Raw genomic sequence first — 62,523 nt, 5'->3', positions numbered from 1 at the left:
ACAATACATAGCAATACAATAACAATGCAATCCAATTCCAAAACCGAACCTGACCCAGCAACACTCAGAACTGCAATAAACCGAGCAATTGAGAGGAGACACAAACACGACACAGAACAAACCAAAAGTAGTGAAACAAAAATGAATATTATCAACAACAGTATCAATATCAGTTATAATTTCAGCATAGCAGTGATTAAAAATCCCTCATTGACATTATCATTAGACATTTATAAAAATAATAAAAAAGAACAATAGTGTCACAGTGGCTTACACTTGCATCGCATCTCATAAGCTTGACAACACACTGTGTCCAATGTTTTCACAAAGATAAAATAAGTCATATTTTTGGTTCGTTTAATAGTTAAAACAAATTGACATTATTGCAATCAGTTGATAAAACATTCTCCTTTACAATTATAAAAGCTTTTTACAAAAATCTACTTCTCTGCTTGCATGTCAGCAGACTGGGGTAGATCCTGCTGAAATCCTATGTATTGAATGAATACAGAATCCTTTTGAATCGGGAAAAAAAAATCGTTTTTTAATCGAGAATCGTTTTGAATTGAAAAAAAAAATTATTTTTGAATCGAATCGTGACCCCCAAGAAGGGATATTGAATCGGATCGTGGGACACCCAAAGTTTCGCAGCCCTAGCGGTTATAGCTTCAGGGATAAGGCTTTTCCCGAAAAGATTTTGTGACGATAAAAAAAAATAGATGTAATCCTAGTAGTATCGACTAGATACGCTATTGTACTTGGTATCATTACAGTGGATGTCCAGTGTAGATCCACCCATGGCATTTGTGTACATTCAGGGTACTAGCTTGCTGTTAGCGGTTAGAAAGTCATCGTTTGCCATCAGTAACATGGTCAAAAATCTTTTTGCATTTGTACGACAGTAAGTAATGTTTAAATATTACTTAAAACATAGCATGCATTGCTTGTAAAGTATTTCAATTGTAAACACTGGACTTACAATTTTTGAGAAACCACACTTAGGGTAATATAATCGACTACAAAATGTCTCTAAAGATACTAAAATATCCTAAAACAATGGCGCAACCACCCAATAGCATATTTTATGTTTATATATATATTTTTAGTCATTAAAGGCCTACTGAAATGAGATTTTCTTATTTAAACGGGGATAGCAGGTCCATTCTATGTGTCATACTTGATCATTTCGCGATATTGCCATATTTTTGCTGAAAGGATTTAGTATAGAACATCGATGATAAAGTTCGCAACTTTTGGTCGCTAATAAAAAAAGCCTTGCCTGTACCTGGTGGATGAGGAAAGTGAGAGTGAAGGACTAGAAAAAAAAAAGAAAAGACTATACAGTGGGAGCGATTCCGATGTTATCAGACAAATTTACTAGGTAAATCTCATTTCAGTAGGCCTTTGAAGGCCTACTGAAATGAGATTTTCTTATTTAAACTTTAAAGGCCTACTGAAATTGGATTTTCTTATTTAAACGGGGATAGCAGGTCCATTCTATGTGTCGTACTTGATCATTTCGCGATATTGCCATATTTTTGCTGAAAGGATTTAGTAGAGAACATCGACGATAAAGTTTGCAACTTTTGGTCGCTAATAAAAAAAGCCTTGCCTGTACCTGGTGGATGAGGAAAGTGAGAGTGAAGGACTAGAAAAAAAAAAAGACTATACAGTGCGAGCGATTCCGATGTTATCAGACAAATTTACTCGGAAAATCTCATTTCAGTAGGCCTTTGAAGGCCTACTGAAATGAGATTTTCTTATTTTAACTTTAAAGGCCTACTGAAATTGTATTTTCTCATTTAAACGGGGATAGCAGGTCCATTCTATGTGTCATACTTGATCATTTCGCGATATTGCCATATTTTTGCTGAAAGGATTTAGTAGAGAACATCCACGATAAAGTTCGCAACTTTCGGTGCTAAGAGAAATGCCCTGCCTCGACCGGAAGTCGTAGATGATGACGTCACAAGTGTGGGGGCTCCTCACATATTCACATTGATTTTAATGGGAGCCTCCAACAAAAAGTGCTATTCGGACCGAGAAAACGACAATTTCCCCATTAATTTGAGTGAGGATGAAAGATTCATGTTTGAGGATATTGATAGCAAATTTGGACGGATTCCGATGTTTTTAGACACATTTACTAGGATAATTCTGGGAAATCCCTTATCTTTCTATTGTGTTGCTAGTGTTTTAGTGAGTTAAATAGTACCTGATAGTTGGAGGTGTATGTCCACGGGTGTGTCTCAGGGGAGTCGACGGCAGCTTTATGGACGGCACAAGCTCAGCTTTTCTCCGGTAAGAAGCGACTTTTTAACCACAATTTTCTCACCGAAACCTGCTGGTTGACATTCCGTCGTGATTCATGTTTGCTTGACCGCACTCTGATCCATAGTAAAGACTACTGTAACGTATTATTTTCGGGTCTCCCCATGTCTAGCATTAAAAGATTACAGTTGGTACAAAATGCGGCTGCTAGACTTTTGACAAGAACAAGAAAGTTTGATCACATTACGCCTGTACTGGCTCACCTGCACTGGCTTCCTGTGCACTTAAGATGTGACTTTAAGGTTTTAATACTTACGTATAAAATACTACACGGTCTAGCTCCAGCCTATCTTGCCGATTGTATTGTACCATATGTCCCGGCAAGAAATCTGCGTTCAAAGGACTCCGGCTTGTTAGTGATTCCCAAAGCCCAAAAAAAGTCTGCGGGCTATAGAGCGTTTTCCGTTCGGGCTCCAGTACTCTGGAATGCCCTCCCGGTAACAGTTCGAGATGCTACCTCAGTAGAAGCATTTAAGTCTCACCTTAAAACTCATTTGTATACTCTAGCCTTTAAATAGACTCCCTTTTTAGACCAGTTGATCTGCCGTTTCTTTCCTTTTTCTTCTATGTCCCACTCTCCCTTGTGGAGGGGGTCCGGTCCGATCCGGTGGCCATGTACTGCTTGCCTGTGTATCGGCTGGGGACATCTCTGCGATGCTGATCCGCCTCCGCTTGGGATGGTTTCCTGCTGGCTCCGCTGTGAACGGGACTCTCGCTGCTGTGTTGGATCCGCTTTGGACTGGACTCTCGCGACTGTGTTGGATCCTTTGTGGATTGAACTTTCACAGTATCATGTTAGACCCGCTCGACATCCATTGCTTTCCTCCTCTCCAAGGTTCTCATAGTCATCATTGTCACCGACGTCCCACTGGGTGTGAGTTTTCCTTGCGTGGGCCTACCGAGGATGTCGTGGTGGTTTGTGCAGCCCTTTGAGACACTAGTGATTTAGGGCTATATAAGTAAACATTGATTGATTGATTGATTGAAAGTTTCACCTCCAGGAACATTAAACAAGGAATCACCATGTGCTTGTGTGGCTAAAGGCTATAGCTTCCCAACTCCATCTTTCTACTGTGACTTCTCTGATATTAATTGAACAAATTGCAAAAGATTCAGCAACACAGATGTCTAAAATACGCTGTAATTATGCGGTTAAAGCAGACAACTTTTAGCTGTGTGTTTGCGCAGCGCTCATACTTCCTAAAAACCCGTGACGTCTGACGTTTAGAAGACGAAACTCCCGGGAAATTTAAAATTGTAATTTAGTCAAGTAAAAAGGCCGTATTGGTATGTGTTGCAATGTTAATATTTCATCATTGATATATAAACTATCAGACTGCGTGGTGGGTAGTAGTGGGTTTCAGTAGGTCTTTAAATGATAATAAAAAAGTAGTTGAACAGTAGAAGGGCTTCCCCCTCCAACACGGGCGACGCGCGCGTTCACGTGACCATCGCTTCCTCTTGCCGTGCGGGTGCCCGCCGCCGCCGGAGAAGAAAGACAGAAAATGGCGAGTCAGTGTAAAAGGCAGCAATGCTCCATCGACAGGCGCGGCTTTCGACAGGAACTGGACTCCTGGCGGCACAAACTCATCCACTGTGTAGGTAAGGACCGAGGGAGCCGCTGAACGTCCATTTTAACGCGCTGAGCGAGTGTAAATAATCAGCTATTACCAACTCACTTCGGGGCATCTCCAAGCCGGGGACTTTTTTTTTTTTTTTTTTTGGTCCTTTGTGGTCGATAGTTGGTTGTTAGCCCTCGTATCAACTCACCGCTGCGGTGCTTTTGTCGACATTTTTGCGTTGACGAAAGGATTTAAACACTTTTGCTAGCGCCGAGTACAACGCTATAGTTAGTTTAAAGGGCACCGTCTTAAAGGGAGTGTCAGGATTATCGGCCAAACGGCACACTCCTTTTTTTATTTTTTAGAAGAGATGCGCTTTTTCGTGGGTTAATGCATCATACATGTTAATATGGTGATGTTTCCTTTTTTTTTGTGTGTTAATTTGTAGAAAAACATTTTACTTTTGCATCGATTTATTCCTTCATGTATGACCACAAGGAGGAAGTGAGTGGGGGAGCTTCCGCTTTGGGCCAACCTTGCTAAACAACCCCCCTGCAGACTTGTTTGTTTTGTGTTGCATGGACTAAAACAGGGGTGCCCACACCTTTTCTGCAGGCGAGCTACTTTTCAATTGACCAACTCGAGGGGATCTACCTCATTCATATATATCATTTATATTTATTTATTTATGAAAGAGACATTTTTGTAAACAAGTTAAATGATAATACAAGCATGTGTAAACATATAGATGTCTTTCTTTCACGAAGACAAGAATATACGTTGGTGTATTACCTGATTCTGATGACTTGCATTGATTGGAATCAGACAGTAATGATGATAACGCCCGCATTTTCAAATGGAGGAGAAAAAAAGTTGTCCTTTCTGTACAATACCACATGAAAGTGGTTGGTTTTTGGCATCTAATTCATCCAGCTTCCATACACTTTACAAGAAAAACATTGGCGGCAAATTCCGTAGCTTGCTTGATTGACATTCACGGCACCCGAGGGTCTTGTGAGATGACGCTGGCTGCTGCCAGTTCATTATTATGAAAAAATGACAGAGAGGAAGGCGAGAAACACTTTTTATTTCAACAGACTTTCGCGCCGTCCCTTCCGTCAAAACTCTAAAGGCCGACTGCACATTTCCTATCTTCACAATAAAAGCCCTGCTTCATGCTGCCTTCGCTAACAAAATAAGAGTCTCGGAAAGCTGGCGTGCACAAGTGATGTGCACGCCAGCTTTCTGAGGGATCGCTTGTGCACGCCAGTTTTCCGAGACTCTATTTAGTTAGCGCAGGCAGCATGAAGCAGGGCTTTTATTGTGAAGATAGGAAATGTGCAGTCGGCCTTTAGAGTTTTGACGGAAGGTACGGCGCGAGAGTCTGTTGAAATAAAAAGTGTTTCTCGCCTTCCTCTCGGTCATATTTTAATAATAATGATCTTGCAGCAGCCAGCGTCATCTCACAAGACCCTCCGGTACCGTGAATGTCATTTAAGTGACGTCTTGGTGAAGATTGATGATCACTAATTTTAGGTCTATTTTTTTTAAATGCCTGGCTCGAGATCGACTGACACCCCCCCGCGGTCGACTGGTAGCTCGCGATCGACGTAATGGGCGCCCCTGGACTATACTTACCCCGTTTCCATATGAGTTGGCAAATTGTGTTGGATGTCAATATAAACGGAATACAATGATTTGCAAAACCTTTTAAACCCATATTCAGTTGAATGCACTACAAAGACAAGATATTTGATGTTCAAACTCATAAACTTAAAACATTTTTGCAAATAATAATTAACTTAGAATTCCATGGCTGCAACAAGTGCCAAAGTAGTTGGGAAAAGGCATGTTCACAACTGTGTTACATCACCTTTTCTTTTAAAGGCCTACTGAAATGAGATTTTCTTATTTAAACGGGGATAGCAGGTCCATTCTATGTGTCATACTTGATCATTTCGCGATATTGCCATATTTTTGCTGAAAGGATTTAGTAGAGAACATCCACAATAAAGTCCGCAACTGTCGGTGTTAAGAGAAAAGCCCTGCCTCTAGCGGAAGTCGCCGACGATGACGTCGCAAGTGTGGGGGCTCCTCACATATTCACATTGTTTATAATGGGAGCCTACCAACAAATAGTGCTCGACAATTTCTCCATTAATTTGAGCGAGGATGAAAGATTCGTGTTTGAAGATATTGATAGCGACGGACTGCATTGGGACGGATTCTAATGTTTTTAAACACATTTACTAGGATAATTCTGGGAAATCTCTTATCTTTCTATTGTGTTGCTAGTGTTTGTGAGTTTAATAGTACCTGATAGTCGGAGGGGTGTGTCCCCGGGTGTCTTGACGGCAATGTCTCAGGGGAATCGACGGCAGCTTTTCTCCGGTAAGAAGCGACTTTTTAACCACAATTTTCTCACCGAAACCTGCTGGTTGACATTTGGTCTGGATTCATGTTCGCTTGAACATGAATAGTAAATTTTCACCTCCGGGAATTTTAAACAAGGAATCACTGTGTGTTTGTGTGGCTAAAGGCTAAAGCTTCCCAACTCCATCTTTCTACTGTGACTTCTCCAATATTAATTGAACAAATTGCAAAAGATTCAGCAACACAGATGTCCAAAATACTGTGTAATTATGCCGTCAAAGCAGACGACTTTTAGCTGTGTGTGTGCGTAGCGCTCATACTTCCTAAAAACGTGTGACGTCTTGCGTACACGTCATCATCACACAACGTTTTCAAGACGAAACTCCCGGGATTTGTAATTTAGTAAACTAAAAAGGCCGTATTGGCATGTGTTGCAATATTAATATTTCATCATCCATCCATCCATTTTCTACCGCTTATTCCCTTTCGGGGTCGCGGGGGGCGCTGGCGCCTATCTCAGCTGCAATCGGGCGGAAGGCAGGGTACACCCTGGACAAGTCGCCACCTCATCGCAGGGCCAACACAGATAGACAGACAACATTCACACTCACATTCACACACTAGGGCCAATTTAGTGTTGCCAATCAACCTATCCCCAGGTGCATGTCTTTGGAAGTGGGAGGAACAATATTTCATCATTGATATATAAACTATCAGACTCCATGGTGGGTAGTAGTGGGTTTCAGTAGGCCTTTAAAAACACTCAATAAACGTTTTGGGAATTGAGCAAATTAATTGTTAAAGCTTTGAAAGTGGAATTCTTTCTCATTCTTGTTTTATGTAGAGCTTTAGTCGTTCAACAGTCCGGGGTCTCCGCTGTCATATTTTACGCTTCATAATGCACCACACATTTTCGATGGGAGATAGGTCTGGACTGCTGGCAAGCCAGGAAAGTACCCGCACTCTTTTACTATGAAACCACGCTGTTGTAACATGTGGCTTGGCATTGTCTTGCTGAAATAAGCAGGGGCATCCATGATAATGTTGCTTGGATGACAACATATGTTGCTCCAAAACCTGTATGGACCTTTCAGCATTAATGGTGCCTTCACAGATGTGTAAGTTACCCATGCCTTGGGCACTAGTACACCCCCGTACCGTCACAGATGCTTTTGAACATTGCGCCTATAACAATCCGAATGGTTATTTTCCTCTTTGTTCCGGAGGACACCACATCCACAGTTTTTTGAAATGTGGACTCGGCAGACCACAGAACACTTTTCCACTTTGCATCAGTCCATCTTAGATGATCTCAGGCCCAGCGAAGCCAGCGGCGTTCCTTGGTGTTGTTGAGAAATGGGTTTTGCTCCGCATTGCAGAGTTTTAACTTGCACTTACAGATGTAGCAACCAACTGTAGTTACTGACAGTGATTTATGAAGTATTCCTGAGCCCATGTGGTGATATCCTTTACACACTGATGTCGGTTTTTGATGCAGTACAGCCTGAGTGATCAAATGTCCGTAATATCATCGCTTACGTGCAGTGATTTCTCCAGATTCTCTGAACCTTTTGATGATTTTACGGACCGTAGATGGTAAAATCCCTAAATTCCTTGCAATAGCTTGTTGAGAAATGTTGTTCTAAAACTGTTCGACAATTTGCTTACAAAGTGGTGACCCTCGCCCCTTCCTGGTTTGTGAATTACTTAGCACTTCACGGAAGCTGCTTTTATACCCAATCATGGCACCCACCTGTTCCCAATTAGCCTGCACACCTGTGGGATGTTCCAAATAAGTGTTTGATGAGTGTTTCTCAACTTTATCAGTATTTATTGCCACATTTCCCAACTTTTTTGGCACGTATTGGTGGCATCAAATTCTAAAGTTAATTATTATTTGCAAAAAAAAAATGTTTATCAGTTTGAACATCAAATATGTTGTCTTCGTAGCATATTCAACTGAATATGGGTTAAAAATTATTTGCAAATCATAGTATTCCGTTTATATTTACATCCAACACAATTTCCCAATTCATATGGAAACGGGGTTTGTATATTGGTAATCATGTCGGAAGCAAACTTTACCAACGTGCAAACATTGTGGATACATGAGAATTTACGAGTTCTTTCACACTGGAAAGAAAGCTCAGTTTTTGTTAGTAGATAGATAGATGGATACATAGATAGATAGTACTTTATTGCAGTGGTTCTCAAATGGGGGTACGCGTACCCCTGGGGGTACTTGAATGTATGCCAATCGGTACGTGAGTTTTTTCTAAAATATTCTAAAAATAGCAAAAATTCAAACATCCTTTATACATATATTTATTGAATAATACTTCAACGAAATATGAATGTAAGTTCATAAACTGTGAAAAGAAATACAACAATGCAATATTCAGTGTTGACAGCTAGATATTTTTGTGGACATGTTCCATAAATATTGATGTTAAATTTTTTTTTTTTTTTGGGTGAAGAAATGTTTCAAATTAAGTTCATGAATCCAGATGGATCTCTATTAGAATCCCCAAAAAGGGCACTTTAAGTTGATGATTACTTCTGTGTGTAGAAATCTTTATTTATAATTGAATCACTTGTTTATTTTTCAACAAGTTTTTAGTTATTTTTATATATTTTTTCCAAATAGTTCAAGAAAGACCACTACAAATGAGCAATATTTTGCACTATTATACAATTTAATAAATCAGAAACTGATGACATAGTGCTGTATTTTACTTCTTTATCTCTTTTTTTCAACCAAAAATGCTTTGCTCTGATAAGGGGGTACTTTAATAAAAAAAATGTTCATAGGGGGTACATCACTGAAAAAAGGTTGAGAACCACTGCTTTATTTAGTCCTTCAGGAGAGTTCCCTCAGGAAAATTACAATTCCAGCAGCAGTGTACAGAATTGAAATATAAATAAAAAAGTAAATAATGGAGGTATAAATGAAAAAAAAAATTGAAAAGACAACAATAAAAAGTAACAATAAGAATACAAATATAACAGTAAAGATAAGAATATAACAAGAGAAACTAGGCATTATTTACAAAAAATGTAGAAAAAATGGCAATAGTGTCGATCATATGAAAGATGTGATGTGTTTATTGCACCTTTCTTAAATATATTGCACTGTTATTGCTGTTTATCACACTTTTTTTTGTCGCAGTTTATTTCAGTATTGTAATTCCTTTGCGTTCCCTATCATCCTAGTATCAAAGGAGTTGTACAGTCTGATGGCGTGTGGGACAAATGACTTTTTTTTCTTTGTCTATTAGTCTTGCACTGAACAGGCTCCTCTGGCTACTGATAACGGTATGCAGAGAGTGACTGGTATCATCCATGATGCTCACTAGTTTTTCCCTTTTTGCTCTTCTCTGCCACGGTCACCAGAGAGTCCTGTTAATGCTCGTAATCTGTTCCAAAAGGTCAAATAAAGGCCGCTTTTTTTACTCATAAGGAATACAATTAATATGTTGAAGAAAGTAGAGATGTCCGACAATGGCTTTTTTGCCGATATTCCGATATTGTCCAACTCTTAATTACCAATTCCGATGTACACAGTCGTGGAATTAACACATTATTATGCCTAATTTGGTTGCAATACCCCGCTGGATGCATTAAGCAATTTAACAAGGGTTTCCCAAAAAAATCAACGCAAGTTATGGAAAAAATGTGAACATGGCACTGCCATATTTATTATTGAAGTCACAAAGTGCATTTTTAAAAAAAAAAATGCCTCAAAACAGCAGCTTGGAATTTGGGACATGTTCTCCCTGAGAGACCGTGAGGAGGTTAGGAGGGGGCGAAGTTGAGGTGGGGTGCCTTTAAGGTTTATTGGCGTTCTGTACTTCCCCCTACGTCCGTGTACCACTCCCTACAGCGGCGTTTTAAAAAGTCATACATTTTACTTTTTGAAACCAATACCGATAATTTCCGATATTACATTTTAAAGCATTTATCGTCCGATTATATCGGCAGTCCGATATTATCGGACATCTCTAATAGAAACCCTCAAACATTAACAGCTAAGACATTTTCTGCAACACATCATAGTTTTACATGCAGATATCATTTCAAAAATAATTAAATGATGAAGGAAATTCATGAAATAACATTTTCAGGAGACCTATTATGAAATTTAAAAAAAATTAACTTACAAATGTTTTTGCAATGTCTGATACTAAGCATAGCCAAAACATATATTCATAAGGTTCATGCGTTTTGGCGTGAACTTGCCTGTTTGGATGCCCCTGTTTGTGGGGTTTTGCAGTCTGTCTACTTTGTGACGTCACAGCAAAGTGGACATACTTATTTGGTTAAGTTAAGCTCACAGCCAGAAGGGGAGGAGCTTTAGAATATGAATAAAATACAAAAAGGCAGGATAAAGTATTATTTTTAGCTAATTTTGGAAAGCGCTTTCTCATGGGTAATAATACATAATACATGTTATTATAGTAATGTTTTTTTTTTTTTTGTGTGTTAATTAGTAGAAAACATTTTTACTTTTGCATCAATTTCTTCCTTCATGTACGCCTACAAGGGGGAAGTGAGTGGGGGAGCTTATGCTTTGGGCAAATCTTGCTAAACACTCCTCCAGCAGACTTATTACTAGAATAATCAACGGTTTGTTTTGTGTTGCATGGACTATATAGTGGTAATTATGTCGGAACCAAACTTTACAAGCGTGCACACGTTGTGGATACGTGAAGGTTCCACCGTACAAAAGTTAGGAATTAGAGAATGTATGAGTTATTTCACACTGGAAAGGAAGCTACATTTTTTGTTGGTAATCTGTTCCAAAAGGTCAAATGAAGGCTGATTTTTTTTATTTTTTTCCCTAAGCAGTAGAAAATGGATGGATGGAAATACAATTAATATATAGTGGAGACCATAGGCGCTGACAATGCTGAGCATCCACGTGGGATTGATGGCAAATTATTTTTCACCACTCATGCTCAGGCCCCTTCTACACTAATCCGGATAAGGTTATCCTTGTCCACACACACACACAATGGTCGTTTAAGACCCCCTTCCCGACCTAATACGCATGCGCAGTAAATGCACATTTCATAGTCACTTCCAGTGTTGTTTTGAGTGCAAGTTCTTAAATGTAACTTATCTGAACAATATCCAGTGTTGTGGTATTTCAATTAACTGGAATCCAGTGTGCTGTGGGACCCTATTGTAGTGAATCACACTTGCGCTATCATAAATTATTCAAAACATTATTGGACATGTTGAAGTACATAATGTGGCAAAGAACAGTTTACAACAGTCAATCTTGGGATTTAGATATCTGGTCAGGACACTCCTAACTCTTTTGCCTTCACCTTCATTGCCCATTCGTTTTTGGTGACTCTATATACTCTGGACCTAGACGTTGAGTCCGCGACATACATGGCGGACAATAACTGATGCAGTTTGCTTTGCCAGTCCAATAGCATTTGCCGTTTTCCGTAGTCTTCCTTTGAAGAAAGGACAAAGTTTTTCGGTTTGTAGAACCACAGCTGACCAGGAAATCCGAAAGTTCTCTTGCGGTCTGAGAAGTGTTAGTCCAATAGCATTTGCCGTTTTCCGTAGTCTTCCCTTGACGGAAGGACAAAGTTTTTCGGTTAGTAGAATCACAGCTGACCAGGAAATCCGAAAGTTCTCTTGCGGTCTGAGAAGTGTTTTATCCGAATAAGCTGCAATCACTTTCTCATGTGTAATTTCCACAAGTGTCTGTACAGACGGAAGGAGAAACACGGGCATGTCTGGATGACTCACCTCCATATTTCCAGTGGTTAGCGCCAAGTTACGAAACCGCTTTATTATAAAGCTGGCAGTGGCGTGTTATTTCTGACATTATTTCCTGTGTGGTCTTTTTGGCGTCACTTCCTCTCCAAACTCCGTTTGTAAACTATCAATAAGTCCATACAAAGCTAAGAGCCGAAGATTCGAGAAATACACGGCGCACTTACCTGTGTAAAAAATTGTCTGAGGAGGGGGACCTTAAACGATAGTTTAATGTGGCTCAAACGCACCTTAGGCTAAATAATTATTCTTTAAGGGGTTATCCGGCTTAATGTAGACATAGACTCAGAAAAGTAGCATCAGATTTACCGCCCGTCCGAGCACCCACTGGCCGAAATGTAGATCTGTGCCTATGGTAGAGACCCTGAAATCTTAACAGTATATGCATTTTCTGCAACACATCGTAGTTTTACATGCACAAATCATTTCAAAATAATACAAATGATGAAGGAAATTGATTAATAAACATTTTCAGGAGATCTATTATGAAATTATGATTTATTAGGACTTACGAATGTTGTTACAATGTTGGATACTCATGTTAAGCATTACCAAAACATCAAATCATAAGGTTCATGCATTTTGGCGTGAATGTGCCTGCAGTTTTGGGTGCCACTGTTTGTGGGGTTTTGCAGTCTGGCTACATTGTGATGTCACAGCGAAGTGGACGTACTTATATGGGCATGATGTCAAGCTCAAACCGAGAGGGGGAGGAGCTTACGAATATGAGCAAAGTACAATATAAACGGTAGGATAAAGTAATATTTTCAGCTAATCTTGGAAAGTGCATAATAACACTGACATGCAACATGCAGTGTCATAATTGCTTCTAAAAGTAGCCATTTTTATGACGCTCAAGTGTACCTAATATGGTAACAGGGTAAATTTACATATTGTTTATGAAGTTTATTTTCAACCGTATCTGGGGAAAACAGCGGAGACAACTTCCAAGATGTATATTTAAACTGTTTACATTTTCACATTGCTGTTCCTGCTTTGTTAGCACAAGAAATCAACATACATTTTGATTGGACAGTTGACGTGCTCGTTGGATCGACACACTCTTGCTCAATAGCCACTGGAACTGAGAAAGTTGGTGAGAAGAAGGAGAAGCGAACAATGGAATCAGAGAAACAAATCATGAAAGACATGTCCTACCAGTTAGCAGCCTATCTGCCGAGTCAGCCCCGCCGCAGTGTCTGTCCGCTTCACACAAGCCTCAGCCTGCCTGTGTGGCATGTAGCCACAGACGTCCAAAAGACAAACATTTATCCATGAAAATATTGAGAAGCCTCAGATGACGTGTTTGCCGTTTTTTTTTTTTTTTTTTATCAACTTAATGGTTTGGTACAAAGATATTTACATTACTAGTTAACTCTGACTTCTCTAGTCCACCACTCAAATACATCCGTGTGCAACATAAACAACAATTATTTTGATTTTGTTTACACAACGGAGAAACAGCCCGTGGGAGACATCTACAAAAGTCCACTCTCCAAGGAAAATTCGAAACAATATTATTACATTATTTTATAATACTACTGTAGTTGTTTGTAGTACATGCTATTGTAATGTTTTCCAACAACATTTCCTATTTGAAAGTTTGTTTTTCTTTTTAAATACACATGTCACAGGTTTATATTGTAGTGTTTTGGGAACATGCACGCAAAATTTTTTGAGTTTTGAGTTCGGTAGTAAAACGCAATGTACAAGGACTGAGTCGTCTACATATGCGGTTCTTTGTTTGGGCAAACGGAATAGTCTGTTACGTGCAATGTTTGGCCATATGCTAACTGAGGTTTATACATAAAGAGGGCCAACATTTCGACAAACATTTTAATCGAACATCAAATCCTGTAAATAGTAAGTAGGGCGTACAGAAACCGAGGTGCCACTGTAGTTGAGTTCAAGGGTGGACTGGATCGCCCGCCTGTACAGTTAAAACCACTCCATACACTCCGTAAATCTTCCTTTCAAATTGTCTTGTAGTCGGACAATATTTTTCAGATATTAGATGTAATTTCTACCTCACATGTTTCGACTGCCATCTGCAGTTTTCTTTAGATGGGTGACCTGTCTAATGGGAACTGTTGCCCATTAGATTTTCTTATAGGTGTGGCCAACCAGCTGGACTTTCAGGTCTACCTGGTTGACCTACCCTCCCCCACTTTCCCGCTTGATGGTTAATGGAGGAGGGAGTCCCAGGTATGTGAGAGCTTGAATGCTCCCTCATCCTATCTGTTGGGCCGCTTACTTAATTAATTTGCCTCCTTAATGCATCGTTTGAATTTGGTACTTTCTGTCCCAATGGTATCGGTGTTGTCCCAGTCCTTTATGATGATTTAAAATGGCTGATTTGAAAATTTCCTTTTCAGATTTTCATTTAGGCTTATTGTGAACCTCCCAGTTATTTTTTTTCACATTCTTTCTGATGTTCTTTCTTTCTCCTGCTTCTCCGTTGTATGACTTTCTCCACATAAGATTGCGTAAATTACTTTGCATTTCTTGTCTTGTTTTGTTTTGTCCTTAAGATGTTTAACGGTCTTGTTTTTGTGTGAAGTTTAATTGTTTATTTTGTGTTTTTTCATTACCCACTGTATTGGTTTTGTTATCCTACTAATGAATGGTAAGGTTATGGCCTCTTTGTTTTTTATGTCAGGTTTTTCTTTGGTTTTCTTCTTTGTTCTCTTTTCTTAGTTTTTTTTTTTTACTTGTTGTTCCTCTTTTTTGATGGCTCAGGTCGGATATTGGCAGTTTCTGAATGCATTTTTAATGTTTCTCTTCCCTTTGTCTCTCTTCTTCTTCTGTTTTGATGTTGGCCCGTTAATAGTGTTCTCACGACCGAAAGTTTGTGTGCTTCGGGATGCTCGGAAGTCCAGAGTAGATATTGGTCGGTGAGTGTCGGTTTTTGCGAACAGTAATGTTTTGACTGCCGTCATTTTTTGCGGTGGATTTTCATGTCCAGAAAAGTTATTGTCCCGTTTATTTCCTCTTCATGTGTGAATTTAAAGTTTCAACCTTATCTTGGGGAGGTCTGTCAGATCCTGTGTGTGTGTCCCATTTTTATTTTCCCCAGAATGGCATCCACATGTCTTCTCCAGAAGGTGGGTCTGCAGTGTATGGCTGCTGTGTTGATGGCAGTATTTTCCAGGTCTTTCTTGAAGAAACGGCTTGTTATTGCTGATAAGGGGTCTGCCCTTGTGAATCCCTCTTTTTGTTAGTATACTATTCCTTTGTATTGAAAGTATGTGGATTTTGCAACAAAATGCAGTATTTCTGTGTATGTCTACAGGTGTGAGGTTGGTTATTGCTTTTATAGTCCTGTCTTTTGTAATGCAATTATTGTCAATGTGCTGTGTGACATCGACTGGGGTTTGGGTGAACCATGAAATGACGTAATGTGAAATAAACATTTGATCTGGTTTCAACTGTGACGTGTTACGATCTCGTGCGAGTTGTTTTTAATTTTTGCAGTGGTATTCTGTGAGGCCACGGAGGGGTTCTATTATTTCAACAAGCGCTTTTAATAGATTACTTGTAATGGAACCGATACTGTCTACTATTGGGTGCAGAGGTAGACTTGACAGGTCTTCCTGGTTGACCCGCCTATAAGAACAGCTGATAAGCAGCACGTCACAGTGGTCGGGTGACCCTTCTAGAGATTACAATCGTAAACATGTCAAGTAAAAATTTAATCTAATATCTGACTATAATCAATTTTAAAAAGGATATAAACAAGAAGACATCTTGAACCTTTTGGAGCAAACCATGTATTATGAACAGTTCTACTTCCGAACTGCAGACAAAATGCTTTGCCAAAACATGCACATACTGTGTTGCTTTTGTTTAATCTGACAAATAATCAAAATCAGTTGAAATATCTCATTATTCTGACGTGATTCGATTGTGGAGATAAAGCCTTTCCCCCTCAATCTAATCAGGTTTGACCATAAACATGATATACCTACAGGTAATAAACAGATTAAACCAGTGGCTTACCGAGATCATATTCAGATTTGGGTTTTCTTTTCACAATGTATAACATGTAATTGTTAATTTCACTCTACATTTTATTTCCTAGTTTAGTTTGTAGGCTAAACCTTCTTCCTGTTTACATGCTTGCAACCAATAGTACGGCCAATAATACAAGAGAACAATCTGATGTGATTCCTCATGATGCTTATAAATATACTTTACCCTATTACACCACTTACCTAAATTGTTAACACGAGGCTGGGGGGATTTTATGCCTTGATTAAGTTTATTTGTCATTATTCCTCAACTATCCGAATATAGCAGCATTAAGGTTTTTCAAATCGTTTGGTGTCCAATTTTGGAGAGAGGATGTACAAAATTGTACTCTTTATTTATTATTGGTGGTGTTCTTAGCAGATAAGAGTAATGGATTTTGTGCTTTTACTTCCATCAGCTTAAATTAGTCTGGTCATTCTCCTCTGGCCTTTGACATCAACATTTTCTCTCAGGAAACTGCAGCATGCTGGCTATTTTATTTTCTTTGGACCATTCTCTGTTAACCGTAGATTGTGTGCCAGGAGATGTCATTTGGCAACTTAACATGAATGTGTTGTTGTGTATATAGTAATAATGTAACAATCAACTTAAATAATAGTGCAAGTCCAAGCTAATACAGCTGCGAACAACTTGTGAGTGTAACGTTAAATGACAGAAAATTATAACTTTCTGTTTTCTACCTATTGATTTATAGGTATTATACTGTATATTCCCTAAATCAGGGGTAGGGAACCTATGGCTTTCGAGCCAGATGTGGCTCTTTTGATGACTGCATTTGGCTCTCAGATAAATCTTAGCTGACATTGCTTAACACGATAAATAATGAATAGTTTCACTGGTAATCACAGTTTTGAAAATAACGTTCAAAATATAAAACATTCCCACGCATTTTAAGCCATCCATCCCTTTTTCTACCGGACCTGTTTAAGAAGTTCCATTAATGGTAATAAGTATTTTATTTATTATTTCTTAGCTTCAGAATAACTGTTATTAAAAATAATGGGAGACCTATTGTACTCTAAAAATGTTGGTTTTACTTAAAAATGCACGCAATTAGATGTATTCTGTGTTAAAAAAATATTATATGACTCTCAGGGAAATACATTTTAAAATATTTAGCTTTCAGGGCTCTCTCAGCCAAAAAAGGTTCCCGACCCCTGCCCTAAACGCATCCTCTAAAGCAAACTTATATATGTTTAATCCAAAATCTTCATGAAAGTACAGTTTGTATTCCTTTAGACATGGCAACATCCAGTGTGGACTCAAGGTTTAAGTAATCCGTCCCATAATTCAGTGGTCAACAGTTCCCATGCCCAATACTACACAATGCATCTTTGTTATCTCTACTGAAGGAAACATCTTCACTGAACTTATTGCAATTGGCCACCTTACATATTTGGCTTTTTGAAAATAAGGGCTTTAAACCCCTACTTAAGCCACAGTGGTAAACATTTTTTCACTCCGATGTCTTGTGATGTCTCTGATCTCAAAATGTCACAGTACATCAATCTCATGTAAAGTGGCCACCATGCATTGTGCTTGTCGAAACACAGAAGCCATGTTTTATTAATGCGAACCAGCTTTTTGACTCTAGAGGTCAAGTGGTTATTAATAAATAGCTCAGGAAAGACATTTTCATTAAAGAATGTTTTTTTTTAATTATTATTTTGGACCAAGAACACAATAGCAGAGTATAGCAGTCAGGCCAGGACATGTGACTGTCAGAAGAATCTATGTCAAGTCATCCAAAGATTAAAATTACAGTATTTTCAACGTATTTACGCTTATATTAGTTGATATACACTATGTAATGATAAACAATATCATGATAAACCAAAGTAAAACGTCCCACATTTAGTAATACCATTTTAAATAAAATTATCGTAAAACCGTTATAGATAAACCTTTTGACAAAGTCGTAGACTGGGGATGCTGCTCATTTACCAGAGAGATAAGCTAGCGCTTGCTAGTTGAACTGCTATCATAAATACAAGAGACATTAACCTCTTTTCCCGATTAAATTGATCATATAATGTGTTTTCTAATTTCAAAACACTTCCTTGTGATCTACACAACATGTAATGGACCAAATGGTAAAAATTTTGCATAGATTATGTTTTGCAGACTATCTTCAAGTAGCTTTCTGACCGTTTCTTCAAGATGCACTGTTTTGTGGGCAGTCTTATTTATGTGCCTCCACTTTAACTGATTCTTTTCCCCATCAGCCTTGTTGTAGTTTTTAGGGCTTTCTTACAGAGTCTACTGACAAATATAAGTTCGAATTATACGCTAATTTGTATTAGAAATGGCCACAGCGGTCGGAGCTATGTGCATGTACGAGCCAGTCTGCCTCTTAACAAGAGGCTAGAGATAAAGAAGGAAATTGTTGACTACGTCGGACTACAATGGCTAACTCGTGCAAAGCTCTTCGGATAATTCAACATTTTGAATTTTAAATAAATGAGATAAAAAGTCAGCTTACTATTGAGCCTATGGGAGCCGTTCGATTCTGCCTATAAAGCCTTTTAAAAAGACATCCAAACACCTCCATTTAGGTCTTATATACATGGCGTAAGTATATATGTAATGTAGTAACAGGCACATTTATAATATTTAATATATACCATATTTTAATAATTTTAAGCATTCATTTACAAAACATATCACATTTGTTTTTTTGTCTTCACAACTGATTTCTGCTCACTGCAGGCTTAACGAACATAATAAAACATCACTTACTGTGCAATGATTAGTGTCCTTAGGATGCCGACTGATAGAATCTTGTTAAATTACCGTATTTTTCGTAGTATAAATCGCTCCAGAGTATAAGTCGCACCAGCTGAAAATGCATAATAAAGAAGGAAAAAAACATATATAAATCGCACTGGATATAAGTCACATTTTTGGGGAAATTTATTTGATAAAACCCAATACCAAGAATAAACATTTTGAAAGGCAATTTAAAATAAATAAGAATAGTGAACAACAGGCTGAATAAATGTACGTTATATGACGCATAAATAATCCACTGAGAACGTGCCTGGTATGTTAACGTAACATATTATGGTAAGAGTCATTCAAATAACTATAACATATTGAACATGCTATACCTTTACCAAACAATCTTTCACTCCTAATTGCTAAATCCGATGAAATCCTATACGTCTAGTCTCTTACGTGAATGACCTAAATAATGTTATTTGATATTTTACGGTAATTTGTTAATAATTTCACACATAAGTCGCTCCTGAGTATAAGTCGCACCCCCGGCCAAACTCTAAAAAAAAACTGTGACTTATAGTCTGAAAAATACGGTAGATGAAAAGGAATATCACTAATACATGGTTAGTATTCATGTCAAGAAATCAATGTAAACTAAGTATAGTTGGCGCTTTTTTGGATGGTTATTTATTGGGTTTTAGATAGATTAGATTAGATAGTACTTTATTTATTCCGTCAGGAGAGTTCCTTCAGGAAAATTACAATTTTCAGCACAATCCCATTCAAGATCAAACAAACATTACAGGGAGACAGAACAGGATCGCTGACGGGTCTGCCGGCTTCCAGCGCCCCTTACAAAAAACATGAGATACAGGTAAACAAAGGGGCCATGCTCCCTCCAACCGCTGGGTTGGAGGGAGCATGGCCAGAGACAGGAGCAGACCCAACAAAGCAACCAAGACAGCCGACTCCACTCTCGGCCAGTGTCCAGTCCGCATGGATGAGCGATGATACGTCCAAGGAGACTGAGGTGTCCGACACCTGCTCACCCAGCCAAGACACCGCGAAGCCTCTCCGTCCCAGCGCTCAGTGCTAGCTCTGCAGCCCTGTCCCCTCATCCGCATCTCCTCCAGTCCCTCCAAACCGACTCTGGTGTGGCAGACACCCAGCAGCTGGTCTCCATGGCCAAAAGGCTCCCGGGAGGCAGATCCAGAAGTCCACAAAAAAAGCACCACAGAGGTCACAAAAGTGCCACCCCTTGTCACACAGTCCCAAAGGGTCCCGGACCAAAAGGCAAAGAAATATAATAACACATGAAAACAAGAGCACAGAGCTCCTGCCAACAGCAGCCACTACAGCAGCGCCATCTTGGAAAAACATATTTTTTAATTTATTTATTAATTAATGAGTGGAAGATGGAATAAAGGACCTCCCATTGGCTCCGTTGTGAGCAGACTTTTATTTACGTTTACTTACGAGTTTGAATTTAAATAATTTGAGGAAAAAAATACATCCGTCGACTTGTCTTTCATAATAGTTATGAAAAGTAGGCAAAATTCCCCCCAAAAGTGCTGTTCCCCTTTAAGGCCATGGTACGATATTATTGTGATATTGTAAAAAAAAAATGGTGAAAAGGCCAAAGTGTTTAAAATAAAGTGGCAGGAATGTGTAGGATAAACACACCTACTGTAATTGAACAAAAACGCTCAAACGTTCTGATTGTATTAATTTTTACTAACAAGTATTTTTAAGTGCAAACAATTGTGTGGGAACATTAACTGGTTCCAGCAAATATTGGGGGGGAAAAAACAAAATACTGTTGAGTGTCTTTAAACTGACAATGTACAAATATCGCTTAACAAGTGTAAAACATAAAAATTTAAGAAAACTATTTCTCTTACCTACTGCGAACACACTTCTCCCGCATGTTTCCTTTTTTTTCTCCCTTTTACAACGTCCCATGCTTGCTGGTCCCAGGCTGCGTCGAGGATTTCGGGAGCTGTAGTTTGATTTTCAGATCAACCTATGCAAAAGTGCTTGAAAAAACTACCCTCACCAAGTTTTCTTTTGATACAGTTACACTTCACAGAATTATTGTAAGGATTTTGAAACTGCAATATTGGGCTCCAAAAGGCATGCATTTTTGCAACGAATTGTAGGGCATGGGTAGCCTTTTTTGTTTGCTAAAGATTTTGTTCACAAGCCTGCACTGTACTGTAATATGAGACAGAGCTACAAACTAAATTCAAATGGATTGTAGAAAAAAAATCAAGGGACTGTACAACGACAAACCGTACCCTAAGGCTAGCTGTCTTGAAAAATAAGTAAAATTGATGGAATTGATCCATATGAGCATGTCCAATGGGCAAGAGATTTGAGTTAGCTGCCGCCATTGTCAAAGCCAAACTTGTCGACAGTATATATCTCGTCAACAGAGTCAGATTTAATACTGGTGAAGAATTTTGAGGCGCATTGTCCACCGTTTGGATTGCGCATAATCTCCGGCGTTCATGTCTTATGTGTCCAAGCTGGAGTGAGGGAGCCCTGGCTCATTTCCAGCAGGTTTCCCTTCAAAGCAGCACTAAGTAACTTTTCAACCTTCATAAAATATTTTCATAACTTTTGGTATTATACATCCATATACAATTAGTTGAATGACATCCCTTTCGAGATAGACAAGATCTGACCAATCTAAGTCTATGAACACGAACTGAAAAATCCAACTCAGCTGAGCGGCAAAACATCTTCTAAGACAAACCAAACAGTCTAGTTGCGATTGATTGAATGTACTGAGAAGAAGAAGAACTCCTCTGTGCAATTACTGCTATAATGGCCTAAGTTCCAAAACAACCAAAGAAACAAAAGGACAGTCAAGATCAACATTGCCTGGCTTTCACCCGCTGGTGTGAGCTCAAAGATGAGGAGGGCTGCCTTGGCACTGTTCCTGCTAAACTAGTAAGCGACTTTCGATGCTCAAATCAAAATGATAATACTAATGATAGCTATTGAATATTTGCGTGTTAGCAATAAATAGACATCAATCTACTTCCTTGGAAAAAACTCTTCTGCCAGTCTTTCTTTGCTTCCGACCTGCATCTACGCCGATGCTATCTTGGTAGTAGCGCAATCCAAGATCATTCCTTGTGTCTGCTATTTAACATTAGCATTGCCATTAGAGACATTATATTTGTGCTAACATTGCAGTTTGATGCTACATGCACAGTTCCTCATGGGAAATGTGATCTTCCTTCGAGCAAAACACTAATTCATTGGTCCCCTGGCACTGCCAAAATCAACCAAAAATTTAAAGATCTTAAGTGGGGCTTTAAGAACAGCCCATTATGACTTTTAAATATGTTGTGCTACTTGTCCGCAAATAATACTGATTCATTTTTGTGCTTACCCGTTAATAAAAAGGTAAATACAAAATGCTTTTCTCCACCTAGCTTTGAGTTTGGCAAACAGTCATCTAAATGCAACGTGTAAAACTGAATCAAACATGCTTTGATTCGAAATATTTGAGTGTTAGCAATAAATAGACACCAATCTACTTCCTTGGAAAAAAATCTCCTGCCAGTCTTTCTTTGCTTCCGACCTGCATCTACGCCGATGCTATCTTGGTAGTAGCGCAATCCAAGATCATTCCTTGTCTGCTATTTAACATTAGCATTGCCATTAGAGAAATTATACTTGTGCTAACATTGCAGTTTGACGCTACATGCACAGGTCCTCATGGGAAATGTGATCTTCCTTCGAGCAAAACACTAACGCATTGGTCCCCTGGCACTGCCAAAATCAACCAAAAATTTAAAGATCTTAAGTGGGGCTTTAAAAACAGCCCATTATGACCTTTAAATATGTTGTGCTACTTGTCCGCAAATAATACTGATTCATTTTTGTGCTTACCCGTTAATAAAAAGGTAAAGACAAAATGCTTTTCTCCACCTAGCTTTGAGTTTGGCAAACAGTCATCTAAATGCAACGTGTAAAATTGAATCAAACATGCTTTGATTCAAACTTACCAGTCTGAAAATGCTGTGAATAAACCCACATGTACCAGGCGATGGCATTAAACGTGTTTTTTAATAATCTCACGGCTGCTATCCAGGCCAATTTCCGTCTTTTTATTAGCTCACTTACCAGGCTTTGCTTTCACACTGGGAATGTAAAAAATCTCAACAAATCGTTTTTTTTCTCTGAAGCGATCATGACAATTGTGGCAGTTAATGATGCTGCCCGTTCGCACTATGTTTTTAACTTCTTAAAGAAAAGAACAAAACTTTAATAGAGTCTTGTATTCAACCATGTAAATAAGCTATTCTGAGGCCAGCAAGACCCAAAATGCATTGTATTTACTACACTTTCAAGCCCTATACCAGGTCTTTTCAACTGGTGGCCCGCAGTTCTCATCCGACCCGTCAAGGCTTTTCATTCGGCCTGCCAAACATCACCCAAATAGGCTTGATGAAACCATTAAAACTTGGGTTGATCACGTATTGTTTTCTGGTGGACATTTTCAGCGACAGACACATTGATCCAGACAAGCAGAAACAATGGTAGAAATCGCAGTGTGTAAGCTTCATCTCGAAACTTGGTCAAACATTTGTGGGTGTATATCATTTGTGCATAAATATTTAGTTTGTTTTGAATTGAAATAGCTGACTTTGTGATGTCTTTTGTATTTGTGGTTGTGTTGTTTTTTAGTCTTGAGAGTAATGATCAAACCTCGTTTAATACATGTAGTGCTAAATTTAGATGAGTAGATGGCGACAACGCTAATAGTGATAAGTCTATGTACTATGTATGATGTGTCATTTCTACATGTGTAAACATACCTTCTATTTCATTTATGTCAAATACATTATGGATGTCATACTATTGTTATGTTTATACTTTCAGTCTTATAAACCTAAATAGAGGAAGAAGTGTAAAGAAATAAAACTAATGAAAGAAAATAATTCGAAAGAAAGAACATCAATCCTCAACCTAAACTGGAGCTTATTTTTCTTCATACTAATAACTAGCTGCTCATTCTGGAAACAAGTGACGAGGGCAGAATAATACAGTCTTAAAGAAATATAACCCGTTGAAGCACTTTTTGACGAAACATCCACATTTCGATGTCCGGCCCCCAAGCCTTTAGACTCTTGAAACTGCGGCCTTCTTCATTATGTAGTTGAATAGCCCTGCCCTATACCATTACATCCCTGTAATCCGAGCAACTAAGATATTCAATTGTGCACATTAAACCTACTGCCTGTGCTCTCTTAGAGAGGTCAATCTATACTCGAAGCAATTTGACAGCAGGAAGTGAGTCTGCGTGACATTACATAAACCGAACATGAGGTGCCCATGCTTTTACAAATTAAAATGGCAGATCATCATGTTAAATACGCAAATACAATTAATATGGCTCTTAAGTAGCCAGAACAATATTATTAAATAGCGTATTTCTTCTGCCAAGAAAGTATATTGTATGACTATTTATTTATTATATGCATTTTTTTTTAATACAACTTTGTTATAATTGTGTATCATGATTTTTTAGTCACATTGAACACTACCGACACGGTAAAGAATCTGGGTATTATCTTCGACCCAACTCTCTCCTTTGAGGCACACATTAAAAGCGTTACTAAAACGGCCTTCTTTCATCTCCGTAATATCGCTAAAATTCGCTCCATTCTGTCCACTAAAGACGCTGAGATCATTATCCATGCGTTTGTTACGTCTCGTCTCGATTACTGTAACGTATTATTTTCGGGTCTCCCCATGTCTAGCATTAAAAGATTACAGTTGGTACAAAATGCGGCTGCTAGACTTTTGACAAGAACAAGAAAGTTTGATCACATTACGCCTGTACTGGCTCACCTGCACTGGCTTCCTGTGCACTTAAGATGTGACTTTAAGGTTTTACTACTTACGTATAAAATACTACACGGTCTAGCTCCATCCTATCTTGCCGATTGTATTGTACCATATGTCCCGGCAAGAAATCTGCGTTCAAAGGACTCCGGCTTGTTAGTGATTCCCAAAGCCCAAAAAAAGTCTGCGGGCTATAGAGCGTTTTCCGTTCGGGCTCCAGTACTCTGGAATGCCCTCCCGGTAACAGTTCGAGATGCCACCTCAGTAGAAGCATTTAAGTCTCACCTTAAAACTCATTTGTATACTCTAGCCTTTAAATAGAATCCCTTTTTAGACCAGTTGATCTGCCGTTTCTTTTCTTTTTCTTCTATGTCTCACTCTCCCTTGTGGAGGGGGTCCGGTCCGATCCGGTGGCCATGTACTGCTTGCCTGTGTATCGGCTGGGGACATCTCTGCGCTGCTGATCCGCCTCCGCTTGGGATGGTTTCCTGCTGGCTCCGCTGTGAACGGGATTCTCGCTGCTATGTTGGATCCGCTTTGTACTGGACTCTCGCGACTGTTTTGGATCCATTGTGGATTGAACTTTCACAGTATCATGTTAGAACCCGCTCAACATCCATTGCTTTCCTCCTCTCTAAGGTTCTCATAGTCATCATTGTCACCGACGTCCCACTGGGTCATTATTGTCACCGATGTCCCACTGGGTGTGAGTTTTCCTTGCCCTTATGTGGGCCTACCGAGGATGTCGTGGTGGTTTGTGCAGCCCTTTGAGACACTAGTGATTTAGGGCTATATAAGTAAACATTGATTGATTGATTGAATAATAACTGTTATAATTTTGGTGACAATAATCATGATAAATAGTAAATGGATTATACTACTGTATTGCACTCTTCTACCTTCAAGGTACTCAAAGCACTTTGACACCATTTCTACATTCACCCTTTCATACACACGTTCACACACTGATGGCGGGAGCTGCCATGCAAGGCCCTAACCAGGACCCATCGATAGCAAGGGTGAAGTGTCTTGCCCAAGGACACAACGGACGTAACTCGGATGGTAGAAGTTGGAATCGAACCTGTAACCTCAAGTTCTACCACTCGAGCCAGGCCGTCCCCAATGAAATGTTATTATAATTACATCACTAGTCCAGTGTTCTGTAGACCAATGTCCATCCCGGGAGGCATTTGCGAGCCATAACCTAATTGTTATTGGCGTATGCTTTATTTTATAAATGAAATTCAACAGCCCGCATGAAAAAAGTATTCTGAAACATTGGCCATACTTGAAAAATATAATCTAAAAGGTTACAATTTGTTTAAATGTTGTTTTATTATATGCTAAGGTGGCATACTAATTCAAATGTATTAATTAGTATTTATTTTTTGCTGATTTTTCGGGGGTTTTTAATTTAAAAAAAAAAAAAAAATTAAGAATAGGAAAGTGGCCTGCAGTTTTATCAATCAATCAATCAATCAATCAATCAATCAATCAATGTTTATTTATTTAGCCCCAAATCACAAATGTCTCAAAGGACTGCACAAATCATTACGACTACAACATCCTCGGAAGAACCCACAAAAGGGCAAGGAAAACTCACACCCAGTGGGCAGGGAGAATTCACATTTAGTGGGACGCCAGTGACAATGCTGACTATGAGAAACCTTGGAGAGGACCTCAGATGTGGGCAACCCCCCCCCCCCCCCCCCCCCCCCCTCTAGGGGACCGAAAGCAATGGAATTCGAGCGGGTCTAACATGATACTGTGAAAGTTCAATCCATAGTGGCTCCAACACAGCCGCGAGAGTTCAGTTCAAGCGGACCCAAGACAGCAGCGAGAGTCCCGTCCACAGGAGACCATCTCAAGCGGAGGCGGATCAGCAGCGTAGAGATGTCCCCAATCGATACAGGCGAGCGGTCCATCCTGGGTCTCGACTCTGGACAGCCAGTACTTCATCCATGGTCATCGGACCGGACCCCCTCCACAAGGGAGGGGGGGGACATAGGAGAAAGAAAAGAAAAGAAGCGGCAGATCAACTGGTCTAAAAAGGAGGTCTTTTTAAAGGCTAAAGTATACAGATGAGTTTTAAGGTGAGACTTAAATGCTTCTACTGAGGTAGCATCTCGAACTGTTACCGGGAGGGCATTCCAGAGTACTGGGGCCCGAACGGAAAATGCTCTATAGCCCGCAGACTTTTTTTGGGCTCTAGGAATCACTAATAAGCCGGAGTCTTTTGAACGCAGATTTCTTGCCGGGACATATGGTACAATACAGTCGGCAAGATAGGCTGGAGCTAGACCGTGTAGTATTTTATAGGTAAGTAGTAAAACCTTAAAGTCACATCTTAAGTGCACAGGAAGCCAGTGCAGGTGAGCCAGTACAGGCGTAATGTGATCAAACTTTCTTGTTCTTGTCAAAAGTCTAGCAGCCGCATTTTGTACCAACTGTAATCTTTTAATGCTAGACATGGGGAGACCCGAAAATAATACGTTACAGTAATACAATTCATTGTCTGCGGGATCCTCGACACTGATGGTAGAGTTCCGGTAGGAGGCCATGGGGAAGACTATGTCTCCCGGCTGGCCTGGGAACGCCTCGGGATCCCCCGGGAAGAGCTAGACGAAGTGGCTGGAGATAGGGAAGTCTGGGCTTCCCTGCTTAGGCTGCTGCCCCCGCGACCCGACCTCGGATAAGCGGAAGATGATGGATGGATGGATGGATGGAACTCATTGTAGGTTAGGGACCATTTTTATGCCTGACTGTTTTCAAACTAAAACCTGAAAAAAACTATCATTATGGCCGTAGTTTTTTTTTAAACCAGCTTTTTGTAGACTGAATGAAAACTTGCGTACCAGGTGACTTCTCACTATGTAATGATCCCGAACAATCCTAACCCTACTTTGTTGGCTGTGTGCTCACCATCCACAAAAGGGGACATAATAGTTTTTTTGTCACTCGTCACTCCCTCCCTTTATGATTGACAAACACTCCTTGTGTTTGGGCTGCAATTGTGAAGCTCCAGAGTACATGACAAATACACCAGCCTGCTTGCTTGTAGAAAGGCTTATTCTGTCCATGATAACAAGGACATACTTTTGTTTGGCTTTTTGGTGGAGAGGCCACCGCCACCACCACCACCCTACTCGTACTCAAATGGATATTTTGTCTTAGTGTATTTATTGTGTGCAGTAAAACTACAGACCCCAGGACAAGGGCAATTGTCCTATAAAACAGGAGCACCAGTTGTTTGCATGTTTGCTTTCACATGCATTCAGGGCCCCCATGATGCAAATGGTATGCCTCAACATGTACTACCTCTCTTCGGATCTGGAAAAATGTGTTTTGAAATGGCATTGCTTGACATTTGAAGAATGTTTTGAATGATGCTTTTTGGCTAGCGGGTGCACGGGGTTAAAGTTTTGCCGCACAAATACCAAAAAGCAAATTTTGACCTAAGGCGTATTGCATTATTTAAACTTACTTACTTTTTTATGGTCCAGTAGACTCCTCCTAATGGGCTTTTGGCCTTTATTTCCCCCGCCCCTCCATGTTAATATTTATCAGAAAACACCATTAACAATCTTATAAGGGTGTTCCTTTCACAATGGTATATTGTATTTGATCTATATCATGTTTTTTTTGTCGTTTCAAGTTTGTGGAGCATTGCACCATTTTTATGTCAAGCTGAATCACATCATCTTAAGTAACAATGCTCCATATTTTTTTTTCTCTGCTCAAAACTGTCTGCTCCTTGCCTGTTTTTTAGACGATACAGTATTTTCTATGGACAGAATGTGTAACCTTAATTATACTTGTGTATTATTAAAGCTTGCCTGATGGTTAAGTACTAGGGTCGATCTCTTTGAGATTGAAGAAAACATTCATGCTTTGCAGCTCAGCCCATTCATACAAATGTCCTATCCCTCATCATCCTCCTTTTTATCTCTACTGTAAAGGAATGTTGCTCGGTTACCTCACTGACATGCAAAATTAACACTAACATCTGAATAGTGCAGCATTTATAAAACATGATGCCTCACAGTCTTAAATTATTAAAAGCATGATTGCTGTCCAAGCGTTTTGGGAGGAAAGATGGCAGATTTAGCAGTGGTCTATTTTGGCTCGACGCTGATTTGAGCAGAGGGAGCTCCTGTTCTGCAAGCATGAGTTGTTGTACTGTATGTGTACAGTAGTTACAGTGGGGGATGGGCTGAGTGGGGGTTGATGCAGCACTGTACGCCCTCAGCAGCATGAGCAGAAGGGTGGGTCATACATGGGGAAGATGGGAGCAATCCATTGCATGATAAGAAATCCGTTTTTGGACATGATTAGCATAACTTGAAAAAGGTTCAACGCTGCAATACTTTTTTTGGAGGTGGGGAACATGGACAAATGTATTCAAGTCACTGAATTATCTGTGTTTCTAACATTAAGAAACAGTATGTGTATGAAAAAAAGTAATACAGTAAGCAATGATAATGGTATAATTAATTTAGTACTGTCACTAAAGAGTAATTTTCTTTCAACTTATCTATTGACAGGTTTTTGCCCTGTCTAATAAAGGAAATTAGCTTAACATCCCAAGTAAAGAGATATGGCCTGAAATCCATATTATGATATAAGATGAAACTTCTTGCAATAACAATATACATCATTAATATTATTTGTCTTTTAATATCATAATAGAACTAATTCAAAATGAGTTACAGGTTACAAAATGTTATTCTTTGGCTGTTGACGTGTTTAGAGGTCGGAAAAAAGATAAATTCTCCAAGGCATCATGAACGTAACGTGAGGGATTCCGAATCGATGGACAAATGCCCAAATATCAATTATTTACATCTTTGTAACTGGCCTCACTGAGTCTGGAAGAAGATCTTCCTATGACTATCTATTTGCTTGCCAATGAACTGGACTCCCACAATATCTATTTAATTTAATTCAAATTCATATAATTATACCCACTCGACATGCATTAGTGCCGATCACTCAAGGTTTCTTCTTTTTCCCCAGCTGGGGCCTTTTGAGTTCTTCCTTGCCCATATGTGGGTTAAGATAAGGGGATGTCGTGAGTTTGTGAAGCCCTTTTAGACACTTGTGATTGTAAATAATTTGTATACATTTTTTAAACTCAAAATAAAGTAAAACCGACTGTTGTAGAATGTGGCATTACCGTTGATGTTCTTTAAACGTTAGTTCTAGGTTTGGTTCTGACATCCCATGGGAGAAGCATTATCTAACATTATTTTGACATTATCTAACAGTTTTTAACATTATCTGTTAAAATAATGTTAGAACCCTTTTTTTGTGTGTTTCAAGTTCATTGGCCAGACCTCATTAGCTGCACTCATAGCAAAACATGGCTAATATTAACGAGAGCGTGACGTTTGTTCGCAAGAAAAGAAAAGCGTTGTCAGTACTTTGGTTTTACGGCAACAGGCGTAGAGCAAGTGACTGCTCGGTGCAACGTTTGTTTCAAAAAAGGCATTAGCACAACTAACTTATTCCAGCATTTTAAACCGAAGCCACTAGCCAAGAGCGGGAAATGCAACTCTTTATGAGCCGAACAAGACGCAACAATAAAAAAAAAAGCTACAGGGCTAAAAATCACCTTATTATTGTGAAATAATTTACACTAAGTATGTATGATGATGCCATGTATGATGAGAAAGAAGCACAATGCCTACAGCAATCACTAAAGCAGTCGCTTTGCACACCCCCAAGATGTGTGAATGAAAAAGGCTGTGTTTACTTTACTGAAACAAACTGTAGTCCTCTCAATGTTTTACCTCATTATTTGTTTTGAATACAATGCTCAATGCAACAATTTTATTTGCAGAAGTATGTTATTCAAGACAGAAGTTGGAAGTTTGCATTTTATTCACCTCAATGTTGGAGATAATTTGCATGCAAAATGTGCAATGCTACATTTTTGTTAAACATATTCTATTCAAGCCGAAGTATTGCTTCCCAAGGGAAGCTCTTAATTAAATTCACTGAAAATGATTCCATAAAAAGTACAGTTTTTATATCTGGTCTAAAAATAACATTATACAAATTAGAATGTTGCCAAGAGTAAGATCCACACTGTGTCCGGACATACTTTAGCTGCAAAAGCTGGCAACCTCCACAAGGATCCTTTTACTCCGCATATTGATATACTAAAACTTTTTGGTGTTGTGCTGACATATCAGTGTTTTAAATTAGATTTTCCCCTTGTCGTCTTTCTTGTTGAAAAAATGTTTTTGTTTATTATCTGGGAGCAAGCTTTGTGCGTAAGTTTGTTTGAAAACTTAGTGAACTTAGATTAAATGCATATATAAAATATTTTAGAAACAGGCTGTTTTTCTTTAAAATGTCACATTATTAATGATTCTAACTGCCCCGTTTTGTTTGAGTAGGAAGTGTGCTTTTTAAAAATTTGCCCAGAGAGTCACTTTAAATTGAATTGAATTGAATTTGGTTGCAACTAATTGACTATCTTAACAATTAGTCAGATTATTAAGCGCACAACTTTTCAGTGTTTTTTTTTTTTTTTTTAGTAACCATCGGCCTTTAAATTTAGTTTGAGGTATTTTTAGGTATGCGTTAACTAACAAGGACAAAAATAATGACTACTTTATTCATAACTAATGTGCTGCTTATTATGCCGCTGCAAAAATAACTGATAAACATTTGTCAATTTAAAGTATACATTTTGTTAAAAATAAACAAAGGACATTTAAAATAGCAGCATTACAAACAAACAACAAAACAGCACCAAAGTTGTCTAGATTTCTCAAAAAAGTGCAGTTTGTCTACTGCGCAGAAGTTTTTCTTGCTTTTCTTGTACCCCTTGTTATATGTAAAATGTATTCGGCAAATGGTAACAATTTCTATTTTAAACTCAAACACACTGCTAAAATAACTACATTTTAGAAACATGCACACAGTTATATAGCCTGTATAGCTGACTGTCCTTCGACTAAGATGATAGTTTATTCTATTACGTCAAAAAATGGAATACAAATGATCTAAAATTAAATGATACATTTCTCTAACCACAAGCGAACCAACAACCGTTTTAAATTTCTTTTTCAGATATGTCACAAAAAGCAAAGTCTGCTTTGCAAACTGAGCAAGTTATTCGTGTCGTTGTCATTTCTAGGGTAAATTGTTTCCCATACTTTAATTTTTCCCGGGCCGCGTCTACCGGTCGCTTTGGCTCGCGTGTGTCTGTGTCCACTTGGAAAAACGAGTGACGATGTCACCAACTATTATCGACAACTATAATTGTCGGCGACAAATTTTATTACCGAATTTTGTGGACGTCGACTAATCGTTGCATCCCTACTTGTAAATATTTATTGAAGCAAGATAACATCCTTGCTACAGTTTGACAATTGAATAAATATACCCTGTGTATACCCAGCGTGTCTTAGTGGAATGATAGCAACATCCAAAATGTAGATGCACTTGGCATATTTATTTTAATGTCGTTTGTAAAGACCTCTGCAAACAAAGATGGCTGTGTCTTGGCTTTGAGACAAACCGAATGGTCGCCATCTTGACTCTGACACTGTTGTGTGGCTAACCCATTTCTAAGGGTGGACCGCTAGCTTTTTGTCGAGTGTAAACAAGCTGAGCTGCAGGATTGTGATGTGTTGCATGATCTACAGTTAGATGTTTATAGCTGTAGTGCTGCTTTGGGGCAAGTTGTCACAGTTTGAATAGACTATACAGGCTGTGTTGTTCCGTCTCTTTAAAGGTTCTTACTTATTCTGTTTCGCCATTTTAGTTAACCAGCTTAAATTATATTCACAAGTCTGTGGTCACTGTTTGATTACATTAATTTACCTTCACGGCTGCAATGCCAGGTCACCAAATCTGGATTTAACCCATGTTACAGTTGGGTTCAATGGGGTATTAAAAATGTAGGTCAGGACAAGTAAAAGGCCGATTGGTCAGTGTTCACCTTGATCAGACATAAGCACCATTAACGCGACCTGGAAACTGGTAATCTCATTGCTTTTTGGCCAAAGTTTTCTACACATTTGCTATCCTTTTAGATGTATTAACAAGGCGTGTTCCATTCAGGGTTTTGTGCTGCTAATTCCAAAACCGATCATTCATGCGTGGGATCGGCTGATAACAATACCGATAGTAATCACATGTATTAATTGTACATTTTTCAATGTATTTATGGTGAGTGCTAATGACAGTTTAACAATATCAACACAATATTACTTATTCTCTTTCTCTATGTGTAATTCGTACCGCCTTGATGATGATACTTAAAATACTAGAAATTATGTTTATTTTCTGTAGTGGAGGTGATTATTAGCTTATCGGAGCGGCTCCACACTGTGAATGGACAGTTGGGCAACGGGCACACATATTTATTTGCTAGCTGCTTGTCAGCCGGTGTATTAAAAATAAATACAGTGTCAGTCGGAGGGGATCGATGTTTGTGATCAACAATAAAATGCATTAATCAGCAATTCCCCAAAATCGTCCAATAGATCAACACGTCCCTAATTTACATGTCAGTGTATACCACAAACATGGCTTTATATATATATATATATATATTCAGCTAATTTATGTTTCTTTGAGGGGGTTTACCTCTGTTTTAATTAAAACAACCTCAGTTAGCAATGGTTTGAATCCTTATAGGTCTTGAAAAAGGGTCTTTTCGCTTCTGTTTTTTTAACTTTTGCGTTTACAACTGCATACTGTTTGATGGGCTACCAAACCATATTTACCTGAGGTATTCACGGTGGCAGAGGGGTTAGTGCGTCTGCCTCACAATACGAAGGTCCTGCAGTCCTGGGTTCAAATCCAGGCTCGGGATCTTTCTGTGTGGAGTTTGCATGTTCTCCCCGTGAATGCGTGGGTTCCCTCCGGGTACTCCGGCTTCCTCCCACCTCCAAAGACATGCACCTGGGGATAGGTTGATTGGCAACACTAAATTGGCCCTAGTGTGTGAATGTTGTCTGTCTATCTGTGTTGGCCCTGCGATGAGGTGGCGACTTGTCCAGGGTGTACCCCGCCTTCCGCCCGATTGTAGCTGAGATAGGCGCCAGCGCCCCCCGCGACCCCGAAAGGGAATAAGCGGTAGAAAATGGATGGATGGATGGATGTATGAAATCATTTGAAAATCTAATCGCAGTACTTTTTTTTCCCCTACCAAACTATCAATAAGGAAGTGAAAAGCTGTGGTGGTTTGGGTTGGTTTGCGTGTTAACGGTGAACAATTACGGTTTATGAAGTTTAATAATATCGTGTTAATTCAATTTAGACATGGGGTAAAAATAAAGATAATTACCCAATTGACTGGATGACATGGTTATTTTCCATAGTTTTAATCAATTGTAAATATTGGCAGGTTTTATGTATTCTGTTTTGGGATTTTTACTTTTTTTATGCTTTCACTGAATATGTGCTTGATTTCGTATCAAGCTGCAATTTTTTCATTATACTTCAAAGCCATCCCAATTCTCCCTTTAGCGTAAATGCTCCATTTCAGGCCGGCCTGTTCTAAAATTAATATGAAACGTGAACACCTGCAAATTATCCATGCTCAAGCAGAAGCAGCAGAATGAGTATGTTTGTCATGCTTTTTTCATCCCTGGCCATTGCTTTATATTTTACTTGGTAAAGCTTGCAGAACAGCTGAACACAACATTAATATTTTATACTCTGCACATGTAAAGGCCTAAAAAAAAATACATGTTTCCGCTTCCCAAACGGTTTGGCTTTAAAGATAAATGTATGTAGTGTTTATTTTCTTCACCCAAGTGCCTATACAGCACTCCATCATCTGCCAGTAGGAAATAGTTAATAATGCCTTTGAGTCATGGCATTACTCAATGACACAGTTTTAAATGCCCGAAACTGAATTCTTGGAGAGTAGTTTGATGTCATGGTGCTGCTCTGTCAAATGAAAGTGGATGACCTACTTTCCCGCCCTGCCTCTGAAATATTTCAGAAGTAGGATTGGATGGTTTCAGCTGAGTCCTGTGCAGTAACCCAGAAACAGACTCGTGCTGCAGCTAAAGGCAAGGCTGTGTTTCACCACTTCGAGCCCCCCACCCACCCCTCACCCTCCCCTTCTCGGTTTGGCTGTATGAAAAAAAAAAAGTGGGTGGGAATTTGTTGGGAGGCAGCGAGAGGGCATTTTTAACACATGACAGCGTTTGGTCCAATTCACTGAGTTAGGAAAGGGAGTGGATCATCTGTGAACATCTACAGTAAGTACATCTTTGGATGAATGGAATGAACATTTCTTGTTAGTTCATATCTTTTTTTGTGAGAATTGTTTGTCTTGTAGACAGTAATGCACACATTTTACATCCGGCTCAGTGGACAGATGCGCCATGTGACCTCTTTAGCGCATGATTTGATGCATGTAGTGGTTTTTAAAGTGGTTATGTTGTCCCCTGCAGCAGTCAGCATACATTACGTACTGCTTATACATATAGTGTTAATGCACTGAAATCCAAAGCCCTTTCAAACTGTGATGAGGGTGCAGGATCAAAATACTTCACTTTTAAGGCGTTGATGCTTTTTAATCTATGGTGACTATATTTCCTTTTTCTTTTCTCTAATTTGATCCGTTGTGATTGCTAATCTGTTGGCGCGCTGCACAAGACTGGAGAGAATGTTTTGATCATTCCACCTGGCACTTCTATATTTCTTTTCACTGTTACAGTATGCAGTCGCTTTGCAACTCTGTAGTTGCTTCAGTTGCTTGGCAACAGGAGGATGAAGGGCATGTTACTGTTGAAGTAAAAACCCAGGGTGAAAGCTGATAATGTGTATTTTAACTCAAGCAGGGTGCACACAGGTGTTGTCAAGATGAGACGGACAATGATGGATGTGACATTTTTTTTCATGTGTAGTTTCTGACTATTTTCTTTTTGACGACACTCACGTAATTTCCGAGCTTCAACAGGTACAAGCTACAAATGTATTTTAAGCTTTTAGATCCAATTTAAGTGAATTTTTTTTCCCTCTCTCCTCAGGTTTTGAGAGCATTCTTGAAGGTCTGTTTGGCTCAGAGCTGGTAGAAGAATTACAGATATTTAAGGGTAAGTATTTTACTGTACAGACCTAACTGAATGAATCAATGACACGTACTGAGTGCAATCAGTTGTCTTTATCACAATAACGGCTTCACTGTACCATGTGGTGACCTTTCTACGTTCACATTTCTTAACAAGGCAGCTCAAGAGACAGACCAAGCTGGTTCTGTCGACATCACAAAGCCCATGTAAAAGTCAAATATTTTCCAGACATCTCCATAATGCATGATTTATGTGATACTTTAGTGGACAATGTACTGTATTTCCATCGTATTTACACAGGCAATAATGCAATACAGTGGAATTTGTATATTAGCATTTGGGAAATAACTTCTCATGATTACCTTTACTGAAGCACATTAGGAATTGGCATTCACTCTGAAGACTCTTACATTAGGCATTTCATTATTATTATTGTTAATAACTGCTTGACATGTTTTTTACGTCCACAGATTTGGAGCCTGCAGCATCGCCCGACTGGTCATTTGATGAAAATTGTTTGTTCTGCTGTTTTCGACGAGATAAAGTAAAGGTATGCCTTGTTGTTGTTTTCCATGTGTTTTGAAAAAAACAAACAAAACAGTATATGCGTATTGGACCCTGCCTAAACCGTTTTACCACTTCACAGGAACACTTGATTGGCTTAAGTAGCGAGGAGAGTTTCCAAGATCCGCTCAAACCTCTCCCGGTGAATGATCAGACCACCGTCAGCAGATTAGAGAAGCAAGCAGAGGAATTTCTCAATGCAGTCCTCTGTAATAAAGGTAAGTGAGTTGAGTTTGAGTTTATTTGGAACATGCATGCATACAACATGATACACACATGTAAGAGGGATGTGTACTATGGCTATGAGTTGTTGTTTTTTATTTTATTTTATTTTTTATTTTTTTTCCCCTTGGCCTCAGTCTGCACCCCCACTCCAGGGCCCAGGCTAAGACCGATTTTTTTTAAATTTTATTTTAATCTTCTATTCTTTTCCTTCCCCCGCCCCCCATGTTTACCTGTATCTCATCTATTTTGTAAGGGGCGCTGGAAGCCGGCAGACCCGTCAGCGATCCTGTTCTGTCTCCCTGTAATGTTTGTCTGATCTTGAATGGGATTGTGCTGAAAATTGTAATTTTCCTGAAGGAACTCTTCTGACGGAATAAATAAAGTACTATCTAATCTAATCTCTAATCTAATCACAATTTCCAGTTTGTCTATTCATCATGTTCGAAAAGGAGTAGGAAGAAGCAGAGTTGATTTAATCCTACCCCTTTTCTTTTATGTAACAGTTGCTAAAACTTTTGTCCCTTACCTGTTCTCAATTTATTCACAATATACTCCATAAGTAATCACAATAAAATAAATAAATAAATAATACTCTGTGAAGTAATTTATATTTCATGTGGTGAGATGAGTATGATTATCTTGAAAATGAATGGATGGGTGAGATGAATTAAGAATGTTTATAATGGTTCTTCTTCTTTGTACTTTGTAAATACTTTAAGTTTGAAGAGTTTCTTGAAGTGGATATTAGTACATTTTTTTAATTTATTTTCTTTATCCATTCTATAATTTAATTCCACATACTGATATACAGAAGGTTTTAAGTGTTGTACGTGCGTACAAATGTTTTGAATTACTTTTTTCTCTAAGATTATATTTCTCCTCTTTTTTTGAGAAGAATTGTTGTATATTCTTGGGTAGCAGGTTATAGTTTGCTTTGTGTATAATTTTAGCTGTTTGCAAATTCACTATGTCGTGGAATTTCAGTATTTTTGATTCAATAAATAAGGGTATGTCTGTTCTCTATATCCAACATTATGTATTATTCTAGCTGATCTTTTTTGTAACGCCGTTAATGAACTAAGTGTACTTTTGTAGTTTATTCCCCATATTTGTACACAATAACTCAGAGATGGTAACACGAGCGAGCAGTAGAGAATATGAAGTGATTTTTGGTCTAGAACATAATTTGCTTTATTCATTATTGACGTGTTTCTTGCTACTTTATGTTGTATATTTTTTACATGAGATTTCCAGTTAAATTTATCATCAATCATTATACCTAGAAATTTGGTTTCGTTTACTATTTCAATTTCTATTCCGTCTATTTGTATTTTGGTTTGACTTTCTCTTCTATTGCTACCAAATAGCATTATTTTAGTTTTACTGAGATTCAAAGATAGTCTGTTTTTGTTAAACCATCTTTTTAATTTGTTAATTTCTTTTGTTGTTATTTGTGTTAGCTTCTGTGTGTTCTCTCCTGAACTAAACGCCGTTGTATCATCCGCAAATAATACTAACTTTAAATCTTTTGTAACTTTACAAATGTCATTTATATAGAAATTGAAACTTTTTTGTCCTAGTATTGATCCCTGAGTTACACCACAGGATATATTTAGCGTTGTAGATGTTTGTTCGCCTAGCTTCATGTATTGTTTCTTGTTTGTTAAATAATTTCTAATCCAGTTTAAGACCAACCCTCTGATGCCATATCGTTATAGTTTTTTTTATCAAAATATTGCAATTAATTGTATCAAATGCTTTAGTTAGATCCACCAACATTGCTGCCGCACAGTATTGCATTGGCAATTTATTCTCTAATTTCAATTAAAGCCATCGAAGTTGAAACATTAGCTCTGTATCCATATTGGTTCTAAGCGAATATTGTATTTTTGTTTGTGAAACTCTTTAATCTGTTATTGAACAGTTTTTCAATGATTTTAGAAAATTGTGGAAGTAAAGTAACAGGTCTATAATTTGTAAATTGGTGTTTGTCTCCAGTCTTACAAATTGGTGAAACTTTAGCTATTTTTATTTTTTGTTTGGGAATTTACCTGTTTGAAATGACAGGTTACTAAAATACATTAATTGTTCTGAAATCTCGTCAATAATCTTTTTTATCGTTTCCATATCAATTCCATTACAATCAATTGAAGTCTTAGATTAGCATTTTTTCACGATTTTTACTATTTCCTCCTGTGTCACATTATTGAAGAACATGGAGTTGGGATTTCTCTCTGTGGTATCATTATAGTCCTCAATTGAAACTGGGTCTGGAATCCTTTCTTCCAAATTTGGTCCAATATTTACAAAGTAATTATTTAGGTTTTCAACTACTTCCTTTATGTTGTCATTATTTTTGTGTCAGCCTAAGAAGTATTGGGGCTGATGCCCCATGTTGCTCTCATATTGTTTTTGTTCTTGTCTAATAATTGACTGTAATATTATTTTCTACATGTTCGTAGTATGTTGTTTAGCTTATTTTTATACTTTTTGTACATATTTTCTGCCTCTGCTATAAATTTTCTATGTAACGTATTCTTCTTATTACAAACATTTTTTAATTATTTTGTCATCCATGGTTGTTTATTATTTCTTTGCTTTCTACTCAGTTGTTTAGCACTGAATACATTCATAGTGGTTTGTTCACATCTCCTAACAAAAGGAAGAGAGGACCTTGACAATGTGCAAGAGTAAAAAAGGAAGCAACTGACTTTTTTTTCTCAACCTCCCCCTATGTTTACCTTTTCCCACCTTCTTTACGAGCGGCACTCTAATGTCTACCCTGTACAATGTACTTCTGCTCCTGAAATGGTTTGCACTGAAAAATAAAGGTCACTGTACTTTTGAAGTGCAGTGGCAATAAAGTCATATTCTATGGTATTCAAATACTACTAATCAGTGTTTCGCACAGATTTCCAATCTATTTGTGGCTGTGCCACTTTGATGTCATACATTTTCATAATTTCCTATATATTTTTTCAAAGGCTAGTCAAATATACATATATTTAAAGACAAATTTGTTTCAATAGTATTAACGTATATTGTTCTTATTTGTTGGGTTTTTTATTCAATAACAATTATGTAACACCGGCTGCACTTCATACACACCTGGTTTATTTACATCAATTATTTTGCCCTGCCTGAATCTAGGAATTTATTTTAAACAAAAAGGTAAACAGTCTTCAAATCAGAGATGAAAAACTTCCAAATTGAGGTTTTTTATGGATAGTTTCCACAAAGAAGTTACTGTCACAATATGTACATTAATAAAGCACATTAATATACACACAAAATGCACACACATGGAGGTATCATGTGAAATAAACAGCTAAAAATGCAATTATACAAAACAAAGGTTGGCTCTTATGCCGCCAGCTTAATGCTAACATACAATGGACAAGCCTGTCAACAGGCTAACAAAAATTAGCATTGCTATTGTTTTAAACACGTACACACATTTAACAAATTAAATTTTAATATGTCGGTGTGAATGTTGTCTGTCTGTTTGTGTTGGCCCTAAGATGAGGTGATGACTTGTCCAGGGTGTAGGATAGGCTCCAACCACCCCCATGTGAATATTGACCATAACTTTGTACTACTCTGCTAGTCTGCTGTGCTTAATCATATTTTCCTCCCCCCAAAATCTTGTGGCAGGACACAGAGTTATTCTTACAACCTGTTGCTGGTCATTTTACTATACATACACATACCCTTTTTAAATAGACTGTGTCGAGTGGGATACGTTATGGTGGTCTATATATATCTCTGATTTTGTAGTTTTTTTAGGAGACCTAAAATGGGCCTATAAAATAATTTCAAATTGTTGTCAGTTGCTATGTCTAATGATAAAATGTCACTTCTTTTCAGATGTGCCAAGTTTCTCCGACCCTCACATCCCAGTAGTGGCGCGAGAGATCCTCCAGAGAATGATCCGCCAGTTTGCCACCGAATATACCTCAAAAACCAGCTCTCCTCAGGATAGTGGTTCAGAAACCAAGCCAAGCTCGGACCAAAGCCCGCAGACCCCAGCCGTGACTTCTGGGGCTCCACCCAGCAGCCCCTCTGCCGTGGTGGCGAGGCCTGCACATAGCCACAACCCCGTCCTCAGCAAGCTCCTCATGGCGGACCAGGAGGCCCCTCTTGATCTCAGAGTCAAGAAAGCCCCATCTGAGCCCACTGAGCAAGGTAGTGTGAAACTAAATATTTACCTAAGCGGCACTTGCATGAACATTTCAATGTAAACTGAGTTATATGTTCATTTTTAACAGAGGGAGTCCTTGATTTGTCCATCAAAAAGAGTCGCCATAGCAGCAGTTTGCCCAGCAACAGTCCATGCCTTTCTTCTAAGGTATCTACAATCAAGAGGTAAGAAACCTTTTTTTTTTTTCTTGCCTTCATCAGTCTCCACTCCTATTTTTTTCTGTCACATCATATTGAAAATCATTATAAAGGTTTTGACATGTACCTGAAATGTAGTTATACTAACACAAAATGCAACAGAACAGGCATTTTTACTTGAAACGAACGTTCTATTTCCTTCTGTTGCTTGAACACTACTCTCTATGCACTTCATTACATTATGTAATGGTCTATTGTGCAGTTTATTCAACTGTTCATTGGTGTTGCAACTGGCGCTTCAATTAGTTTGTGTGTAAGAGTATTTTGATCTCGAAACAGTCACATGAGCTAAAGATTAATCAATTAATTCTTTTCAAAATTTACACTATGAACTTCATGTACAAGATGCAAAATTATTACGTGAAACAACCTAATATTAAAATGCTCCAAAAATCTTGGTTTTTAAATCAGTTTAAAGAAGGGTTATGGTGAATGTTTTTCTGTCAACAATTTGTGAAACCCACTTACTTAAAGAAAAAAGCCTATTGATGCCAACCTTCTCAAATTGTATTTCTTAGACTTAGTATGTTTGCTGCGTATGATCAGACTCAAGAAAATCTAACTCCCCACCTCATTTTTTTGTACCCACATTCTGTTAATTAGGCTTTGAGTTCGACACAAACACATACCCTCTGCTGGGTTACTCTTTTATTGCGGAGCTTGTTCAGTGGTAACGTCACACACAAAATGTCAAAACTTATTCTTGAATTTTACATTTTGTGCGCTAACTAAAAATTAGCTAAACCGTTCCTTAAGGATAAATAAAGTATCGAGCTAACTTAAGCTTCTTGACAGCGATGAAAATTACTGCACATCCCCTATGCCCTCTTTCTAGCTTTGCCAAATACATATACTGATTGTCTATATTTTGTTGGTTTGACGTTTTGTGTTTTTGTCACAATCCTATTTTCATTTTTGTTGTTTTGTTGTTGCAAAATTTGTAAGCAATCAAAGAAATGTCCCATTTTTTTGTTCTCACAAACAACCATCCAGTCATTTAAGGCAAAAGTGAGTGATGTTACCAAAGTTAGGTCATATAATAAAGGAGTGGCCAACATTCTCCCCTCCCCAATCCATCCTCCTTTTAGAACAGAGAGAAAGACACTGTGCAAGCTCTGCTTACACCCAATTTCCTTCCATCTAATCAGGCGATCCTTGAGCGCGGACGGACAGGATGGGAGGAGGAGGGAGAATATCGGCCACTCCGCCCGTTATAAGCCCTCCTCATCTTTCGCGTACTCTCTGCACATCAAAGAGGAGGTTGGCCTGGAAAGCAACCCAGAGTCACCTCTCAGCCATAACCGCAGCATCACACCTACTGACCTCTGCGAAAACGGCTTCGGCGCCTGGAATTCCAAAGCTCATTTTGGTGCACTCCTCAAACTCAAAGCCAGCAGTGAAGCTAGTGAGCACCTTAAAGACATTCCCAGGTTGTTGCAAGCTGCCGGACTCTTCTCAAAGTCCTTGTCCTACAATAAAGGAAAGCACCAGGATGCCTGCCAAGACCACAGCGCCTCCCTTTACCATTCCAACATTGACCTCAAGATCCCCCAAGTGCGGAGTTTGGCCGCAGGAACAGACGCTGCTTGGGATCCCCTCCGAATTGAAAATTCAGGTTTACTTTGTGAGAACAATCTGGGTAAGAAACTATATTCCCGCAAAAAGAGCAATGGTGTTTTTTGGCCTCACGACACAGACCGAAACTTTCCCCTGGATTCCGAGTCCGACTTAGGAAACAAACCGCCGAGGAAGAAACGTGGTCGCTACCGACAGTACAACACGGAGCTGCTGGAGGAGGCCATAGTGGTGGTGATGGGTGGGAAAATGAGTGTATCCAAAGCCCAGTCCATCTATGGCATTCCCCACAGCACCCTGGAGTACAAGGTTAAAGAGCGCCTGGGGACCCTGAAACATCCCCCGAAAAAGAAACTGCGGCTCATTAGCTCGCTTGATGAGCAGTGTGTTTCTCATTTCCCAAAGAGTGAAGAACTCCAGGCCATCTCCGAGGAAAGAGAGAGCTCATCCACCGAGAACGGAAGCGGGTTGCATGATGGAAGTCTTTCACCAAATTAATTTTGTCTAACAACTGTACAAACACATTTTTACCAAGGCAACTGTTGCCTTTTTACCCTTAACACCAAAATTCCAGATTAGTTAATTATATATGAATCCATGCTTGCATTTGGCCATTAATACTTTTAGTGTAATTCAATGTTCATGGGCATCTGTATTTTAACATTTAATCGTCTCTATGCACTTGAATATTATATTAGTGTGTATGTGTGTATTTATTTTATTTATAGGTTCCACTATGAAGGTTGCATACATTTTGATTTTATTGCATTGAGAGAAAAATTAACCAAGTGGCGCCCCTCGGTGTATACCGACAGTACTGTTCAGAGCAGGCCACATCATTCACCTGTATATATCGGTCCTGTAAATAAGGCTCAAAGCATTGTATGCATGCTTTCTATTTATGATTAGAATCATTATTTGTGTTTTGTGTATGACTGACTGAAAGTTCAAGTCACTGTTTTTCAAATGCACTGGAGATTTAATGACAAACTGTATGTTTAAAGGCTAATGTACGCAAAGCATGCGTTGGTTCTCCGCGGTATATTATCCAATCTGTTTTCATTTCCTGGAACCAAAATGTAGAGTGGATTACACCATTTGTCAAGTAATATATACCAAGCACAACAGGTTTTTATATGGATGCATTTACTGTGCTATATGAATGGTAATTGTTTATTCTCAATGCCTTCACGCCTCAGGTTTAGTTCAGGTTTGGATGCAGGATTTGTCTTAATCCTATAGCGGATTCACTGACCACTCACATATATACCTCACTTACTCCTAAGCTTCAAAAACACTTGCCTTCTCTTCCGTCACCTCAAAGGCGATAGACAAGGCAATAATTCAGGTTGTCTCAGTGACAGTGTGTGTGCTACTTTCAAATGTCTTCATAGCTTACCTTAACTATCAGTAGCATTTCAGTGCCAGCATAAGCCTTCAAAACCACTTAGACGATTGACTGGGGCTCAGTTCAGGTTAGAGTTTGTCCTGGATGCCTCTTCTCGAAGGCAGAAGGACGCAACAACTTATTGTTCATGAATAGTTCGTCTACACTAATTGCTCGGCTGACATAAAAGAGCTACACTCAACTGTACATATTTGACAGTCTGTACACAATAATTTAGGGAACAATACATTCAGGTATTTTTTTTTAATGTTGTCATTTAGTGGCAGTAATGTGAACTCTCTATTTTCCTTTAAATGTTTTATCTAGTTGCAGTACTTCAGGTTCCTGTCATGTCCAATTAAGAAACTGGCGTTTACATGACGGTCGCCTTTTGCCCTTCCTTAAGATTTTTTTTATATGTTTTGAATGGCGAAACTCAAGCCCTTGAAACCGTTAACTTTATAAACACTGCACACAGGCTTTTGTCATAAACCGACTGTAGTTTAAAATCAGTTTGGTTGTTTTCATGTAATATTTAGTTTGTTATACTTCATAGAACCTGTTTTTCTAATCTACCGGGATACTTGTAGTGTGCATTTTCACGTATATCTCAGGGCACTAAAGAAATACTATTCTTCTATCAAGGTATATATATACATCATATGTAGCCATTCCCGCAGGCTTTTGTGGACACATTGTTTAAATGTTCCAAAACAACTTGGTAGATTTAATTTACTGTTTTGAGTTGTTCCATAAACTAAACCCTTAACCTCTACCACACATCGCAACCTGTATGGATAGCTATCAAAACAAACGTCATCCTACAAGTCATTTAATTTGAGAGAACATAATTACTGCTGCATCGACAATCCTCAAATTATATGTGAGGCCCATATTTAGTTGAAAGCATTTTCAACTATCCATGTTTAGATAAGATTGCCTTATATGATAGAAGACCATCAGATAAAAAAATGTTTTCTACATTTTTTTCAAATATATATTTAAAAAAAACTAACACATAGTGATTTTACAATTGTATGTATTAATCTGATGCCATCTGCAATCATATAAGGCATAAATACATGCATGCATTTTGGTTTGTAAATGGGCAAACGTTCCAAATGTGCCCGCAAATCTAATAGTTGACTACCTCGACTTACATTACATTCTGCTATTGTCACAACTGTTTAAAAGTCCCTTTACTTTACTTAGGGCTCTAATTGATACAAGTGAATTATATTTATGTAGCCCTTTTTTTCTCTAGTGACTCAAAGCGCTTTACATGGTGAAACCCAATATCTAACTTTTACATTTAAACCAGTGTGGGTGGCACTGGGAGCAGGTGGGTAAAGTGTCTTGCCCAAGGACACAACGGCAGTGACTAGGATGGCGGAAGCGGGGATCGAACCTGCAACCCTCAAGTTGCTGGCACGGCCGCTCTACCAACCGAGCTATACCGCCCGAAAATAATTTGAGCTCTTAGTTCTTTGATTATACTCCCATTTATGGACAGAAATGAGAAGTTTGAGACATCACTACAAAAACATTTTTGAGTTTTAAACTCTGTGTTTGGGGGAAGAAAAAAAAAATCTCCTGGTTATTACTTTAAGTGCAGTACAAAATATGTTATTATTTTTATTTTTATAAAAAAGAATAGATGTATCATTACTTCAGTAATCAATGAATGTATGGATTATGTGCTCATAGACGTAGATATGATTTTAAATGTATCGTTTAATCGATAATCTCAAAGATCGGTGATGATCTTTCATGTGATCGATAAAGTATATCTGATGGGTACAAACAAATATGTTTTGTCTTGTCACCATTTATTGTGCTCAAAGATACAATATTGAAATAATAAACGGCATTGCTCAAATATTTGTTAAAATGCATAGTTAACAGAAAAAAAACGTGTATATATAAATATATATTAAATGTGTTTTGCATGAGTGAGTTATGACACGTGAGAAGTTTGATGTATACTAAGGTTGTGTGATCTTTGAAATACTTGTTAATTATTGTTAAGTGTGTTAAGAACAGTGAACCTTCAATGTTGCTAAAACAGAATCCGTGCAATGGGTCGGTCACTCAGGATAAAATGCATTCATAGTCTGTAATTGTCCAAATATTTTTATCCTTAATGTATAGTCCTAAGAAACTTTGGAGATAAGTTCCAACACATCCGTAATCTTGAAATGCAATGTGGTTTGCGTCTGCATTTAATAACTGTTATTTATGTTACGGAGTAAGACAAGGCATGCTTTTGATGTCCTCATGACTGTGCTGTATAGTTAAATGGCGAGATAAACCTTCAGGGATGATACCGTTAAGAATTCAGGTACTCTTCTTTATTCCTTTGGTTTTTCGAGCAGGGACTGAAAAAGAAAACATTGTCACTTAGGCAATTCTTATTTTTATTCTCAAAACTATTTTTGAATCCCTAAAATGTACATGTGTAATATTTTTGTCTTACAATACTCAAACAGAAATACACAGTTTCTCTTTTTTGGTTTTTATAAAGTTTTAGACAATGAATGTCATCATCACAGCTGCAAGCAACAGTTGTTTGTTAACATGCTCCAGTCAACATAGTTTAAAACAGGCGAGGAATAATTGACTGTCCTTAAACTAAAGGGTTCACAGAGAGGGTAAACCTACCATCCAACCCAAACTCATGCCTTGTGCACAGAGAAGTCAATATTCTGCCAAGATTAAAGCTGTAGCCACATATATGTATCGAGTTGTACATTTTTACAATAAGAATATTTGTAGCATTCTATTTTGCAAGGGTCTCAGGAATCCAGATTACCTCGCTGCCACAACTTCAGCAAACCTAGATGAATTACCACTTACGTGTGATTTAATATAGACCTATTTATGACACACACATATTTTTGAATATATCCATTTCCTATTCTTGTTTTGTCCTTTCAGTTAAATGGAATTGGAAAAAACACTTGTTTTTTTTTTTCTTTACTTTGCACGCCACAACAACTTGACACTATGTATGTATTCTATATTTGCCCCTATGTATTTGCTCTTTCAAGTGATTAAAAAAAACCCCAACTTGTTTTTTAAGTCGATGTCCTGTGCATGTGTAGGATTTTCTTAATGTAACAATATATGGCAGTGTGCAAAGAAGAAACATGTATTAATTGTAATGATGTAATTGGTCAAATTCACTGGATTTGAATTGAATTTTAAAAAAATCACTTATTCTTTTAATAAATATGCAATATAAACCTTAATTGTCTGTGGTATTTTACTAAACTTACACTTTTTTTTTTTCACGCATATATATATATATATTTTTTTTTTCATTTATTTTATTATATTCATTTATTTTTTTTTTTACCTGTTTTTCTTTTCTGTTTTCCCTTTTAGTGAGCGTATTGTCTTGCCTATTGCAATGGCAAAAGAACTGCAGTCCACCTCAACACTGGAACAGTTCATGGCCAAACTCTGCCGCCATCATCAAAGACAAATTGTTGACGCCATAGGTTTCCTGCAAACCGAGGTCAAGGCGCTGGCGGCATCCAAGACACTGCAAACTATTAACTCCGCCTTTGAAATCCAGGGAACAACCAGCTCCTACCCGATCACACCTGAGAAGTCATGCTTGAAGCTTAGCCTTCCCTTGGAATCGACCCCGAAATCTGAAGTCCTGGATATGTCCTGTTCTACCCAAAGCAAGTGTGTCACTGAAAACCTTCTCAAGACTGCACTTTTATCGCCAAAGTCTGTTTCCTCCAGCCCTGTGTTGGATCCTCAAAGTCCACAGTCAGGTAGCAGTCCGTCTGACCACGCTCCTCTTAAGATGAAAATAATGAAAAGCAGTAATGTTGCTGCTGGTAAAAAGTTATCCTGTGTAATGACCACCTCACTTTCGTCGGACTCTGGTACTTTGGAGGTCCGACAAAATAACTCCAATTTGCCCAACAGAACAGAGACTCATAGCGCTAGACTAAGCTCCTCTCTGAAAAAACAAAATCTTCTCAGTCACTCGCATCCTGCTAGACAGAGAGGAGCTGTTTGGCACAACAAAAAATTACCAATTAAACAATATTCGCTTCCTGAGGCTACTACTGTAAATCCACCACGAAATGCCAGGAAGACTATTCGGCCAGCCAATCAGCAACAGACTCGACACGCTCCTTATAGGATGGTTGATCCAGATCTTGGCAACTGTGACATTGTTTATATTGACAAACCCATTACCGAGTGCTTTAAAGAACAACAGCGTAACTTGCTTCCCCGCCGCAATGCCCGGAAAAGCACCAGGGGACATTTGTACACGGATGAAATTTGGGAGTTAAAAACGGTCCGCACGTTAGCTGGTAGGGGAAACTGTCCTAATCCAATGCCAGAGTTAATCACACTGGTGACTCCAAAACAGATCCTTTCAAAACCTGAAGGTGTACCTCCGGTGGATAGTCCTTTTGCTGGAGCGTGTAAAGAGAGAATAAGTGAGCAAGTGTCCTCAAAAGAGTCTGATGAATTAGTGATACCAGGGACAGGTGAAAGGGTAGAGGTAGCAGCCAGTGAAGCTGACATTATAGTAGAAACCAGTCAGACAGATCAGTGTCAGAACAAGATAGAAGCCCCTCAACCTCAAGTTAACTCTCCATCTGAGAACATAGTAACAACTATCAGCACAAATGACCTTCAATTAGAGGAAGGAGCATCCCCTGAGTGCAAGAAAACAGCGCAAAGTGAAGAAATTACGGCACAGACCACATTTGAAACAGAAAAGGAAAACGAACCTGAACCTGAACCTGAACCTGAACCTGAACTTGAACCTGAGCAAGCCAAATCTACTACAGCAATTGTGTCACAAACAACAGAACAATCAGAGGAAGCCAACACAGAAGAAGCTGAAGTTCAAATTCCATGTAATAAAATGCATGACAGTGAGACTGTCCCCCTCCACACGAGCACCCCATCACCCATGGAACATGAGGGGACGCAGGAAAATGAGAATGCCTCAGACATTGAGGGGCCACAAGAACCTCAGCCGAAAAAGCAGACATTCTCAGATAACCTTGAAGAGAATGAAACATCTTTGACATCAGGACCATCCGAAGAGCAGCTGTTGATTGAGCAAGAAAGTACAGCAGCTGTCGATGCTGAAGGTATTTTGCCAGTACCAACATTTGAAGAAGATGATGATTGTGATATTTCCTCAAAGACAATGGATTCTCTCCTGAAGGAATTACCCCCTTGGCGTAGAAAAAAAGGCAGTGTGAAAAATATGCCAAAGAGGTTAAAGCAATTGGAAACAGTGATCGTGGGCTATGTCAATGGAAGACCTGTATCAGCTTCTGACAGGAGTCTGCGCCGTAGATCAAACAGCAGTGGCACATCACCCACTAAAACCCCAGTGAAACAAATTCAGAGAGTTCCCAAACTTGCTCAAACCGACTCTCCAGAGACCGTGAACCAAGAAAAAAATACGACTGAATCAGACGTGTCTACAGAAGCCATTGTGATCACACCAGAACTTCCTCCAGTGGCAACCTCTGACATACCCGAAAACCCTACAGTTAAGATCGCCCCCAAATCCAAACCGATCCAAAACCAAAATCAAGGCCATGAAGATGATCCAGTGGATTCTGGCAATGAAACCAAACGACAACTAAGATCAGCTGTTCAGAAACCTGACGACATTTCTCAATCAGCGCCTTCTCCTGATTGTATTTTACCCCCTGCTCCTGCAGCCATGCCCCCCATTTCTCTTTCTCCTCCTCCTTTGACAGGTTTGACTTCACCTACAACTCCAGAACAGTCTCAACCAAGCACAGTCCAAGAGACAGAGGTGGAGGTAAATAGTCAAAAAACTCCATCAACAGGCAGTGTTTCAGAAGAAGTCCAAAGTATCTTGGTTAAACAAACATTAAGGTCTTCACAGGTGGCTGTAGAAGAAAGTAAAAACAAGACTCATCAGCTTGACACGGACTTATCAAGCCCATTAGAAGATGAGACTAAAATGCAGACAAGGATGACACCATTAAGAGGAAAAAGGGTCCTCATAATGGAACCATCACCAGAGAAACAAAAAACAAATGCATTGTCTTTAGAGGGAAGTTCTACAAGTTCACCTGGAGTTGACAAGCCCACAAGAATGCCACTGAGGAGTGAGAGCAGTAAAGCTGATACGTCCCCACAACCAGACCCTCAGTCACCGCAATCTGACAATAAAAAGCTATCTTTGCAATCCCAAAGGTTGTCTTTGCCCTCTACAAGCGCTCTCCCTGTATTTGGAAAGAACACTGAGGTGGTGTCACCTACCAGAACAACTCCATCCAAAACTCATATCAAGTCACCTCCATCATTTGCGGCATCTGTTCTCCCTCGTAGTCCCGCGTCCCCTATTACTTCACAGAGACTAAAGCCGCCCAGACAAACCAATAAATTCTTGAAGGAACTGACTAGAGAAAAAAATCAACTGTTGCTGACTAACTTGAACCTCAAATATGAAAAGATGCAGAAAGGCTGGCTGCAAATGGACAGAGATGGTCAACCAGCAACAAAATATAAAAACAAATCCGACAGACAAGCCGCCATATGGAAGAGTAAACGCAGGGCCCGCAAGCCAAAGACTTTAGAACCACAGAAATATTCACCAGTGCAAATGCTCTTCAGCCAAGACTTAGATCTTTCCAGTATTTGTCGCTGGTTCCTAGAATCAACAGAAACCCAATCTCTTGTCATCGTTAAGAAAATAAACACACGTCTTCCGTCAGAAACTCAGCTGTGCTTCCACAGTTCATCTAGTGCATCGGGGATCTCTCAGGGCGTTTTTCCAAGCTTACAGGCGGAACGCCTGAAGAAACACTTGAAAAAATTTGCCATCGCCTCTCCCGTAAAGAGCACCCCGAAAAGTCAGAAACTTATAGCCAAAACGCTGGAGGAGGGAACCCCCTCGCTCAAAGGCAAAGAGAAGCAAGAACTTCCTAGCACTGCTCCCACCAATCAGACGCACGCCAGAGTTGATGCTAAGGGGCAAACTAACGAATCCCAGAAAGGTCCTGCTAAGCCAAAGAATCCGGCTAGTGCCAGGATTTTGAGGAAATACTCCAATATACGGGAAAAGATGCATGTCCAGCAAGCCAATGTTCGGATGAAAGTTGTCTCTCAAAACTTAAAAGCTAAAAGTTTAAAAATACCGACCAGAGAACCCGCTTCTGAGTCAGCAGTCAATCCGTCTCAGAAGGCAGAGAAATTACCCCTTCCTGTTGCTAAACAAGTGAAGGCAAAAAAAATACCAGGTAAAAGAACATTGGCTCGAAGAAAGTCGACAAGGCTTCAAGCTGTCAAGGCTCAGGACGCACCTCAAGTCAAGAGGTGTTCGCGGCGACTGAATTCTCTGGTTGATGCGTCAAAAAGTCAAGCGGACAAAAAGACACCAGAAATAGACAAAGATGCAGAAAAGCCCACTGTGAACAAAGTCCACGCTGTTAAAAATCAAGTAAATGAATCGCCGGACAGAAAAGAAACGAAAGGTGTGCAAGGAGTCCCCGAGGCACAGGTGAAGCTTCCAAGTGCTCCTGACCAAGTGCTGACCAGATCCCAGAGAAATATGAAGGCAGCATCAAACGATGGCTCCATTCCCGTGACCAAGACGTCCAAGACGGCGAAGGAGCAGGTGTCTCTTAAGTCCACCAAAAAGGCAGAGGGAATCACCAGAAAAGCTGCTGCGAAGACAAATCGTGACGCCATGCGGTCGCGTACGAGAGCTCAGGAACTCCTAGCGCCGCCTGCTAAACGCACCCGGATGTCACAGTGTATCTGACTCCTGACTTTTATCACTTTTATCTGGAATACATTCAGAAGGAAGTCCCAACCGAACAATGAACTTCAGTATGCAAATGCCTCGGTAAAGCGTTGACAAAAGGTGCAGGCAAGATGGTTTGCTGCTTCAGGGACAAAAACCTTGTTTTGTTTTTTTTCAATGCAAATGAAGAACCACATTCATGGGTGTGTGGCTTCAAAGTGACACTAAGTAATTGTCCCTCCATGTTTTGTTTTTTATCTCTCATGAGATAAAAGCTTTGCAGTCTCCGGCCCGCCTTCCAATCACAGCCGAGTGAGTGATCACGGGACTGCTCTGACCAGGTGCCTTATTTATAAAGTTCAAAGAATGTCTATATAAATGTGAGCTCTCCGCGGAACGCATTTGGTTTTCCCGAGCGTATGCAAAGAACGCCCGTGGAGTCGACCTAGCGTGGCTGACCGGTGTTTTTCCAGCATTACCTTTTTATTTAAGTTGCAGAAGGATATTTAAACAAGTGTTAGCCAAGACCGTGTGTTTGTTTCCCTTGCTGGTGAAGTACAGTACTTTGTACACCACCGCGATCTACGACTAGAGAAGCCCACCAGGGATGTCTTTTCGGGGCGGGGTTTTGTGTTTTAGGAATCTTCAAAGCCTGAGGAGGTTCAGACCGTAGTCAAGAGCGCAGAGTTTGTGACTCGAGTCCTGGAACTGTTTTTCTGTTGTGGGGCCATCTTTCTTAGCAGTGCTAAGTGTTGTCACTGGTGGCTAAGAACACTTCTCTCTATTACTCTTTAGCGCCCCTTAAAGGGACCGCGCACCTTCAAACTGATCCTGTTAAGACTCGTTTCAGGTATTTTCTGACTTGCTGGTGAAGTACAGTACTTTGTACACGAGTACACGACCACGATCTACGACTAAAGAAGCCCACCAGGGATGTCTTTTGGGGCGGAGTTTTGTGTTTTAGGAATCTTCAAAGCCCGAGGAGGTTCAGACCGTAGTCAAGAGCGCAGAGTTTGTGACTCCAGTGCTGGAACTGTTTTTCTGTTGTGGGGCCATCTTTCTTAGCAGTGCTTCTGGTGCACAGCTCCAACAATGTGTATTGTCACTTGTGGCTAAGAACACTTCTCTATTACTCTTTAGCACCCCTTAAAGGGACCGCACACCTTCAAACTGATCCTGTTAAGACTAATTTCATGTATGTTCTGACTTGCTGGTGAAGTACAGTACTTTGTACACGAGTACACGACCGCGATCTACTTCTAGAGAAGCCCACCAGGGATGTCTTTTGGGGCGGAGTTTTGTGTTTTAGGAATTTCCAAAGCCCGAGGAGGTTCAGACCGTAGTCAAGAGCGCAGAGTTTGTGACTCGAGTCCTGGAACTGTTTTTCTGTTGTGGGGCCATCTTTCTTAGCAGTGCTAAGTGTTGTCACTTGTGGCTAAGAACATTTCTCTCTATTACTCTTTAGCGCCCCTTAAAGGGACCGCGCACCTTCAAACTGATCCTGTTAAGACTCATTTCATGTATTTTCTGACTTGCTGGTGAAGTACAGTACTTTGTACACGAGTACACGACCACGATCTCCTTCTAAAGAAGCCCACCAGAAATGTCTTTTGGGGCGGGGTTTTGTGTTTTAGGAATCTTGAAAGCCTGAGGAGGTTCAGACCGTAGTCAAGAGCGCAGAGTTTGTGACTCGAGTCCTGGAACTGTTTTTCTGTTGTGGGGCCATCTTTCTTAGCAGTGCTTTTGGTGCACTGGTGGCTAAGAACACTTCTCTCTATTACTCTTTAGCACCCCTTAAAGGGACCGCAAACCTTCAAACTGATCCTGTAAACACTCATTTCATGTATTTTCTGACTTGCTGGTGAAGTACAGTACTTTGTACACGACCACGATCTACTACTTAAGAAGCCCACCAGGGATGTCTTTTGGGGCGGAGTTTTGGGTTTTAGGAATCTTCAAAGCCCGAGGAGGTTCAGACCGTAGTCAAGAGCGCAGAGTTTGGGACTTGAGTCCTGGAACTGTTTTTCTGTTGTGGGGCCATCTTTCTTAGCAGTGCTAAGTGTTGTCACTTGTGGCTAAGAACACTTCTCTCTATTACTCTTTAGCGCCCCTTAAAGGGACCGCGAACCGTCAAACTGATCCTGTTAAGACTCATTTCATGTATTTTCTGACTTGCTGGTGAAGTACAGTACTTTGTACACGAGTACACGACCGCGATCTACTACTAGAGAAGCCCACCAGGGATGTCTTTTTGGGGCGGAGTTTTGTGTTTTAGGAATCTTGAAAGCCCGAGGAGGTTCAGACCGTAGTCAAGAGCGCAGAGTTTGTGACTCGAGTACTGGAACCAGTTTTCTGTTGTTGAGCCATCTTTCTTAGCAGTGCTAAGTGTTGTCACTTGTGGCTAAGAACACTTCTCTCTATTACTCTTTAGCACCCCTTAAAGGGACCGCGCACCTTCAAACTGATCCTGTTAAGACTCATTTCTGGTATTTTCTGACTTGCTGGTGAAGTACAGTACTTTGTACACAAGTACAAGACCACGATCTACTACTAAAGAAGCCCACCAGGGATGTCTTTTGGGGCGGAGTTTTGTGTTTTAGGAATCCTGAAAGCCCGAGGAGGTTCAGACCGTAGTCAAGAGCGCAGAGTTTGTGACTTGAGTCCTGGAACCAGTTTTCTGTTGTGGGGCCATCTTTCTTAGCAGTGCTAAGTGTTGTCACCTGTGGCTAAGAACACTTCTCTCTATTACTCTTTAGCGCCCCTTAAAGGGACCGCGCACCTTCAAACTGATCCTGTAAACACTCATTTCATGTATTTTCTGACTTGCTGGTGAAGTACAGTACTTTGTACACGAGTACATGACCGCGATCTACTACTAGAGAAGCCCACCAGGGATGTCTTTTGGGGTGGGGTTTTGTGTTTTAGGAATCTTCAAAGCCCGAGGAGGTTCAGACTATAGTCAAGAGCGCAGAGTTTGTGACTCCAGTCCTGGAACTGTTTTTCTGTTGCGGAGCCATCTTTCTTAGCAGTGCTAAGTGTTGTCACTTGTGGCTAAGAACATTTCTCTCTATTACTCTTTAGCGCCCCTTAAAGGGACCGCACACCTTCAAACTGATCCTGTTAAGACTCATTTCAGGTATTTTCTGACTTGCTGGTGAAGTACAGTACTTTGTACACGAGTACACGACCACGATCTACTTCTAAAGAAGCCCACCAGGGATGTCCTTTGGGGCGGAGTTTTGTGTTTTAGGAATCTTCAAAGCCCGAGGAGGTTCAGACCGTAGTCAAGAGCGCAGAGTTTGTGACTCGAGTCCTGGAACTGTTTTTCTGTTGTGGGGCCATCTTTCCTAGCAGTGCTAAGTGTTGTCACTCGTGGCTAAGATCATTTCTCTCTATTACCCTTTAGCACCCCTTAAAGGGACCGCGCACCTTCAAACTGATCCTGTAAACACTCATTTCATGTATTTTCTGACTTGCTGGTGAAGTACAGTACTTTGTACACGAGTACACGACCGCGATCTACTTCTAGAGAAGCCCACCAGGGATGTCTTTTTGGGGCAGAGTTTTGTGTTTTAGGAATCTTCAAAGCCCGAGGAGTTTCAGACCATAGTCAAGAGCGCAGAGTTTGTGACTCGAGTGTTGGAACTGTTTTTCGGTTGCGGAGCCATCTTTCTTAGCAGTGCTAAGTGTTGTCACCTGTGGCTAAGAACACTTCTCTCTATTACTCTTTAGCACCCCTTAAAGGGACCGCGCACCTTCAAACTGATCCTGTTAAGACTCATTTCTGGTATTTTCTGACTTGCTGGTGAAGTACAGTACTTTGTACACGAGTACACGACCACGATCTACTACTTAAGAAGCCCACCAGGGATGTCTTTTGGGACGGAGTTTTGGGTTTTAGGAATCTTCAAAGCCCGAGGAGGTTCAGACCGTAGTCAAGAGCGCAGAGTTTGTGACTTGAGTCCTGGAACTGTTTTTCTGTTGCGGAGCCATCTTTCTTAGCAGTGCTAAGTGTTGTCACTGGTGGCTAAGAACACTTCTCTCTATTACTCTTTAGCGCCCCTTAAAGGGACCGCGCACCTTCAAACTGATCCTGTTAAGACTCATTTTAGGTATTTTCTGACTTCCGCCACAGGAAGTAAGCATTAAGTTTAAAACTGCGGTCGAGCATTAATGGTACATTCCATGTCGCATCATACAACTTTATATATATTGTGACGCCTCCCATGCTAGTAACTGACTTAAGATGGTCAAAGGAAAACAGAAATAACATTTTTATCAGCACTGTTATTTTATCCCGGTCATTTTTTCTTTGGGAACCCTTCCACGGGCATCTTGTTTTTTTCCGTCTTTTTATGATTAATTATTGTTATTTAAGAGCTGTAAATGTAGACCCTCCGACACAGTCCACCAAATATTCAAACTTGAATGTGTTTGTCGTCTACACTTGCTATTTAAAGTTTATTTCTTTTTTTTTTTTTTGTATATTAGAAAGAGGAGAGTGCTTTATTTGTGTTAATCCCAGCAATGACATGTTTGTGTTGGGAAGGATGTATTTTTGCTGCAGCTGATATAAAAATCGATGACTTTTATGTCTTGATTTCTTGACTCTTTTTTTTTTTTTTCCCCTCCATTTTATTTCTTGTAAAATATGCACATTTTTGGGGGGTGGGGTTTTGTCATGACTATATTTCAGTAATATTAATTTTATTCTGGGCATCACGGTGGCAGAGGGGTTAGTGCGTCTGCCTCACAAAACAAAGGTCCTGCAGTCCTGGGTTCAAATCCAGGCTCGGGATCTTTCTGTGTGGAGTTTGCATGTTCTCCCCGTGACTGCGTGGGTTCCCTCCGGGTTCTCCGGCTTCCTCCCACTTCCAAAGACATGCACCTGGGGATAGGTTGATTGGCAACACTAAATTGCCCCTAGTGTGTGAATGTGAGTGTGAATGTTGTCTGTCTATGGCGACTTGTCCAGGGTGTACCCCGCCTTCCGCCCGATTGTAGCTGAGATAGGCGCCAGCGCCCCCCGCGACCCCAAAAAGGGAATAAGCGGTAGAAAATGGACGGATGGATTAATTTTATTCTTGTAATAAAGGCCTACTACTACCGACCACGCAGTCTGATAGTTTATATATCAATGATTGATTGATTGAAACTTTTATTAGTAGTTTGCACAGTACAGTACATATTCCGTACAGTTAGCCACTAAATGGTAACACCCCAATAAGTTTTTCAACTTGTTTAAGTCGGGGTCCACGTTAATCAATTCATGTTGAAATATTAACATTGCAACACATGCCAATACGGCCGCTTTAGTTTACTAAATTACAATTTAAAATTTCCCGCGGAGTTTCTTGTTGAAAACGTCGCGGAATGATATTAGCGCAGCACCACTAGCGGCTAAAAGTCGTCTCTTTTCATCGCATAATTACACAGTATTCTGGAAAACTGTGTTGCTGAATCTTTTGCAATTTGTTCAATTAATAATGGAGACGTCAAAGAAGAAAGATGTTGGTGGGAAACTTTTAGCCTTTAGCCACACAAACACACGGTGTTTCCTTGTTTAAAATTCCCGGAGGTGAAGCTTTACTATGGATCAGAGCGGTCAAGCGAACATGGATCCCGACTACATGTCAACCGGCAGGTTTCGATGAGAAAATTGTGGTAATAAGTCGGCTCTTACCTGAGATTAGCGGAGCTTCTGTCCTGCTGCAGCTGCCGTGACTTCCCTCAGAGACTCTGGCGTCAACACACCCGTGGACACACCCCTCCGACTATCAGGTACTATTTAACTCACTAAAACACTAGCAACACTATAGGAAGATAAGGGATTTCCCAGAATTATACTAGTAAATGTGTCTAAAAACATCTGAATCGCTCCCAATGCAATCGTCTTTTTTATTTTTTAAACTTTATTTATTTTTGATTTTTTCTAGTCCTTCACTTTCAATATCCTCAGCCACGAATCTTTCATCCTCACTCAAATTAATGGGGAAATTGTTGTTTTCTCAGTCTGAATAGCTGTTGCTGCTGGAGGCTCACATTAAAAACAATGGGAATATGTGAGGAGCCCTCACACCGGTGATGTCATCGTCTGCTACTTCCGGTACAGGCAAGGCTTTTTTATTAGCGACCAAAAGTTTTGAACTTTAATCCTTTCAGCAAAAATACGGCAATATCGCGAAATGATCAAGTATGACACATAGAATGGACCTGCTATCTCCGTTTAAATAAGAAAATCTCATTTCAGTAGGCCTTTAAAAGGTTAAAATTTCAGTAGGCCTTTAAGAGGTTAAAATTTCAGTAGGCCTTTAAGAGGTTAAAATTTAGAAGGCCTAAATATGCATTAAAAATAAGGCCGAGGTTTTATGTAACACGTTTATTTAAAATGTTTGGCCACTGTAACGTTACACTCAGATTAAAGGGGAACATTATCACCAAACCTATGCAAGCGTCAATATATACCTTGATGTTGCAGAAAAAAGACCATGTATTTTTTTTAACCGATTTCCGAACTCTAAATGGGTGAATTTTGGCCAATTAAACGCCTTTCTGTTTATCGGTCTTGTAGCGAAGACGTCAGAACGTGACGTCACCGAGGTAACACACCCGCCATTTTCATTTTCACATGACAAACATTCAGTAATTTTCCGTTTTTTCGACTATTTTTTGGAACCTTGGAGACATCATGCCTCGTCGGTGTGTTGTCGGAGGGTGTAACAACACTAACAGGGAGGGATTCAAGTTGCACCACTGGCAAGAAATCTGTCGCCAGACCCCCATTGAATGTACCAGAGTGTCTGCACATTTGACCGGCGATGCTAAGACAGACATGGCACAGAGATGTATGGATAACCTGCAGATGCATTTGCAACCATTAAGTCAACGAAATCACAAAGGTGAGTTTTGTTGATGTCGTTGACTTATATGGTAATCAGACATATTTGGTCGCGGCGTGACTGCCAGCTAATCGATGCAAACACTCTACGCTAATCGATGCTAAAATGCTATTTACGCTAGCTGTATGTACATTTGAAACTAGATACCCACATTTAATGCGAAACAAACACTTACCAATCGACGGATTTAAGTCGCTCCAGTGTCACAAGATGCGAAAGTCCTGATCGTTTGGTCCGCACATTTTACCGGCGATGCTAAGACAGACATGGCACAGAGATGTATGGATAACCTGCAGATGCATTTGCAACCATTAAGTCAACGAAATCACAAAGGTGAGTTTTGTTGATGCCGTTGACTTATGTGCTAATCAGACATATTTGGTCGCGGCGTGACTGCCAGCTAATCGATGCTAACATGCTATTTACGCTAGCTGTATGTACATTTGAAACTAGGTACCCACATTTAATGCGAAACAAACACTTACCAATCGACGGATTTAAGTCGCTCCAGTGTCACAAGATGCGAAAGTCCTGATCGTTTGGTCCGCACATTTTACCGGCGATGCTAAGACAGACATGGCACAGAGATGTATGGATAACCTGCAGATGCATTTGCAACGATTAAGTCAACGAAATCACAAAGGTGAGTTTTTTTGATGTCGTTGACTTATGTGCTAATCAGACATATTTGGTCGCGGCGTGACTGCCAGCTAATCGATGCCAACATGCTATTTACGCTAGCTGTATGTACATTTGAAACCAGATACCCACATTTAATGCGAAACAAACACTTACCAATCGACGTATTTAAGTTGCTCCAGTGTCACAAGATGCGAAAGTCCTGATCGTTCGGTCCGCACATTTGACCGGCGATGCTAAGACAGACATGGCACAGAGATGTATGGATAACCTGCAGATGCATTTGCAACGATTAAGTCAACGAAATCACAAAGGTGAGTTTTGTTGATGTCGTTGACTTATGTGCTAATCAGACATATTTGGTCGCGGCGTGACTGCCAGCTAATCGATGCCAACATGCTATTTACGCTAGCTGTATGTACATTTGAAACCAGATACCCACATTTAATGCGAAACAAACACTTACCAATCGACGGATTTAAGTCGCTCCAGTGTCACAAGATGCGAAAGTCCTGATCGTTTGGTCCGCACATTTTACCGGCGATGCTAATAAGGCACCCATGCTATGGCCGTATAGCGTCAATAGCTTCAGTTTCTTCTTCAATTTCGTTTTCGCTATCTGCCTCCATACTCCGACCATCTGTTTCAATACATGCGTAATCTGTTGAATCGCTTAAATCGCTGAAATCCGAGTCTGAATCCGAGCTAATGTCGCTATATCTTGCAGTGATATCCGCCATTGTTTGTTTACATTGGCAGCCCTGTATGACGTCACAGGGAAATAGCGAAAATCAAGCACTTTAAAGCTTTTTTTAGGGATATTTCGGGAGGTGTAAAATTTTGAAAAAAACTTCGAAAAATAAAACAAGCCACTGGGAACTGATTTTTGTTGTTTTTAACCCTTTTGAAATTGTGATAATGTTCCCCTTTAAGTGCGTTGGAGGAAAAGAAGACAAGGCAGAGTTGGTAAAAGCACACACATTTAAGTTTAATTCTTGAAAAGAGTGGAGGTTTGGTAAACATTTTGTCGGTGGCACCACATACATTCAGCATCATTGCGACTCTCCCAGCTCCACCCAGTCCCGTGACGGAGAAGCAGGAATAAAATCTTTGTACAACATGGTGTCTTTTACATCAACATATTTATGTATATTCTACTTCTTAGGATGGGTCGGGTCAACATAGCACAAAAGCACCACTAAAAAATGTCTACCAGGAAGTTGGACGTTGCACTTGTCTGCTAAAACCAAAAAAAAAAATGTCAACAACAACAAAAAAGAAAAGAAAAAAAAGTCACATTCCACATAAATGTGCACCCTTTTTTTTTTTTTTTAGTTATGAGGCGCAGCGCCTAAAAGAACGCCAGTGAGCGTCCGTTTGGGGGTCACATGATCGCCAGGATGGTTCACATTGAAGCCGGACCCGAGACAAACAGAATGTGATGAATTTCTATTTTCTTAGCAGGAAAACTAAATGACGGCTACCACTTGATGAGTAAGCATTTTTCATATCTGTACATTTATACATTCAGCTAAGTGCTCCTCGGCACCTCAACTAATCTTCTTTTGTGTGTCTAACCTCAGTTGTGTTGTTTTGTCGAACGCATGAACACAACTCACAGGAAGCTTATTATTATTATTATTATGACAACAGCTTATGATGCAGGTTTACAAGCACCTCAGCGAAACATACAGAAATATTCAGTGGTGACTCATCGCTTTATTCCATTTTTTAAGTCAAACTTTTACCCTTTTTTTTTTATTTTTTTCTTGGAAGTTTCGGAAAAAAAAAAATCAAGAAAAAGCACGGAAAATCCCCCAAAAATAAATAAAACCAAGCAGAGGTGCTCATGAATTGCATGTAATATTCACATGGAAGACAACATATACAATATTAAACATATTTCTAGAGCAAGACCACCAGTGGCTCCTATACAACATGTGTGTGTGTGTGTGTGTGTGTGTGTTCTTGTATTTCTGCCCTTCTTGAGACATCAAGGAAAAGTAGCTTCCATATGAGGAGTGGTGAACAAGTTAAGACCGAAATCATGGTTCTGATACGGAAAACCATTGCATCTAATAGAGAATGTCTCATTTGCACCCCTAGTGGTGAAATCTATCAAAATGAGGATGGTCAATGTTTTAAATTGACTGTGTGTCGGTATTAAAAGTGCTCCCCCCTCTGGTCAACATTTGAAATAACAAGTGTGTGTTAAAATTTGAAGCACTCTTCCCTCTGGCCAAAATATGAAATAAGTGTGTGTAAAATTTTGAAGCACTCCACCTTTGGCCAACATATGAAATAACAAGTGTGTGTAAAAATTTGAAGCACTCCCCCTCGGGCTAACATATGAAATAACAAGTGTGTGTAAAAATTTGAAGCACTCCCCCTCTGGCCAACATATGAAATAACAAGTGTGTGTAAAATTTTGAAGCACCCCTCTCTGGTCAACATATGAAATAACAAGTGTGTGTAAAATTTTGAAGCACCCCCCTCTGGTCAATATTTGAAATAGCAAATTTGTGTAAAAATTTGAAGCACTCTCCCTCTGGCCAACATATGAAATAACAAGTGTGTGTAAAAATTTGAAGCACTCTCCCTCTGGCCAAAAAATGAAATAATAAGTGTGCGTAAAAATTTGAAGCACTCCCCCTCTGGCCAACATATGGAATAACAAGTGTGTGAAAAATTTGAAGCACCCCCCTCTGGTCAACATTTGAAATAACAAGTGTGTGTTAAAATTTGAAGCACTCCCCCTCTGGCCAACATATGAAATAACAAGTGTGTGTAAAATTTTGAAGCACCCTCCTCTGGCCAAAATATGAAATAACAAGTGTGTGTAACATTTTGAAACACCCCCCTCTAGTCAATATTTGAAAAACCAAGTGTGTGTAAAAATTTGAAGCACTCTCCCTCTGGCCAAAATATGAAATAATAAGTGTGCGTAAAAATTTGAAGCACTCCCCCTCTGGCCAACATATGAAATAACAAGTGTGTGTAAAATTTTGAAGCACTCCCCCTCGGGCTAACATATGGAATAACAAGTGTGTGTAAAATGTTGAAGCACCCCCCTCTGGTCAATATTTGAAATAAAAAGTGTGTGTAAAAATTTGAAGCACTCTCCCTCTGGCCAAAATATGAAATAATAAGTGTGCGTAAAAATTTGAAGCACTCCCCCTCTGACCAACATATGAAAAAACAAGTGTGTGTAAAAATTTTAAGCACTCTCCCTCTGTTCAACATTTGAAATAACAAGTGTGTTAAAATTTGAAGCACTCTCCCTCTGGCAAAAATATGAAATTAGTGTGTGTAAAATTTTGAAGCACTC

General features: G+C 39.5%; 2 protein-coding genes across 15 annotated transcripts in view; one reads left to right on the top strand and one right to left on the bottom strand.

Moving 5' to 3' along the window:
• The first annotated feature begins 3,802 nt into the window (after positions 1 to 3,802).
• wu:fc17b08 (ligand-dependent corepressor) lies at positions 3,803 to 56,249 on the top strand. 5 transcript variants are annotated; one of them, XR_009808067.1, is made up of 8 exons: positions 3,809 to 3,933; positions 35,690 to 35,755; positions 36,202 to 36,281; positions 36,378 to 36,513; positions 40,388 to 40,705; positions 40,789 to 40,885; positions 47,268 to 53,370; positions 53,708 to 56,249. XR_009808067.1 is itself a non-coding variant. In XM_061910187.1 (7 exons), the coding sequence occupies exons 1-7, from the start codon at positions 3,863 to 3,865 to the stop codon at positions 51,673 to 51,675; spliced, it is 5,172 nt and encodes a 1,723-aa protein (XP_061766171.1). In that variant the 5' UTR covers positions 3,803 to 3,862; the 3' UTR covers positions 51,676 to 56,249. The 5 variants fall into 5 exon arrangements, 3 of the variants coding, with proteins under 3 accessions (XP_061766171.1, XP_061766170.1, XP_061766172.1); XR_009808068.1 differs by having other exon boundaries at positions 47,268 to 54,986; positions 55,660 to 56,249; XM_061910187.1 differs by having other exon boundaries at positions 3,803 to 3,929; positions 47,268 to 56,249.
• A 3,913-nt stretch (positions 56,250 to 60,162) lies between these two features.
• slit1a (slit homolog 1a (Drosophila)) overlaps positions 60,163 to 62,523 on the bottom strand; it is a 416,057-nt gene continuing 413,696 nt past the window's right edge. For all 10 annotated transcript variants that reach the window (XM_061910189.1, XM_061910190.1, XM_061910191.1 and 7 more), the window contains one exon: positions 60,163 to 62,523. This exon is cut by the window's right edge and continues 5,365 nt beyond it. The gene's annotated coding sequence lies outside the window, so the exon portion shown is untranslated.

This window comes from Nerophis ophidion, linkage group LG09, assembly GCF_033978795.1.
Source record: "Nerophis ophidion isolate RoL-2023_Sa linkage group LG09, RoL_Noph_v1.0, whole genome shotgun sequence".
NCBI classification, from domain to species: domain Eukaryota; kingdom Metazoa; phylum Chordata; class Actinopteri; order Syngnathiformes; family Syngnathidae; genus Nerophis; species Nerophis ophidion.
The sequence above is the reverse complement of the archived record's forward strand: the minus strand, read 5'-3'. Positions and strand labels throughout refer to the sequence as shown.

Bases quoted from the DNA above. Each gene is read 5' to 3' on its own strand.
- wu:fc17b08 (XM_061910186.1), top strand. From the start codon at position 3,837: ATGGCGAGTCAGTGTAAAAGGCAGCAATGCTCCATCGACAGGCGCGGC. The intron at 36,282-36,377 runs GTATGCCTTGTT...ACCACTTCACAG, and splicing joins TTCGACGAGATAAAGTAAAG to GAACACTTGATTGGCTTAAG. The intron at 40,886-47,267 runs GTAAGAAACCTT...TTTCCCTTTTAG, and splicing joins AAGGTATCTACAATCAAGAG to TGAGCGTATTGTCTTGCCTA.